This window comes from Pithys albifrons, chromosome 19, assembly GCF_047495875.1.
Source record: "Pithys albifrons albifrons isolate INPA30051 chromosome 19, PitAlb_v1, whole genome shotgun sequence".
Lineage (NCBI taxonomy): Eukaryota > Metazoa > Chordata > Aves > Passeriformes > Thamnophilidae > Pithys > Pithys albifrons.
The window spans coordinates 2,834,595-2,905,353 of record NC_092476.1 but is presented as its reverse complement, the minus strand read 5'-3'; the positions used below and the strand labels follow the sequence as shown (position 1 = coordinate 2,905,353).

The window sequence follows — 70,759 nt, the reverse complement described above, 5'->3', positions numbered from 1 at the left end:
TGTTACTTTCCCCTACCCCTCTAAGTCAAAAAAACGCAAAAAAACAGAAGAAAAGAACAAAAAACCAGAAAGTAAAAACCAAACCAAAAAACTCCGGAGCTCGAGGGGAGGACGGGGAGGGACAAACTCTCCGCGAGCTGCGGTGCGGAGGAGCGGCGTGCGGGGCCGTGTCGGTGCGGGCGGGCCGGGGCAGCCCCGCCGGTCTCCAGCGCGGCTCTGCGCCCGCTGCGCCGCGCGCGCGCAAATAAACGCTGCGCGGCGCCCCGCGCGCTCCCGCGCCCCGCCAATGGGCGCCCGGCGCGCGGGGGCCGCGGCCGCCCCGATTGGCTGGGCCGGGACCCCGCGGTGGGCGGGGCCGCGCAGAGCCCGCGCAGGGAGGGGGACACGGGCGCGGGAGCGCGCGCGGGGCGGGGCTGCGGGAGCGCGCCCGGGGGATCCCCCCCCTCCCCCCGCCCGCCCCTTCCACACCGCGCACACACAGACAGACACACAGACAGACACACACAGACAGACACAGACACGCACACGCCCCGCAGCATCCCGCACCACCGCGGGACCCCCGCCCTGTCCCGCCCCGCTGCTGCTGCTGCTGCTGCCGCATCCCGGGGAGCTGCGGTGCGGAGCGGGGGCCCCGCGGATGCCCCGCGGTGCGGCCGGGACTGCGCGCGCCCGTCCCGAGGGGGCGCCAGAGGCTCAGGAACGGCGCGCAGGGGGCGGCAGGGACGGGGGGACGGAGGGCGGGGGGGTCGGTCCGTTCGCGCCCCCCCTGCCCGAGCAGGGGGCAGGCACGGGGGGCTGGGGAATACAGAATGTCTCCAAATAGTTTTTCTTTCTTTTTTTTAGCTCTCTTCACTTTTTAAAAAGTTTTTTTAAAAGTTTTTTTAGGGTCCGGCGCGTACCCCGCTTCCCTCCTCCCCCTCCAGCGCTGCGACATCCCCGCACTCCCCTTTTATTCCTCTTTATAACGTTGTTTTCTATCCCCGTGTCCCCGTCTCGTCCTTCCCCGCGGGGCCGGACCGGGCTCGGCTGCTGCGCGGTGCGGGACCCGCATCCCGGTCCCGCATCCCGGTCCCGCATCCCGGTCCCGCATCCCGGTCCCGCACCCGGCGGCTGCCCAGGCTGGAGCCCTGCAGGGGAAGGAGCGGCCTCCACTTTCCCTCCTCGCTCCCCGAAGAAAAAAAGTTTTGCCGAGTTGACCAACTTTTTTTCCTCAAAACAAACCGACAAGAGCAAAGGAGCACCCGGAGCTTCCCGGGGTTATCTGTGAATAAATGCAAACGTTTCGCTTTATAGAAATTATATTTATAGATTTCTGTGAATCGCGCTCCCTAATTTTTATTAGCAAACGGCTTTTCCGTGCGGCAAAGAATGAAACGTGAGGGATGCCGGCAGCGGAGAGGTCACTCTGAGTCATTATCTAGGTGGGCAATAAAGCAGATCCCGTTTTCAAGGTTCCAGGAGAGGGGGATTTGGTGGGAGCTGTTGAGTGCGAAGGCAGCTCCAAGCCAAGCTGCCCCCCCTTCCCGCCTCCCTCCCCTTCGCCCTGCGCTCCGCGGCGTGTTCGGGGGTAGACCTTCGACCAGTTCTCTCTTTACAAACTACGCAGCCCATAATTTTTCATTTCAACTCGAGCGTTAAAGTTGGGGCTTTATCGAAGCTGCTTTAATTTGCTGCTTTAATTTGCAGCTTTTGTCCCGTCGGACAATCCTCGGGGCAGCGGCCGCTCGGGGCCGTGTCCCGGCGGGGATCCCGTATCGCGATTGTCGCCGTCACCTTAACGAGGGGGTTTTAAGGTATTGGAAACGGCACGTGAAAAAAAAAAAGACTATATTAAAAAAAAAAATGGAAAAAGGCAGCGGGGAAGGAGCTCTGAATAAATGCAGTTGAAACCCTCTCCCTGGTAGACCCTGGTTGTCTTTAACTTTCCCTGAGATTATTATGATGATTTTTTTTTCTTTGCTTGCAAACTTTTGGGAAGTAGTTTTTCTTTGGGTGAGTTTAAAGGTAAGTGTCTGTCCTCTTTCCAGAGCCTTTGTCTGAAGGATTAGAGGGACTGAGAGCCGAGTGGGATTTTTGTTCATGAGAATTTGGGGTTTCTTGTGCCTAAAACACAGAGGACGCTTTTCCCAGAATTGTATTTCTTTACTTTGCTAAATATTCAATAGTCCAGGAGAAGAACCGCTGAGTTTTGTATCATTATTTGCAGAGAAAAAGATAAACTTACAGCAAAAGAGATAATTCTGAATTATTTTCCCTTGGTAATTTCAGCTCTGGGCTAGTGCATGATGGAATTTAGCTCAACAAATCTCGTTTAATGTATGTCTTTGTTATAGAACATCAAAGAAAGTGCAGGCAGTAGATTTTTCTTATCTCAGTTGGAGCTGCTGTAGCAAAAATCTGAACAAATGTACCTGGAGGAGAAAAATATGGTGACAACAGATTGTTCCATGGCTTTGCTGCTGATTGGCAGAGAGAAACACAAGAACAATTTGGGAGGATAATTGATTTAATGAAAAGTGTAATAATTAGAACATTTTTCATTCTGAAAGTCCATCTGCTGAAAGGGACTCTGCCTTTTCATTCCCAAACAGCCTGTTTTAACCAAAGAAAGTGGTTTGACAAGTTTGAACAATAAACAAAAGAGAAATGGCAAAGAGCTTTCCAGTTATTGTGTGTGATTTTATAATTTCTGGATTATTATTTTTAATTCCTGTTCGATGGACTATTTAGACAACGTGGACAAGCTGATTAATCACAGTCGTTTTGCAGGGTTGGAAGTTTCCTTTGGAGCGGCGGAGCTGCTGCTGCTCTCCCGTCAGGATGGAAGTTTTCTTTTCTTTTGAAAGAATTAACATTGTTTTACCCTAAGTGGCGAGCTCAGGTATCAGGAAAGATTTTTAGCGAGGATTAGAGCCCTCGTTTCATGGTTTTTTTTCTCTGTCTTGTGCTAAATCAAATCACTGTTTTTTAGGAAAGAATCTTTCCAAGTGGAGCGGAGGAGACGGGAATTTCGGTAGCAGAGGGAACGGCACCGTGTGGGGCTTTTGGGGAGGTTTTTCTCTCAAAATTTACAAGATCAATGTGCATCAGATCAGTTGTGCAGGAATAAGTTGTGTTTTATCGGTGCTTTATGGGATCTGTTGGGGTTTGATCCAGCTCCCTGATCAAGGTCAGCCTCTCCTCCGACCTCCCCGGCCATGGGGTGGGTGTTGGACAGGCAGTGGCTTCACCAGGGATGTTGTGATGTCACCCTGTCCCCTCTGACCTCACACAGGCCAGCGGTGCTTCTGTGCTCTGCCACAAATTGGTCTCCCCCAGTGGGTGAGAAACTCAAGGAGAAGCTGGTGCTGCCTCCCCATCCAGGGAAAGGCTTTCCCTGCTCATGGTGAGCAATGGGGGAAAACCGGGAAGATTTGGGTTATAGTGGAATTCTCTAAAACCAAATTCATTCCCGCACCACATCTCTTACTTTGATATCAAAACAGTATCAATCACTGATCGATGGCACAAAAGGTGAAATTCCAGACAGGATCATGCCTTTGAATTTATCTGGGACCGTTGGCCCCGGTGGTTTGGACGGTGGCTCTCGGCAGGGGAGGTGCAGCACCGTCCAATGCAGCGGAATTATCGCTCCCTCTGTCACCCCCTCCCAAACAAGGACATTTTATTAGATGTGGGAGTGGTGCTGCATCCCACCAAGCACAAAAGTTCTCCCCACTTCGGGTTTTGCCCCTCTGAATCAGAAGGGCTGTGAGTGGGGAAGGCTCAGCCGTGTCCTTTGTCGCCACTCGACGGTCTCACGTTCAGCACAAAATGTTCATGTTTCAGTTGATTTTTCTCCATCACCTTTCCCAGCCATGGTCAGGTCTCCAGGACGGGGATCCCACACTGTGCCAATCCAGGTGTTACTGTGTTAAGTGCCACGTATTTATTTCTCTCTCCCATCCCAGAAGTGTTACTGGTGCAGGGATGAAACGTGTGCTTTGTTTTTGGGATCACCTGCCCGAGAGCTGCGGGAGATCCGTGGTCCCCAGGACACAAGGTGGGTGTTGAGTCCCTTCCGAGGTGGCTCTTGACACTGTGTTGTATTCCAGACAGTTCAGAGGTGTTGGACACCTCTGCCATGGCCTCTCCAGCAGGGTTTGCACAGAGCTGTGCTCATGTCCCTTTTTGTGCTCTATCTATTTATTTTACAAAAGCCCCAGAGTTTCTCAGGCACATTCTGACACGTCCTTATCAGAAGGTCATTGTACAGTGGAAAAAAAAGGAGATAGAGAGCAGTAGCTGATGGGTGACATACTGGGGGCAGAATGGCCTTTAAATTTGTAAATTCAGCTAAGAATTTCTTGGTCTTGTGTATTTATGTCATTGTATTAATATTTAAAGTTCTGTTTTTCTGACTTGTGCTAATACACAGCCCTCAAAAGCTGCTGCACCTTGAGCTGGAGACAACACAGTGTGTGATTTAAGCTTGGCAAATCCTGACCAGAGAATGGGTGAGAAAACTGGACAATGGGCATTTTCTCCCCCTTTTTCTGTATATAAGGTAACCAGGAGCCTGAAGACTCCAAGGCAAGTGCCTGAAGGATATTTCTTATTAATTCATGCCTAAAAATCCCAACTCGATGGACTCGCCGTATGGAACAAAGTGAAAGAGATTCGGGAGTTTCAGAGCAATGATCCCGGCGCTGCAGTGAAATGATCCTGATTATTTCCAAGCTGGGTGGCAACATTAATGTGACCACGTCTGTCTGTTTTAGCTATTAAATATCTGCACACTCATCGTGGCTGGTCAAACAGCAGCACTTGAAATAATGTGGAGATTTATTTACCACTTAAAAAATCATCCTGGGAAGGCAAAGCCGCCGGGGACCAGCTCCTGCTGGGAGGGAACCAGGATTAGGGTGAGTCCTGGAGGCAGCAGAAAAGGAATTGTGAGCAGAGAAAGGCTGTTTTCCCTCTGAAGAAAGCTTTGGAAGTGCTAAAAATTTGGGAGAAAGAGTTGAAACCTGGAGGTTTTAGCTTTTCTCATAAGTAATATCAGTGCTGATGGGCAGTTCCCCAGTTTGTGGAGCTGCTCCCCTGCAGGGAAAGCCAGTGGTGGGTTTATTCTCACTCCCATTTTGGAGTTGGGATCTCTGAGCTCCGAAGGAGTTTGAACATTCCCCTGCCCGGCACAGCCTCCACCAGAGCAAAGAGAAATAACCTCTTTGCTGTTCTCTTCCCTTTCTTCCACAGCTGGAAACCCCCATGCACAACCTTGAACTTCACAAAAGCTCTTGGGTTTTTTTTTTGTTTTCTTTTTATCCTTGGAGATTAAAATGCTACTTTTGGGAGGGGGGGACATTTATTTATTTAGTTATTTAGTTATTTGCTCCCAGGCGTTTTGGCTCCAAGCTCTGCAAACTTGGCTAAATGGAAAATTTATCCATCTCAGTTAAAGCAGGGTGGAAATACCTTCCCCAAAAGTGTTCTCCCCCTCCCAAAGGGTTTTTTTCTCCTAAGAGCAAAAGAAGAGAATTGTTATTAATTTATTCTTTTCTCCCCTAAGGTGCACCTTTAACCTGTGGGGATACTTTTGGCCTGGTCAGTGGTGCCTGTTGTGCTGTTGGCTGTGGATTTACCATTTTCCAGGCTCAGCACCCCCCCGGATGTCAGCCAGGGCTGGAATGGTTCTCCCTCAGATGCAAAGATAAAAATCAATCTGGTTCGAATGACTCAGGAAAAAGTGATCAAAGCCAAAAGTAAAGCCCCAGTAATGAGGACAAAAGAGAGAGTTTTCATTCATAACAATATGAGCTCTCCAGAAAAGGAGAAATGCCCAGGAGGGAATGCTGGAAGCAAATGATCACCATCATCTACCTATTATTATCCCTTTTTCCAGTGAATGGATGACACACTGCCAGTGTCACTGTGGTCACTGTGCCACCAGCCACTGCCACACGTCCCCTCTTGGCATCCTGAAATCTCCCTCTCTTAATGACGTTAAAGAGAAATAGAACTTCTTTAGAAGGTATAAAACCTGCTTATAAATTAAAAAAAAATTCTCTCATCCCAGATATAAGCCCTGGTGGATCCTAATTTTTACACATCTATATATTTAGAGTTTTATTTTGAGCATTTGGCCCGTGCAGCACCTTTCTGTGAGCAGCAGGTCGGCTGCAGCGTGAATTAACCCCCTGTGCAAATCCTCCTCCATGTTTCGTAGTCACATCCACATAAATAAATGGCTGTAATTTTAAACCAGCCCTATTATGTTTTCCAAGCAATAGTTCAAATTACACAGCCCAGCAACAGCTTACAAGAAATCCATCAGAACTGGAAAGGGGAATAAAACTGCCATTCTCTCTACCTGTTTGTGCAGCTCCTTGCTAATGCAGGGAGAGCCTGACTGTTTATTTGGAGAAGTAAAGTTGTGGAAATATACTTGGAGGGTGTAATGTGGACAGCACGTGTTTCTGGGAGCTACCTGAAGTCTGTGTCCTAATGGCTTGCAGATGTCCCTGGGTCACCGATTTCCTATGGGCCAGTGGCAGAGCCCACCCCTCCCGCTCGTCAAATTAAAAAAAGAAATGAAAAAAAAAAGGGAAAGGGGGATGGTGGATGTGGGAGGGGGCTTGGGAGGGGGGGCTCGACTTCTGGAACTTGTAAAATTGTTTGTTTGGGTTGTTTCCAGCTCCCATCCCAGCGCTGCTCCTGAGTGATTTGGAAATTGTAGCTGCCAGGTCCATGTTGGGGTGGAACGATGATTTATTTGAAAAATAGAGAAATCTGCTGTGGGATCACTTTGAGTTTGCTCAGGGTGGGGAGTTTATTTACACTGGGATTATTTATGTAAAAAAACCTGCAGTTTTCTCTACTGAGTAATAAACAGGGATTTGTTTTAGTTATATATATATATATTTAAAGACAGACTCACGTATGCAGGCAGTCCTAGAGCTGGGTCTTGCTGTCCTCTCTCTATGCCAAGTGCAGAACTTTGTGCCCAGGCACTGTATAAATATTTTATTTTGCATAGACCATAAATCTTAAGCTGTGTCTAAGAATTTAGATAATTTTTTTGTGGTTTGGGTTGCATTTCTTCCCTGGAACTGTGGGGACAGGGGTGCTCAGGGCCCCCCTCACTTCTTGGTGTCTGGTTTTGTGTGAGTTCCATCCTGCACCCGATGCCACCCCAGGGGTGCTGAACCCACCGCGGTCTGGGCTCATTCTGTTTGAATTTGGGCACATTTTCCCCTGGTCTCTCTGCTGTTGGATGTGGCCATGTCTCTCCATCCCTTAGGGACAGGATGTGACCCCAGGAGCGAGCACTGAGCCTTTTCCCCACTGTTGCTGAGAATGGGACAAGGTTTTCCTGCTCTCCACGGATGCTGAGGGTGCTCCGTGCAGGGACATGGCATGGAGCAGATCCCACCTTCCTTTTCCACAGGGAAAGCCTTTCAAGGTGTTTTTAAGGTGCTTGTTTTTGGGGGTGGCAGCTGCATGGCATTGCTGGCACCGGGCACTCAGGGCTGGTGGGTTGTTCCCAGCATCCCTGACACATTCATGGTGCTTCCCCCTTTTCCTCCCTTCTTTGCCCTCTGCTGATAATTCCGGGAGTTTCCTGGAGTGGGTGCCAAAAGGTCGGGGTGAGGACCATGAGGCTTGTTCAGGAGGTGCTGAAATGAACTTCCAGCTGATTTTAAATACCTGCCCTGGGGCTGGACAGAGGGCCAGGGCTCCATCCCAACCTGGAGCCTCCAACAGGCAGGACAGCCTGGGAGCCACCTGGGCTCTGGGCAGCCAAGAGATGGTGTTTTAACTTCTCTCTGAATCACTGGACAATCCATTAAACAGAACTGCTTTTTAATTAGTTAATTAATTTACTTTTAATTTATCAGTGGGACTTTGCAGAGTTGTACCATTTCTTCCATTTTCCTTCTATTCTCCTTTGCTGAAGTGGCAAAGGAGGAGGAAGGGCAGGAGAGCTCACGGTGAGAAGGAAAAGAGCTGAACACTCATTGTGTTCAAATTTCTGGAGCGAAGGAGAAGGAGAGAGAGAAGCAAAGGTGGCAAGGGCAGGGAGTGCTGGTTTTGCTGCGTCTGCCTCTCTACCTGCCTCTCCTACCTGTGACAGATTAGAAATATGCTCTGGCCATTTAGCTTGGCAAAAATCGTACTTTTTTTGCACGAACATGAGGAAAAACTCATCCTGCTGCTAAGTGGGAAAAGTTTATCCTGAGAATAACACCCTCCAGCTCTCAGTTTTTTTACCTAAAAATGTTTGCTATGTCTTAATAATAACACAGAAAGTCTCAGACTGCATGACAGAATATCATTATATTTTCTGGGTTTAGGAAAAAACCTATTATAAATATGTCTCTGAATGGTGTATATATACCTTGGCGTGGAGTTTAATTTGCTGTCAGTCTGACACCACTCTTTATCGTAATCCTGGGTTCCTACTCATAACATACAAACCCCTTTTTGACTTTGAAGAAAAGGATGAAAACAGGTGCTGCCTCCCAGCAGACAAAATGCCGTGTCCGTGCAGTCCTGGCGAGGGAACTCCTGGGGAAACCCCAGGAAACACAAAGACATCCCCGGGGTTGGTTTTTATTTCGCTTTGAAACATTTAACTCTGAAACCTGCACTTGAGAATTTAGGGCTACAAGTCCTCCTTGCCACCCTTCTCCAAAATAAACTCTGGCTGAAGGGTAATATTTTAGTGGAGCAAACGAAAGGGCTGCAAAAGAAGCGTGGTGAGAACGTACCTTGGTGTGGAGCACGACTGGAGACAGTCCCGACTCGCTAAGCTCTGTCTTTGCAGCCACTGGAGAGACTCTGGTGGGAATTCAGGGGGATCTGGGGAGGGAGAAGACTTTTAATGTGGTGGTTTTAAATGTAGCCCAGGTGCTCGCACCCGACTGTTGTGATCCCCCCCAGCCTGTCCTCAGGTAGTTAACATTCACCAAAATATTGATGGCAGTTACCTTTCCTGCCAGCTCTTATCTGAGTGGGCTTGAGTAGGGCTTTGGCAGAGCCTGAAAGGAGGTATTGTTACCTTATTAAAAAAAAAAGGCAAAAAAAAAAAAAAGGCAAAGAAAACTCCAAGTTGAGAAACAAAGGAGGATTTTGGGATCAGCCCTGACTGGGACAGCTGCTCTGCCAGCCCTGGGATGGGACTGTCCTGCAACAGCAGCCCCAGGGCCTGGCACTGGGAATGTTTGCTCTTTAGAATACAGTTGGGGTTGAGTTTTTTCCCTCTACTAGTGAGGCTTCTGAGCATCCCTTTTGTGTGTCTGAACTGAAACCAAACAGGGTACGGGTATGGATATGTGTCTCCTCCTCCCTCATCAGTGCCCTGCACCTTCCCTTTGAATTCCTCCTCCAATTTCAGACAAATTTGACAAATTGGATGTTGAAGAAATTATTTTTTTGGTAATTTTTTAATTTGTGGAGAAAAGAAGAGCAATGTTCACTTCCCTATACTAGACCCCAGAGAGTCCACAGCCATCAAGGACTATCCATAGGAAGGCAGGATCCTGTTTTCTGCTGCACATCCAGCTCCTCATGGGCTTTTTATTTAGTTCTTTACTTATCTGTCACCTTATAAATTGTCCTAGGTTGGCTCAAAGACTGTCCAGAATCAAATCCTTTATCATTTGGGGTCAAATGGTCCAGGTTTGGTGTCCAGGCCAAATTATTTCCATGGTTATTTTCTCTGAGATCCTGAACAACAGTCCCTGAAAAGGTGACAGATCAGAGGACTCCAGAATTGCCTCAAACTGCACAGGAACACCCACATTTTTTCTCTATTACTGGGGTAGGAGGGATATTTTGGGATAGGGGAAAGAAAAAAAAAACACAAATCCCCAAAGAGAATCAAATCCAGTATTACTGGTCTGGCAGCATTTGTGGCAGAAAAAGCCAGGAGGACAAGTGGGTGGCTGTGGAGTGTGCCCTTGTGTGAGAGGAGACCTCTCTGCTTGGGTAAGGCTCTTTAGGCAAATATCAGATGGTTTTGGGCTGTTTTAGGGCAATCTGGTGGATTGGGCTAATGAAGCTCTGACCCGTTAACTCCCTGCCTGGTGCTGCCACCCTCAATCAGGGCTCTCCCAGGGGAATCAGTGCTGGCTGAGTCCTGGCAATACTCAGGATTAACCTTGGAGATTGACCTTGCAGGATGCTGAGTGCTTTCAGCTGACTCAGAGCTGGGGATGTCACTGCTGGGGGCTGGCTGGGGGCTTGCCTTGCTCACCGTGGCCCCAGGGAGGGCTTTGAGCAGAGGGTGAGGGGTTTTCTCTTCAGCTGAGAGAACGAGGCTGGTGCTCCCCCCAGATGTCATTGCTCCAATCAAGCAGTTTCCCATCAGCCCCTGATGGTGATTAATTCCCAACATCTTGTGCCTGACTTGCCTGATCTGAGGCCGTTGACTCAGAAAACAGGAAAGGTCAGTTTGACTTACTCCAAACTCAGTGCCAGGCATTGCATCCAAAGCAAACAGTGTCATGTGGGATCCAGGGCCACTGCAGAGGGTTCCCTGGGAGCAGAGGGCAGGTCTGTGTCTGTGCTCACCCTGCTGACACCTCAGGGCTGACTGTGAGGGGGAAGGTGTGGAAACCCTCCTGGGCTGTAAAACCAGCAGTGTTTTTTCAGGGATTGTTTCCATTAATTAAAAAGGGGAGGGGGGAGCAGTGATCTGCTGGGAAGGAGCAGGAAAGCATCAGTTTGAGATCCTGGTTTGTAATCTCCTTTGCACAAGGTGGGGCAACACCTGACAGCTGTGGTTTGGGGAGGGTTTCCTGTCCCTGCACACCATGGCCTGTGAAGGGCTCCCAGCTCTGCAGGAAAGAGGGTGAAACTCAGCACAGTGTCAGCTTTCCACTGCATTCTCCTGGTGTGCAAACAGAGAGCTCGGCCAGGGGGATTGCAGAGCTCGGCCCAGTGACTGTGCCCTTGCTGTGCCACAGGGTGGCTTGTTTGGTGGGAAGATGCTGTTGAGGATAAGGAATGGGTGATGGAGGGATGAGGTGGTGGGATGAGCCTGTTGAGTATCACAGGGAGGCTCTGCAGTGCAAGGGAAGTACCAGGACCTAAAGGGGACATGAAGGAAGGCTGGGGAGGGCCATTTGGCAAGGGCAAGCAGTGAGGGCATAGTGGGAATGGCTTTAATCTGAAGGATGGTAGATTTAGATTGGGAAGAAATTCCTCCCTGTGAGGGTGGGCAGGCCCTGGTGCAGGTTGCCCAGAGAAGCTGTGGCTGCCCCATCCCTGGAAGTGTCCAAGGCCAGGCTGGATGGGGCTTGGAGCAACCTGGGCTGGTAGAAGGTGTCCCTGCCCATGGCAGGGGGTGGAATGAGATGAGCATTAAGGTCTCTCCAAACCAACCCAATCCATGATCCTATGAAACACAGAGGGGGAGTGGAACTGTCCATGGAGGGGTTTGGGTCATGTTTGGAGCTGGTGGGGCCATTGGCATTAGCAGAAACTGGTTCTCTGCTGCTTTTCTAGGGAGCACTGAGGGGTTTGCTGGCTTGGTCTGCCTCAGTGTGGGGATGTTCAGCAGCTTGGGCTGAGCTATTGGAAATCTGTTGGAAGGTGGTTGGAAAGAGATGTGCCAGTGGGTCCTCTCCAGCCTCCAGCCCTCCCTCCTTCTTTTTTAGAGCAACATATTTGTTTTGCAATTTCGGTTCTTCTTTCACTAAACAACCTCCAAAAATAGGAGCAGAAGAACTAGACAACCATGTTCACAAAGGTTTTCCCCAGAGCACAACGAGATGCAGCCTGGAGCAGTGTGGGTTGGACCAGACTGGTTGGGTGTCTGACCTTGCCCTGCTCCTGGCTGGTGAAATTTCTTCCCTGGCAGAAGACCAGGAGCCAGCCCTGGGCTTGTGGCCACCGCAGGGAACAAGGCTGGTGGTGCTCCTGGTGAAGGTCCAGGAGCTGAGCTGGTGCTTTTGTGCAGCCAGGAGGGGGGATCTGAGGTGAACGTCTGCTGCCTTGGGCTGGGGGCTGCTGTGGAGCTCGGGTGGGGCTGGGACCTGCAAGTGGTGTGTTCCTACCATGGAGTTCAGGCAGAGTTCAGCCCTGGGAGCTGCTGGAGACAATGCAAACCCACCTGCTCCTGCCAGCTGTGTGCTTCGCCCCTGCTCGAACCACTTGTCTGCATATCACAATGAACCTCAAAGCTCCTGCATGAAATAACACTTTATTATTAATAATAATAATAAGTAGAGGTAATTTGTGATTCTTGAAACTAGCCCAAGCCACCAAATTCAGATTGAGATCTGACTTCAGCCTCCTGAATGAGGGGTTTGGGCTGGTCCCTCTGCAGGCCTGGGAGCAGTTGTGAAATGTGGAGTTCAGCTCCCAAATCCCCTCTCCTGCCCCTGAGCTTTGAGAGCTGCGGTCTGGCTCCAGGCCAGTGTCTAACCATGATGAAAACCTCTCTGGTTTAGGGTGTGCCACCTGTTTTTCCTTTAATTATGATCTTCAGCAGGGTGAACTGCATTAATGAGATCTGGTAACTGCAGGGTGATCACTTGGCTTGCTGGCAGTGGTGGGGTTTGCTGTGGTGGAGAAACCTTTGGGGCTGGGGAGTCTCTGTGAATGAAATGATGTGACCTTGCTGATCTTTGGGGCTGTTTGTGCCATCTCTGCCTGCTGGAGAGTCCCAGCCTCTGCAGTGGCACAGGCTGCAGGAATGTTCCTGACAGGAGTGTGAGAGGTCATGGCCAGGCTTTTGAGGAGCTGAGTGCTGGGTGTGGCATGAAACTGTTCTGGGCTGGTGAGCAGCTCTTGCACATTTGGCTTGAGAGTGCTAGAAGGGAACTGCTCCCATCTGATCCATCTCGTTCCAAAGGTGGGGTGAAGCACAGAGAAACCCTTAGTCTGTTGGCAGGGTAGGTGGGGGAAAGCTTTTCCCATTTCTGAGGTGATCACAAAAGCTTTCTCTGGGTAAAATCTCTGACATCCAATCCATCCATGTGAGATGTGTCCACTGCACGGTCCTTTCCCAGTCACCAAAAGCTTCCCTTCCTCTCCTTGATCATCCTCTGTCACAGAACTCCATCCTTCAGGAACTCCATCTTTTCCCAAACAGCCTTAAAAGTCTCGGTTTACCTGAACAACTTTTGAAGCTTCCAGAATGACAGATCCAGGGAGACACAGAGGAACAGGGCACAGCTTTTAGAAAAGAAGTAAAAATAATGCTGAGTTTGCTTTTTTGGTGTGTGTGGCAGCTTTCAGGTTGGGTACCCAGCACAGTTCTTGGCTCATCTTGGTTTTCTTGGGTCCTTGGCAGAAAACAAACTCTGCTGTTTGCACAACTGACTGGTGGTAGATGAGTTTGTGCAATACAGGACAGTTTGTGTCATTCAAAACCAATTTTTTTTAATAAATACAGAAGCTCTGACCAACCAATTGACATTTTATGAACAATTTTTCAAAGCTGCAGGAGTACAGCCTCTCCCTTGTCCCAACAAGCGTGGGTGGGAGAGGGTTTGCAGCCCAGCCTGTGCCCCTGGGCACAGGGGTGGGCAAGTGATGGCCAGGTGGCTTTGGCCAAGCTGTGGTGCAGCTCTGCTTCCAGGGCTAAGGAGAAGCCAAGCCAGTGGGAACATTCCCCAACATCGTTTTCTGCCATTCACAGTAAGTTTTATTTATGTGTTTGCTTTTTCACATGCAGATGGGCAGCATCCATGGCTGGGAGCTGTGGTTTGCACCCCAGAGCCAAGTGAGTCGTCTCTCCCTGGCTCAGCCTCCGACTGAGCTGGCTTGGAGTGTCCACCTGGACTGTTCCTATCTCTGCAAAGTGGGGAGCTCATTCCACAAGGTTCCAGCAGAAGGCTTCTGACTGTTTGCATCATAAAACAGTGTTTAAAGTGTGGTTATGGTCAGCAAAGAGCCAGAGAGCAACTGTAAAACTGACATCTTAGGGATTTTTTAGTATTTATCCCTTGTCAATGGCTTCCTGTATTGAATTTGCTCAGTTTATGAGTCGCAGTGAGGTTTGTCCTTCCCAAATTCCTTCCTTTGGGAAGGTTTCTCCTTCCCAAATTCAGCATGGCAGCTGGAAGCTGATTCCCACATTGCTTTGCATGACAGAAGAGAAGCACTTGAATGCAAAGGGACACACAACCACCATGGCCTGGAGTCCCACAGGACCCAGGGCTGGACCCAGCTTAGAGCAATGCCTTGGCTCAGTGTCTGTGGACTGAGTGACCCATAGGACAATGTCTGTGTGTGGACTCCCTCTTCCAAGGAGTGTGGATTTGGGCAGCTTCTGGGAGGGCTCCAAGCTACGTGGTAGGTGCCCCAAAGGAGACTCCAACCCTCATTGAGCTGGCAGCAGAGCTCTGCCCATCGTGTTTCCAGGGAGAAGTGGCTTTTCCCCAAGAAGAGCCCAACCAGGAGACTGGTGACCATCCCACAGGGGAGATGGCTCAGATCAAGAGGGCTCTGCTGTGGGAGCTCTGGCTCGGAGCAACGGAGACTTTTGGACTCTGCAGCACCATCAATGGGTTTTATTGTCCTACAGGGTTTTGCTCCAACACTTAATTCAGCAGCTCCATTCATTTGGGTCAGGACATACATATATACCTTGGCACTTGGCTGCCAGGACAGGCCAAGTGGTTTTTTTACGCAGCCGTGGCCAAAAAGCACACGGCGAGGTAGGGAGGCTGCACAAAAATTCCTGCCTGCCTTGGGTGAAGTTCCTAGAATCTGTGGGGAGGTGCAGGGTGAGGGTTGGCACCGGTGCCACGGCCCTGCCGGCCTGGAGGAGGGCTTGGGAAACTTCTCAGCTTGACTTCGAACCGCTCCGTAAAAAATCCAGGGCAAACGTTGGAGGTAAACTGCTAAATCATGGCTTAAATCCCTTCCTCCGGAGTCAGATTCCACTCCCAGCACATCTGGAGAGGGGATGTGAAAGTCTGAAATTCACTCTCAGCACCCCCCTCCTTTCCCTTCCCACCTCCTCCCTGCCCACCCGGGACCTCCTTGAGCACGGGCAGGGATGGGGGGACACACAGGGCCAATTCCTGTCCTAGACGGGGTGAGTTGTGGCTGCTGCACTCACAGGGCTGGGTTTGTGTCTGAGCTGGGTGTGGGCTCTGCTCCTTCCCCACAAAGGTGAGGTCTCGAGGTTCTGAAGCTGGAAAAAGCCCCAGTCCAGTCCTCGAGATCCTTTCTTTGTTTTCGCCCTGATCTTTCCTTGGCTTTTCCCTCATAAATTTCTATTTTCCCAATGGATTTGTATTTTCTTAGTCGAAAGGTCTTGTACAGAGAAAATCCCTTGATGGGCATTGGGTGGTGATGGGGCTCTATGGTTGAATTTGGTGTCATCTGGAAGTAGATGTGTGAACAACAGGGAATATTGTCCATATCTAAGGCAATCTGTGCCTCTTGGCACACAGGGAGAGCTGGCAGAGAGGAAGGGCAGCAGTGGGCATGTCACTCTCCAAGGAAATCCCCTTTATTCCCCCCAGAAATGCATCCCCTTAAACCTTCACTATCCTCCTTCCACTGCCAGGCCTTGAGTCTTGACTTGTGAAAGGAGAAAACATATTTTTCTTCAAAACCTGTCCCCAAAGGCTGGAAATCCCACTGGAACTGAGTAGGGAGAGGTGGCACAGCCATGGGCAGAGGGGGTGAGAGGATGGTGTGCCACCAAGGGTCAGTTGGCTCCCGGAGTTGTCTTTGCTGCTCCCAGGAAATTGTGTTAAACAATCCTGGCCTCTAAAAGACCATTCCAGGTGCTCCATCAAGCTTTTGGCACTTCATAGGCACCTCTTCCCAGGGCTGCCTGGGGGTCCTCGTGGGGTTCTGAGCTGCTTTTTAGTGTCAAACACACCTTTATTTGTGATTTCCCCTCCTTCTACTGCTGCTCAACCCCTCATTTTTGGAGGGATCTTTGCTCTTCCCTGGGGCTGTTTTGCAGGAGTTGCTGTTGGTGGGTTGGATGATATGGGGGACTGCTGACTCTGGAGGTCTTCTGGAGTGTTTTGTTCCCAAGGATGGCACTGAGGTGTTGGATCCCAGAGCTATCCCAGATCTGTGGGCTGTGGGGAGAAGGAAAGCCCCATGGGAAGGCAAAGTCTCCTCAGTGCCACCTCACGAGGCCAGAGAGGCACCTTTGGCACCGTTGGAAAGTCCTTGACATCTCTTGTCACAACACTGATAAAAAGGGATCATGGAAAGCGTGGGAATGCTGGCAGGGTTGGCTGAGCCTGCCTGACCTCCCCTGGGCACTGCCTGTGCTGCCCCACAACATCTCTGTTTGGTTTGAGTGGTGAAAGTCCATGTGAAGAATGAGAGGAATCCTGCTGGCTCCAGGGGGGTTGGGATGCTGGGGGTCCTCCACATGCCCAGTGCAGGTGTGGGGTAATGACAATTTTGGGATAATATCTTCCAAAGTTCTGGTTTTCACACTCCTTTGAAGGGCTACAGGGCTTGTTGCTTGAAAATAAAACCATGAAAAAAACATGCATGAAAAAAACATGCTGAAAAATGTCTATATTTTATATTTTACCCTCCTCTGCTGTGTTCCTTCTCAGGAACTATTTGTCCATCTCATCAGGGTCTTAGAAGTGTTCAGCAGAGTCCCAAATGAAAGGTAAAAGCCTGGGATGTCCAAGTGCAGGGTGTCTCATTTTGGGGTGATGTGTTTTTAAATCCAAGTCCTTTCCATATCAGTATCTGCCTGTGGTTAATGGGTTACAGACACAGGCCCTTCCAGCTCCTGCCCTGGGGTGCCCTGGCCTGGTCTCATGACTGAGTTGAATGGGGCCAAGAAATATTGACAGGCTACAAAACCTCCCAGGGCAGCCTCTTCCATTGCCTGACCACCCTTTCTATGAAGAATCTTCTTTCTGTGAGTCTACAAACCCACTCTTGTTTAATTAAGGTGGCATTGAGCACCCTGGTCTAGTGGAGGGAGTTGGAATGAGATGTTCTTTGAGGTCTTTTCCAACCCAAACCATTCCATGCCTGAGGTGATAAAACAGGCATAAACTCCTGAGCCACTTGCTCTGTATGAGGAGCTTATTTCAGTTCAGCTTAAGCCCATTCCTAACCAGTTGATACCAAGAGAGATCCCCAGGGTGAGTGGCACCAGGACACCTGGCACAGGTCAGGGTCACAGGGGAGCTTTAACCCTGTCTTTAGACCTGGTGTGAACCACTGGGGTTTTGGACATCACTTCATTGACAATGTCCAGCTGAAGCACTTGGTGCCTGGGGACAGCAGCAGTTCCCCCACCTGCCCTTTGCCCTGTTCTCCCTTTGAGGAATATTTGGCCTTCCCTGTCCAAGCCTTTTCCCACTCCTCTTGTAACTGTGCTCACAAGGAAATCTTCAAAGGCTCAGTCCTATCAATTTTCCCCACCATATGTTCTCATTAAAAAATTTATTGTGCACTTTATCTTAGGATTATTTGCCATCAATTAATAAAACATGTTGCAAGCTTCAAATGAACATTCTCCCCTCCCCACTTCCCTTTAATGAGGGAAAGGACAGAGAAATATGAAAAAAAGTTACCATGACAGATGGTGTTTTTTAACCTTTCTTTTGCCCAATCTGGGGAAAAAATGGTTTTTCTCAGAATATTGGCATGGGTTTTTAATTATGAGTTACATCACTTGGAGGTCTAATCCAGAGCTCAGTGAGCTCAGCCAGCCTGGAATTCGTTCATGTGTTCAGGTAGATGGTGCTGACACAGAGACATGCAGAGGGGATGGGGGCTGTGGGGTGACACTGGGGGTGGTGAGTCCCCCATCTCTTCCAGGCACTGGGAGGGGTGAGGAAAACTGCAGAATCCACTCCTGGAAGCAAAGGGTTGGCAACTGCTGCAGCCAAAGGCTCCTAAAGGTACGTGGTGTTGGCAGCCAAAATGTCATGTTGTCCTTGGCAGTGGCGTCCTGGTCTTGTAGGTAGCCTTGGGCTCTGGTGGGGGCTTCAAAAAGTGGCTTTGGGGGTTTTTCCCAGAAGGAGAGACCTCCCTGCTGTGCCCCTTCCCATGGGGAATATAATCCCAGGTTTAGGGGGAGGAAGGGTGATGTGGAGGAGCCCAATGAGCCCCAAGCTGATGGGTGACCCTCCCTCTCCTTCCCTGCTTGGTGAGATCAGAGTTGTGGCTTTGCCCTCCTGCTGTGTGGAATTTTGGGCTGTCCAGGGTTGGTGGTGGGGATGGGGCAGGAGGAAAAGCAAACAGAACATCCCTCAGCAGCGCTGCAGGTGCTGCAGGGCTGGGACATGGTGTCCCCTGCGGGGCCTTCCCTCGTGTCTGTGCCTACCAGGGGCCAATAAACCCAGCAATGATGCACACAGACAGTTCCTTGGGCAAACAGATGTGTGGGGAGAGACCTGGCTGTGGGCAGCCTGCTGGGAAAGTCCTGGGCAGGTGGGAATTGTAGAGTTAAACACTCCAGTCTCACTTGGCTGTGTCTGGGCTTTGATTTATGCTTCTGATTGGATGTTTGCCTGGCCTGATCAGAGAGTTTGGGCAGCAGTGCATGTTGACTCTTGGTGTTTAGCTCTGGGTAAAGTTTAAACAGGACTTATCGTGGCTCTGACACCTCGCGGAGGCTTCCCTGCTGTAATTACACATTTCATGCCATCCCTCACACCGGGCTCTGCTGCGTGGCTGGCCCACAGAGTCACAGAAATTCAAAGAAAAAAGGTACACTTGCAAAATGAATTCATGGAAAAGCTTATTCGACACCTCTTCTAATTTTAAAATAACCCCACTGCCCTCAGATCCTGTGGCCATTTCTCTCCTCGCTTGTGCTGGTGGAATATAAATCCTGGAGTGATCTGAGGTCAGTGAGGCCCATTCAGCCCTTCAGAAAGTGTTCACTGCATTGCCCATATTGCTCCAGTTTGTCCCAGAAGCAGCTTTGGGCTCTGCTGGGACTGGAACAGCCTCATGTGGGAGGAAAGACTCGTTTTTGGGTCTGGCATGCAGTGAGACTCCACAGGGCTGGGTCAAAATGGTAACTCTAATTTGGGGCCATCTCGTATTTTTTTTCACCCAGTTCATCTTCTTTTGCTTTTAGTAGAAATTGCTTAAATTAACACTGCCAGGTTTGTTCCCCCACATTTCTCTCACCCATGGAAGGATGGAGGAACCTGCTCTGCCTGCAGTTTTGGGGGCTTAGATGGCAAATGGCTGCCCCAGCTCTGTTTGAACCCTCCCACACAGGTAGGAGGAGGGGATGGGGGCAACTTTTAGAAGGGGATGGGGACAATATTTACCCCCCCTCAGCCCAAGTGTTGTCCATCAAATTTCCCAGTCAAGGTCCACCAGAGAGGTGCATTGGCAGTGGGGTTTAACACACCATTCCCAACCTGATGAGAGCACTGGCCTTGAATAAAGCTCGTGCTAAATAACACTGAACTAATTTAATTTTATGCCTTGATTTTTATGAGGAACAATTAAGAGAAAAACCAGCAGAACGTAATTATTGCACCTTGATGTCCCTGGGCCAAAGCCTGAGCTGAGGTTAAATATGACAGCTTTTATCTGGGATCTGATAGGGCTGTTATTCATTGTATTAAAAGTTTGCCAAGAGAGGCTTCACTGAAAATTAACCATGTTATCTCAGTGAGTAATATCCTGGTTTTATCATGTGGAATAAATAAGTAACATAGACTTTAGGCTTTGCTTAATGAGGTTACACCGAGTGCAGGGTGAGGAAACAGTGTTAACACCAAGGCAAGGAAATGGTGATTAAGGTGAGATGAAACTGGAACAGAAAGTGCCCCCAGTTTTCTTACATAACGACAGATCTTGTATTACTGTTAATTATATTATGCAACAGGAATAGGATGGAATTTGGCTCTATCTAGCACCAGTCCTGGGTGAAAAACTCTTCAAACATCTCACTGATTTCTCAGGAAAATACCACTTGTGTGATGCTCCTGACACCGTTTCCTCACCTTGACCAGTTGTGGTGGTTTGACTTTGAGCCAACCTGGTGAAGCAACTCCTTTGACCTGGTCTGAGGAGCCCTTTCCACTTCATCTCAGTGGTGTTTCTCTCACCCTGGATCCCCAACCTGCTCCTCTGCACTGTGGCACCAACAAACCCAGACTCAAACTGATGTGAAGGATCAGCAACGCTGAGGGGGAAAAGCCCAAAATTAGAATCACAGAGTGCCTCAAATTGGGAAGGATCCATAAGGATCATTGAGTCCCACTCCCAGCTGGTGAGAGCTGAGCTCTGATTGGTCATGGCACGTGGACCTGGCTTGCCTGAGCGTGTGTGATGGGCCAGAAGAGCTGGACAGGCACTTCCTTCCTCAAGGAACTGATGGAATTTCTTTAGGTGAACAGTTAAATCCTGTGGAATGTGTCTGTGACACCAGTGGGAGCGGTGCTGGCTGAAGCCAAGGGAAGGAAAGGGTTGGCATTTTCCTGGCTGCTGAATCCCAGAGTGTGGGGACATCCCATCCTGTGGCACAGGCTGGTGGGGACAGAGGGGCCACTCCCTCTTGCTGCTGGTCTGGGTTTGGGAATCCATTGCCCTGATTAATTAACCAATTGCCTGCCTGTTGTCATGGGCAGGGTGTTGATTAGTCCAATTCTGGACTTCACAGAATGTTCGTGGTCAGAAGGGCCCCACAAGGATCATCAAGTCCAACTCTGAAGTGAATGGCCCACACGAGGGAAAACCCACAGCCTTGTTTGTAGCACGGTGCTCTGAGCTCATCACTAGCCAAGAGCTTATTTCATGTGAACCAAAGAGTATCCCCTGCCCTGGCTGCACTCTGGTCTCCCTTCCAAAAAGGAACTTCTTCCTTCCCCTCCAAAATAATAACATTGAAGAGCATGAAAAAAGTGAACAACCTGCTCATCCCTTTGTGCCAGTGGATGTTAATAATCCCAGGAATACTCTTGTTCTCTGGGCCATCATCATCCATAATACCTCCAGAAATCGCTTGGGTAGTTTTAATTATGTTTGTGCCTTTTCTTTCAGCCCTTGTTATCTCTCGGGTTCCTCCACGCTGGGGGAAGGGTCACGGCATCCCAGCGGCTTCTCTAAAGCGCCTTTGTTTTCCCTGTGCAGGTATTAAGTTGGTGGCACAACAAGCCCCGAGTGCATTAGTTTCACTTTCCTGCCCTCCTGTGCCTGAATGCAGAGCTTGTGCATCCCCGTGCCAGGAGCCAGCCCGGCACAGGCAGCCCGAGGGATGCAGGTGGGCAGAGCCAAACTCTGCCAGAAGTGACAAGAAGGGAAGAGAGAGGGAGAAGGAGAGAAAGGGAAAGCGGTGGAGAGAAGGAGAGAAAGGAAAAGCGATGGAGAGAAGGAAGAGCTGGGAGTGGACAAAAAAAAGTAAATCTTGTCTGTGTGTGGTGGAGTTTCTGTGGAGATCTTTGCAGGGTGGTGTGGTTAAAGAAATTAATGCTCAGAACAAGGATGGGGCGCTGCCTTCCTGTGTGCCCGAGGGGAGACTGTGCCAGTGGCCTCCATGGGAAGGTGATGTTGGGGAGAACAATCACTGGGCTGTTGGGCCGTGCCTGGTGCTATGAATGGAGCTTAAGAAAAGGTGTCCTTGGACTGTTGCTACACCCCCTCATCTTCTCCATGCCCGGCGTGTGCCTGCTCGCTGCCACTGCCTCCTGGCACAGCCTGGCAGTGCAGAAACCCGGGCTATAAATGGTGGGATCAGAGCACACTCCAGCCTCATTCCCCACTGGGACAGCAGCTGCTCATCCATCTCCAGCAGGGTGGGCTTGGGGTGGTCTCTGCTCTCTGGGAAGCTCTGGAATTGCTGAGAGCAAAGTCAAGGATTGAGGCAGAGCAGGGGGAGCTGGTTCTGAACAGGGTTTTTGAGGGTAACTTGTCCTTCAAGCTGGGCCCCATGAGCAGCTTTGGTGTTTCCTTGCCAAGGAGTGGAAGGATTTTGGCCCTGCACCTACCAGGTTGGGTTGTCCAGTACACTGCAGCTCCTGGCTGGGAATGCCCCCTGCTCCACCAGGAATGAGGGCCATGCCATGACACCATGTTGTTCCAGGGAGGCTGGGTGTCCATTCTGCAGAGGAGCCTTGGGATCCCCACCAAAGATGAAGAGGATAACGATGAAGAGCCTGGCTTTGGAATGGCTTCACACAGACCCTCGGATGTGTAGGTATGTCTGTGCCTTTATGTGTGTGTGTAAGTACAGCATAACATGCCTTCCCTCTGCTCCTGGCCTGGCTGGGCTGTGCATGCACTTTGTGTTATTATTGCTGCCAAACAGGGTGAGGGGAAAGGTGTTAGAGCTGTGTGTCCCCATTAGGAGAATGGAGGGATGGCTGTGGGCACCTGGGAAAGCCTGATCTGGGAGTTAAACACAGGCTTGTGTTCAAAGGAAGTATTTTCCATTTCTGCTTATGCCTTTTGCCCAGGGCAAATTGCTTAGCAAATCTATCTGCCTCAGTTTCCCTCTGTTGGACAAGAATTGTGTGAGTTGTGGACACTGCCAGTGGTGGTGAGATAGGGAGGGAGGGAGAGCAGGGTCTGTGCATCAAGCATTGATGTGACCTCTTAAATGGTGAGAATGAAACTGGAGTTGCTTCAGTGTTCCAGAGAATCCCACTGGGTCTGCACTGTGCTGAGTACCAAGGATCTGCTCTGAGCACTGAAGTGAACAGGAATTAGTAGTGACTGAATCAGAGGTGGAGGAAAAAAAGCAGCTTCCCTCAAGTTTGTCATTGGTTGATGTTAAGAGAAGGTCTCCTGCTGGTTTTATCAAAAAAAAAAAAAAGAGAGAAAGCAGCAGATGCAAAGGACACCTCTGACACTGTATCTGACAGAGCACCACGTGCAGCACTGAGCTGTGAAATGGTCTGTCATCACACTCCAGGCTTCAGATCTACCCAGGCCATCCACTCTGCAGGGCAGGAATGTGCTCTGTGCCTGTGCCACTGCCCAAGGGCAAGGCACCCTCTGCTGTGTCACCCTGGGAGGACTCGGGTGCCACCTCAGTGTCACTGGATAATGCAGCTCCCAGGGAGGTGTGACAGCACTGCCCAGCAGGGAGCAGATGGAGCAGGAGTTCCTTTTTCCCTGTGCACCCCTCAGCTGATACTTTGTGACTGGGTTTCATTCTCACAATGCCTGGTAAAGATAAAACAACCTTTTCCTGTTTCGCAGTAAAGAAATGGAGTCAGAGGAGCAGCTGTGGGGCTTGTGCAAACTCCCGTGGAAAATGGGAGAGACCAGGGAAAGGAGAAAACCCACTGGGCTCTATTGGGGTCACCCTTTATTGGGGTAATGTAGATTAGCTTCGTGGTGGTTGAGGAGGCAGAGACAACTCAGGCTGCAGTGGGATCAAAAGGCTCACCCAAGACAAAGGACTTTATTTTTAGTAACAGCTTCACTTTTATCAACTCCTGTATCCAACATGCCAGCACACTATTGGTCAGCAATTCACCTCACATACATGGAGAGATTCTGCTGGCTACAAGGCAGCCACACTCTACAGGTGGCTCTCTGGTCCGTAAGGATGCATAAATGAGTCACCTCAGAACTTAAGAGATCCAGGCAGCCTAGAACTGCAGCCCAGAACAGCAGCCTGGAACCGCAGCCTGGAACCACAACCCGGAACTGCAGCCTGGCGTTGGGGTCACCCTTTGTCGGGGTAAGGTAGATCAGCTTTGTGGTGGTCAGAGGAGGCAGAGACAGCTCAGGCTGCAGTAGGATCAGAAGGTTCACCAAACACAAAGGACTTTGTTTTTAGTAGCTTAACAAACTCAGTTCCATATCTTGCTTATTTAGGACTAGTTCACACACTGTGAGGCCTTGCAGGGCTCCTCTGCAGCCCTGATTTCCCCCCTTCATTGACTGAGGGCTGAGGGATGGGCACAAACCCCGTAGATAACCAGCCAAGAGCTCTCCTTGCTGCCTGAGGTAGGTTGGACCCCGTGTGGCACGTCGGGTGGGCACAGTGCAGCCCTGAGCACTCCTGCTGGTTCCCTACCACTCTTTGTTGGCCTCTAACTCCAACGTTCTTCTTTGATAGTGTATTTATTTGCCTTTTTTTTTTCCTGTTGCAGAACAAGCAGTGCTGTGAGAGGGTTGGGGGTGTTGCTGTGGAGAGGGTTGGGTGGTGAGGGGAGCCTGGCTGGCAGTAGCCCGGGGCTGTCATAAAAGGAACTGAAATGGGAGTGTTAACGCTTTGGCTTAGTTATGGAGAAATGGTTTTACTGTTTGAAAAGAAATTGCAGCAATAATATGTCTGGGAGGGTCTGGGAGCCCCTCCAGAGGCTTGGGAGCAAGTGCTGGCTGGAAGGAACTGGGAGCACTGGGGGTGTGGGTGGGGAGACAGAACTGCAGATCATTTTGGCTGGAACAGACCCCTGCAGGGCTCCAGTGCAACCCTGCTCAGAACAGGGACACCCACCCTGGGTTGCCTGGGGCATGTCCAGGGGAGGTCTGAGTAAGGTCTCACATCCCCTCTGGGTCCCTGTCCCAGTGTCTGATCACCCTGATGGTGAAAATTATTGCAGAATGGTTTGGGACCTTAAAGCTCTTCTTGTTCCACTCCCTTGCAGCACGTTGAGGATCAGTCTCTTCTCCCAGGCAATGAGCAACAGAACTAAAGGGAATGGCCTCAGTCTGTGCCAGGGGAGGTTCATGTTGGATATCAGGAGGAATTTCTTCATAGAAGAGGTTGTCAGGCATTGGAAGGAGCTGCCCAGGGAGGTGATGGAATCCCCATCCCTGGAGGTGTCCAAGAAGTAACTGGATGTGGCACTCAGTGCTCTGGGCTGGGGACAAGGTAGAAATCAGTCACAGCTTGGACTCCATGACCTTGAAAGTCTTTTTCACCTATGTGATTCTGGGATTCTGTGTCTTCAGAAGAGCATCTTCAGCCAGCCTGGTCCTCTGCTGGCACAAGTCAGATTAATTCCCCTGGAGCCAAAAGCTCCTAGAACAACAATCTGCTGGGAATTATGAATAAATGCAAATAGTGTTTGTTTGATTTTCTTCTCAGGTCTGGCCAGGAAACCTTCAAGCAGCAGCACTTTCCCTTTTAAGCAGGTAAGTGCCTTTTAAAAACATACACGGGAGTGTCTGTGCTCCTCTGTGTGTGGCTGTAAATCTTTCTGGGCTTTTAAACAGCCACTCACATGGTCACTTCATTTCGTGAAATTAATGGCTGTGAGGAGCTGGAGAGTGGGATGGGACACCTACTCTGAACTGGAGAAGGGAGAGCAACTGTGGCCACGTGGGGAATGGGATGGTGGGGAGCAGAGTGGAGCTAGAGGAGACCTGGACAGGCAATGGGTGGTGGTTGAGCTTCTCGTCCAGCCTGGGAGACTGGTGGGGATGATCATCCCAATGCTGGCATGTGGGTATTGGTTGATGGGGAATCTGAGTGAGGACATAAGGAAATTCTCTAAGAAGAGATGTGAATGATCAAATCAGCTGACATTTTTGGCTTAAATATTTATGTTTTAAATTCTCTAACTAAAAAATATGGGATTTTTTTTTGTTTTCATATTAATTTTTCAATGTTTTCCCATGAAAGACAGAACGAGTGGGAAGTGTAACCCAGCCTCCAGTTTTCTGTCCCAAACCAGTTTGGACCAGCCATCTCAACAATCTAATCATCTGCTGGTTTGGTTTTTCCCCCTCCTTTACAAACAGCAGGCCAAGTATCATTAAAAAAAATAAATTCAAATCACCAATTAAAAAAAAAAACCCAACCCAAACTAGCAGCCTTTTGCCATCCATGGCTGGTGTATTTTTCCTTTGGAAGTTGGCCACCCCAAGCACACACAGGGCTCTGTGTGAGCCTCCCTGGCCTCGGAGGGAGCGGAGCAGAAAACCTCCCTGTGCCGGGATGGGCTGGCGGGGGGAGCGGCGCCGGCGGGAGGGGCGAGCGCGACGCAGCGCTTGGAACTGAGTTCCTTTCTCTATTTTATTTAGATTAGGTTCTGCTCAGCAGGGTGATTTCTTAATTAGAGCAGCCCAGTGGTGCAGGCCTGTCGCTCCAGACCCCTGCTCTGCCTTCTTAAGTTTCACGAGGGAAGTTGTCGTGCCTTATTTCCTGAGCTCTAATACTCGGGCGGTGAGCAGGGATTTCAATGGGAGGAAAAGACATGTAATTTAATCATCTTTATTAGATTTTGGGTGAAGGAGGGGGCAGAGCAGGAGGAACCGTGTCCTCTGCTTGTCTCTTGACTTTCTCTTCTGCTTCTGGTGGCCAGACATGCGATTTCACAGCAGAGGCAGCAGAGAAGGGATGGTTCTAAAAGACCATGCGGGGATGGATTTTTTTGTCCTGATTTATGGAGTTTTCCTGAGCAGTTGTTGTTATCTCAGTCTTGGGCACATGCATGAACCTGCATGGATCCATCATGGGGTTGTTAATGACTAGGTGTGATTAAAAATTCTCATTTTTAATCTACTTGGTCAGCAAAAGGGAATCCCATCCCTCCAAAGGGTGTTGCTGGGAGCTGGGGGAGAGGGAAGGGATGAGAGGGTGGTAGGGTTGGTTCAAGCAGAGTAAATGGGGAAGAAAAATGTGGAATTTTTCAAATCTACTTCGTTTCATGGTAGTGGCTCAAAAGTTTAATTATTCCTCTTATCCTTACCGGGAAGAGCTGATGTGAGTGCACTGAGGGGCACTGTGAGTTTTGGTGGACAGAGAGTGAGGACACCTGCCCACACCAAGGCCTACACTTACCCACCACATCCCCAATTTTTACTTAATTTTTACTTAATTTAAATCAGTGCTAATCTGATGCCAACAGAGCTGAGCTATTCAAGCCTTGCCTTCTGTATCATACACGCTCAGCTGAGACTTCACAGCTTAAAACATATTAAACAAAGCTCAGTGGGGAGCAGGGGGGACACATTCACATTTAATTCAAACAAAATCAAATTCTGGATTTTTTAATAAATCCATTTAATGGCTTGAACAATGGTTGGAGAAGCAAATATTTGTTATCTGGAGACACTGTATTCTCTCCCTCCTCACCACATGGGTTGGAGTTATTATTTTCTGGATGGCCCTCTGCAAGGCTCTGTGTGGAGGATGGGAGAGGTTTGTAACTCAGGAATGGGCTTCTCGTCTCAAAGGGATTCCTGTTTTTCCGTGGGATGGGATGGTTCTGATTATTCTGGGAGTGGGTGAGAGCTGGTGATGGTTACACAGTGCTGTGTGGTGGGCACTGAGTGGGTTTGGGGGCAACAAGAGGATGCTGAGCTGTGGAGGGGCTGAAACAGGTGGCTGCTCACACCCCCTGGGACAGGTGGTGGTGGGGAGGGAAACATCTCCTGTGTGATCAGAGTTCAGCAGTACCTTAAAAAAAAGCCCTTTTTTCATTCCCATAGGAGTCACTTTGCGTTTAGAGAAGGAACTCCCTAGCTGCAGCTGGGCTGTGTCAGGGTGATGTGGTTCAAGCGGTGTGTTTTGGGGGCTGTGTGGGCTTCATGGGGTTTAGCAGCTGTTTGTGTTTGCTGCCTCTCCCTACGTGCAGGTGCTCCGTGGGCAGTGCTGTGGTGCTGGGGGTGGCTCCCTCATTTATCCTGCTGGTGACAGGGGGGAAAATTGGCTGGAAAACTTCCTCTTTGGGGACAGGGGTGTGAGTCAGTAGCCACTGTAGTGTCACCTGTGGCATGCTGGAGGATGAGGGAGCTGCTAGTGGGGCACTGGGAGAGGCACTTGTCAGATTTGGGGAGTGTTGCAGGGCTGTGGGGAAGACCTTGTGGAAATGCTGAGTGGGATGTGCTTGTCCCAGGACATATCCATGATCCCATCCTTTTCCCACTGTGTGGGAGCCAGCACAAACTTCCCTGGGGAGCAGAGGTGCTTTTGTACCAGGTGTTGTTTGAGAAGCCCACAGTGCACCATCCCCAGGTGGACAGGCTGTGAGAGCAGCTGCAGGTGCCAGGGAAAACTTCTGCTGGCACATCCTACCTGTGAGTTTGCATCCTGGGGGACCCACAAACCCCACTGCTCCTGGCCAGATGGGTTATAGCAGTGGAAAGTTGTGTTTTGAGGGGAAGCTGCAGCAGCTTGAAGTTTGGTTTCTGAGAGAGGCAGCAAGAAATTACAAATTAAAACCAGAAAGCCCTTTCACCCCTCCAACTCTCGATTCCTTGATTCAAGGTATGCATAATTATGATCATTATTTGGAAGGACAGCCCCCTCCACCTCCCAGGACCTATATTATCTCTAGAACCACCCTCTGACTTTTGATTACAAAAATGACACTGGAGAGAAACTCTATCTGCTGGGACTGAGGCAGCTCCAACCCCTCCTCCTCCTCCCTGAGCCCCTGTGAGCTGCAGGGGTAGGGAAGGAAGAGGAGGGAGTGATGAAGGTCACCTTCCGCTGCCCCGGGAAGGGAATGAACCCCACGCAAAGGCCCAGGTCGAGCTCTCCAGAGTCATTATCGCAACAGGCTGCGAAAGGTTAGGGAGGAAAGAGCTTTTCGGAAGTCTTTGCCCACTAATTGATTGTGAGGAGCGGAAGGAAGGATGTATCAAAGAAAGAAGGAGCCCCCTCACCGTTTGCAGCCCCTTCTCCCCTCCTGAAACGTGCCTGGACGAGAGGCAGCAGGTTGGGTTTGAACTGTGACAGAGCAGAAGGGAAATCAGATCCAACAGGAGCAGGGTCTCCTTTCAGGCTAGTGGCAGATGTGGAAAAGCTTTTCCAGCATCATTAGGAAGGATGAAAAGCTCTGAGGGTTGGGCTGTGCCCCGTCCCTGCCCAGCCAGGGGGGCAGAAGGGATGGATGTGCTGGCTCAGGGAGCATGGCAGGCCTCCTGCTCCCCTCACCTGCACTGCTGGAATGATTGCCCCAGCCCCCTTGAGCCCCCCGTGGTGCTCCTTGGGGGTGAAGGTTGCCCTACCACAGGCAGATGCCGCACCCCATGCAATGCACAACCTGATAAACCCCCTGGGAGAAGGTGGGGGCTGCTCAGAGCAGGAGCAGGGGGCAGTTGTGCCCCCAGCTTGCAGCTTGCCCAGAGCCAGGACAAAGCACTGTTTGACTCACCCTCAGCCCAAGCACAGACAATTCTCTGCAGACACAGCTCAGGTTGAGTCCAAATCAGCCCTGGCTATTAAAGACCACCAGGCATGGGCTGGAATACGAGGGGATTGGGACAGAGCTTTTCTACAAACTCTCCTTCCCTGCAGTCCATGAGCCTGTATGTCCCTGCAAGCTGGAGACCAGGACATGGACAAGGGCCCAGGATGTCCCTGTAACCTGGAGACATGGACAAGCTCTCAAGATGCTTCCTAGGGAAAACCCAGTACCAGTTGCTCCATGGGGGCTGGATTGCAATGACAGGGCAGAGGCTGGAGAGGAGATTTCTCCTGATTCAGCCTTAGAGGAGCTGCTCAGTTCCATGTGCTGGAGAGGACTGTCCAGGAAGGAAGTCATTGCTACAGTTGTGGCTTTCTGGCCCCTGGTGAGATGGTGCTCAGAAATGAAAGGCAGCTGCAGAATTTGCCTCCTCCCAAGGCCAGATGAAACCAGAGCACTTTAAGATGACACAGTGCAGGAATTAATCCACTCAGGTGTCACTGAAGGATTGTCTAAGCAAGTTGAGTATCTCCTGGAACAACATTGTGTCAGAGTTTACACCAGGCAGTGTAATTTCAGATTTCCCAATCAAGTCTTTGGAAAGAAAACAGACAAATCATGCCATTTTCTAACTGCTACCTCTCCTTAACCTTTCAGTCTGGCTTCCAGATTCAGGAGAAAATGCAGTGGAAGAGTTGAGCTGCTCTTCTGGGGAGTGGCTTCTTCATCAACATTAATGAGTGGGGCAGTGCTAATCCTGGTGCAACCTCAGGACAGTAATTGTCATTACTGTTATATTGGTAAGGAAGGGAAAAAAACCCCCAAAGTGATGTTTAGAGCTGACAGGATCACCTGGATAAAATTGGGAACACTCCCTGACCGATCAGGAACAGACTGAGACTGGAAACCAGTTGCCTTGATGCCTTGCTCTAACCACTAGACGACCCACCCTGTATGAGCAAACGGAATAAAATTTGAAAGAAAACAAAATTCTGACTTGAAAAATGTGTTCCGCATAGAACCAGAATGTTCAGCAGAGAAAAAAGGATGCAGTCCAAAGTTTTACTTCCAGGCAAACATTTCAAAATGGACTTATAATGTACCCTTTCATTTAGATTTTATATGAAGGTTTTACTTGAACTTGTAATGAAGATGGAAAAATCCGAGGTTTCCATGGCTACTGGCACCTTGCCTAATACACTCAAATCTTTTTCCCCTAATAAAATAGATTTCAGAAACCCCCCTATAAAAAGGGAAGAGTTAAAGACCCCATAAACAAACGTAGGATGAAGAATATTATTCCATGTAAAGGAGGTTCTGACCATCATGGACAGGTAATTATGTTGATTCTTTTTTTCTCCTCACCAATTAGGCTCTGAGTCCTGCTCTAGGTGGTTCTCCTGCTAATAATTAGGAAAATGCCAGAGGTAAGAAAATCAAGGGGTGTGGAGCAAAGTGCCTGGTTCTCTTATTGGGATGTTCTCCTGTTAGTTGGAAATGCATCTCCCTTGTCCTGCAGGAGGAAACTTGGTTAGTGTGGATGTTCTTGCAGTCTGCAGCTCCATCCCAGCTGTGATGGACCCTCCTGGGAGGACATTTCAGTTGTTCTGGGATCTGCTCAGCACTCAGCCAGAAAATTTGGGACAGCTCTGGGTCCCTGGTCCTGTGCAGCAGTTGTGCTGGTGGGATGATCCCTATTTGGTCTAAATCAAGGACTGCACTTGAGATGTGGTTTGGTCACATGTGTGGCTTTGTGGTCTGGATCTTGGCTGGGAGATGAGCAGGTCTGAGCATTGGAGAACACCTGGGAATGAGATTGTCTGTAAGGTTCCTTCCAACTCAAAGCATTCTGTGATGAATCTGTGAGGATGATGATATCACAGGCAGAAGGAAGGGTGAGAAGCAGCAGCTGGTACCTTCTCCTCCTGACTATTTGCAGCTCCCTGGCTGAGACAGGAGTCTTGGATCCAGCATTGGTTCTCTTCATCTTTGACTCCTTCTTCTTCTTCCATCCCTGTTCTTCCTTCGTGGAAGCAGAGAGGGCTCTGGCCATTCCCTTCTCCTTTGCAGGGTGGTATCTTGTTTTTCTGAGGAATTCAGGTCAGACTGGAGTTTCTGTAGCTTCTGTCCTTGCAGTTTCCCCTGGAGATCTTGGTGGGAGCAGAGTTGCTCCATGCAGAAAAGAGATTGGGCTTTGAGGTCTTCTCAGAGGAGTCTGAGCATGCTGCAGTTTGGGATGGATGGACAGTGTGTGCATACAAAAATCACAAGGGCTGGTTCAAAAATGATTGTGACATTCCTATGGGCAGAAGGCAGCACAGGCCTTGGAGGTGAATGATAAACCCCTGGAGTTGTCCTGGTGCTGTCCCTGAGTAAGGTGAAGGGAACTGCTGATGTTCTTGTTCTCCTCAGGCTTTCGGGGGATCCTTTTAATGCAACAGCTCTTGGCTTTTACAAGTGGTGGCTGTCTGCCAGCCCCATTTATTTTCAACATATGTTTCTGATTTGAAAATGTCCAGATCTAGAAATCTTTAATCTTCTCACACCCAGGGATTTTTTGTTTTGTTTTGTTTTTGTGAAAGGCTGAACCACGTGCACAGGATAATGGTTTAAAAGCAATAGAGACGGTTTGAAAAAAAAAAAAGAAGAAAGAGAAACTAAAATAATTTAAAAAATATCCAGCTGGCACTTTTCTAGTCTCAAAGATGCAGCATGGAGATCATTTCATCATAATCACTGATGAAACTCCTTGAATTTAGTGATGAAAAAGACCCTATAGATCCCACCAGATGGAGATCCCCGAGTATTTGTAAGGCTGAGGCCAGTTGTCTTCCCAAAGGTTCAAATCCAAGCCAGTTCTGGTGTAAGACTGGAAGAACTGGGTCCCTTCAATGCTGCAGGCTGGGCAGGGCAGGAAGATTTTCCTCCTTGCCCTGGGGTTTGGGAAGGTCACTTGATATCCCCTGGCTCTGCCACGGTGCTGGAAGAGGAGCAGAGGTCGGGTCAGCCCAGGGAAATCCCTCCTGGGGAGGGGACAGGAAGGACTCGGACATGAATCCCCAGGAGGACTTCAAAAGAGGTTCCTCCCCTCCCAGCACAGAAGGAGCAGCTCAGGATGAGCCCTGCTCCTCACCCAGAGAGTCCCCAGGACGTTTTGCATTAGGAGCATGTGATGGAAATCAACCCTGACAGATTTAAAATGTGCAAGGGGAAAAAACGTTTTTATGGCAACCTACAATTACCCTGTGGCTCTGAGGGGCTGCACACACAAACAGCAGCCCAGGGATGCTGCACAGGGATGGGCTTTGCAGGCATGTTTTAGGCTTATTTAAGATCTGAACAAGTGATTAAGCTTTTAGCTCTTCAGAAACACTCACCACTTGCTGAACTGCCCTGGGAGTGCCACCACTGTCTTTGGCTGAACCAGTGTCAGCAGCTCAGGGTGAGTTGACCAAACCCCTGTACAGGTTTTGTCTTGTTCCTCATGTGCTGCTGTAGCTTCTGGTTGGTGCAAAGGTCTGGGCAGGGCAGGGTTTAGTTCAGAGCCTGTCTGATAAATGACGTCAACAACCACCACCCAGAGACATTTCTGGAGCCTCTGATGAACACAGCACTGTCCCACCACTGCCTGGTTGCTATTGAGATGCTGAGAGAGGATAAAGCAGCATTAGGGAATGGTTTGGGTTGGAAGGGACACCTTCCACCAGCCCAGGTTACTCCAAGCCCTGTCCAACCTGGCCTTGGACACTTCCAGGGATGGAGCAGCCACAGCTTCTCTGGGCAACCTTTGCCAGGGCCTGCCAACCCTCACAGGGAAGATTTTCTTCCTAATATCCCACCTGCCCCTGCCCTCTGGCAGTGGGAAGCCATTATCCCGTTTCCCTTAAGGATGAGGTGCTGTTGTGCTTTTGGTGGTGATGAGTGTGGAGTCATAGAATCATTGAACAGTTGGGATTGGAAGAGTCATTTAGTCCAACTCTCCTCCTATAAGCAGGGACATCTTCAAGTAGACCAGGTGACTCAGAGCCTCATCCAGCATCTTCCTGACCATCTCCTGGGGATGATGTGCCAGCAGGAGTGGGGGTAGGAGGAAAGAGCCACCTTCCCGTTTCCCCAACAGTACACATGTGGGTTGGGGCTGCTGCCTCTCCCTCCTTCCCATCCACTGTGGCTCTGCTCAGAGCAGAAGGGCTTTTAAATGTCTCCCTGTGCACGAAGAGTTAAGGGGACTGAGCAGCTCTGAAGATAAGAAACAGATGATAAAGGTTAGAGAAGGGATCGCGTTTCCACTCTGCAGCCTGTAAATGCAGAGTAATTAGAATGCAGCCTCCAGTCCAAGAAAATGCAAAGAAAGAAAAAGAAAAAGAATCCCCCTTTCCTCCCCAGGAAAGAAGCTGAAGAGCCCCAAAGGTCTGAGAATGTGGAATAACTCAGCTTTGCTACACAGAGCTGGAAAATGCCCATCAGCCAAGGTGTGCACATGCAGCGCTGCCCTGTGGGGCTTTATTGGGAGCACTGGGAGGTGGCTATGGAGGCACTGGACTGGCCTGACCCTCTCTGGAAAACGCTTTGGGATTTACCCTGTTCCGGGTGGGCCTGGTGGCAGCCGATCCCCCCTGAGGTCAGACCCAGTTTCTTGTGGTGCTGCTCTGCAGAGCTGAACAGGGACAGGAGTTGCAGCAAACCCGGTGGGGTTTGGTAGGAGGTTTTAGAGCACCGATGGAAGAATCTGGCACAGCTCACCAGGGCATTGCCATTTCCAAAGGAAGCACTGAAGCGTGTGCAGGGCAAGGAGTTGGATTTTGATGGACCTTGTGGGTCCCTTCCAATCCCAGATATTCCATGATTCCATGAGTTAGCAGGTTTATTGCTGTTTACACCAACAGGTACCTGCTGGGCTCTCATCTTCCTAAGGCAGGCAGGAAACATGCCCCTAAAATCTTTGCTGACCTGGTACCTATGAAAATTTTCTTGCAAAAATGGTCTAAATGCTGTTATTTCTGGGCCTTTAACGCCATCTACCCTTAGAGATTGCCCAGGAAAGGAGGGTCCTTATCTGGTGCCTCGGATGCCTCAGTTCCCTCCACGATCAGCTGGATGCGGATGTCTGACCAGCACTGAGTTTCATTTTTATTCGTTTGTTTTCATTTTCTTTTAAGCTTTATTTTTCTCTCCTCTGCAGTTCATTAGCATCTTCCCTTTCCTTGCTTGCTTTTCCCCCCTTTGCTTTCTTCTGGAACCCAGAAGTATTTCACTGTGGCTTGCCAAATGATTTCTATCTCAGTGAAAAAGAACTTGCTATTTCCTGAAAACCTACCACTGTTTTCTCTCTCTCTCTCTTTCTCTTTTCCCCTCTCTAATACATTCAGAGTATTGAAACAAATCCAGGTAACTTGATAAGAAGTTAATGAAAACAAATGAATTCTGTTTTGCAAAGGTGCATCAGGGAGAAGGGCAGCAGTGTTTGGGAGGGAGGGAATTGTCTCTGTCGAAAGGAGATTGCAAAGGACATCTGGCTTGAAAATCCCCTCGTGCCAAATTTTGCAGGGCAGAAATGGCAAAAGAAGAGGCTCTGTAGTTTTCCACTTGCGTGGGGTTTTTTTGTTACTTTAGACATTGTTTGTGAGAAAACTTTGCGGTGATGTGGTTGGGTCAACACAACTGGATGTGGTCTCGGTGCCAGTTGGAGGTGCTGGGGCTGGGGGGGCTGAGGTCCTTCCTGATCAACTCCAACCTCCTCTGAGGCTCTGACCACCCACCTGCCCACTCTTCCCCCAGCCCAATCCACCCCAGAACCCCGGAATATCCCAAGGAGAACAAAGTCCATGGCTAACCCCAACAAAAATCCCAGTTTAACCACTGTCCTATGGGGACTGGGGAGCTGAATCCCCCAGCTGTGACATCAACACTCCTCTGGCTGCTGCTCCTAGACCAAAGTGTCTCCAGTGCAGTGAAGGTGTCTCCATTTCCAGGGACACTTGGCCAAGCTTTTCTATTGCACTTTCCGTGGCGTTGTTGTATGAACTGCACCGTATCCTGTCCTGTATCAAAAATAGCGTGGCCAGCAGGCCCAGGGCAGTGACCCTTCCCCTGGACTCTGCCTTGGTGAGGCCACACCTTGAGTGTTGTGTTCAGTTCTGGGCCCCTCAGTTCAGAAAGGATATTGAGGTGCTGGAGAGAGTCCAGAGAAGAGCAACAAGGCTGGAGAAGGGACTGGAGCACAAGCCCTATGGGGAGAGGCTGAGGGAGCTGGGGGTGTTTAGCCTGGAGAAGAGGAGGCTCAGAGGTGACCTCAGCACTGTCTGGAACTCCCTGAAGGGAAGTTCTGGCCAGGTGGGGGTTGGTCTCTTCTCCCAGGCACTCAGCAATAGGACAAGGGGGCACGATGGGCTCAAGCTCTGCCAGGGGAAATTGAAGTTGGGGAGCAGAAAAAAATTCTTTACAGAGAGAGTGCTCAGGCATTGGAATGGGCTGCCCAGAGAGGGGGTGGATTCACCATCCCTAGAGATTTTTAACCTGAGCTTGGCCGTGGCACTGAGTGCCATGATCTGGTAAAGGGACTGGAGTTGGACCAAGGGTTGGACTTGATGACCTCCGAGGTCTTTTCCAACCCAATCCATTCTATGATTCTATGATCACAGTGAGCAAAAAAAATGCAAATATTCCTTTAACGAGCCGATTCTTTTAATAGGCTGAGTTTCAACTGCATTTTACCTTGGAGTGCACGGGAAGTTTGGCTTTGGGGAAGTTTATTTCTTTCTCGTGCATTCATTTCCGAAGGCTTCGCTGTTCTCCAGGGTCGATTTCTGTTTGGTTTGGGACTGGCAGAGCTGAGCCTTTGAACGAGCACTTGTGGGATTAGGAACTCTGTTTGTCAGCTGCGTTTCTGGGTTGCATAACTCCCAAATATCATCCAGCATTCAAGAAAATGGATGATCTTTGGGTTTTTCTTCACCCCCTCCCCCTCTTCAGCCCTCTCCACCTTCCCTGTGACTTTTTATGGTCCGTGATTGGAAGCAAAAGGTCTAAAGGAGAGAGGAAATCAAGCCCGTCAATAAATGCTAAAAATATTTAGTGTGGCAGCCTCTGTATTTTCTTTTTTGTGAAACACTGATTAATATTCAGTGGTTGAAGGTTAATACCCCATTCATTTTATTCCCTTTACATCCTCTGCACAGCAGTTGCTGCTCCAATTTCGACTTCTAATTCATGCAAATCTGGTTCCAATCAGGATATTAGTAACTCACTGCATAAGCAGGAGTGGAGTTAAAAAAGAAAAAAGGAGAAGAAATCACACAATTGTTAAACTTATCTTTCAGTACAAACCCAACACCCACATGGACACCCCAACTCCACAAGGCTGCTGTAATGATGGTGTTTACTGTACATTTCTCTCCTTTAAAATACAGGGAGAACATCCATGTAGGAGTTTTTGGCAGGCTGAACCACAAGTTTTGTTTTGATACAGCAGTGGAAGTCTCTGGCCTGGGTTGCAGAGGAGATGGATGACAGTAGTAACTCATGCAGAGCTTAAAATTTAAGATTCAGTGCAGGGACTGGATGATCTGTGTTCAGGTGAGGTTGTCAAGCCCAGCTTGGTGTATGAAACACAGAGTTCATGAATAACGCAGGAAAAATGATGATTATTTCTTCTCTTCTCTCTCTTTCTCTCTCTTTTTTTTTTTTTAATGTGAGTGTAAAGCCCTTTCCAGCAGTGTAGGGACTGTTCCCAGCCCCTGGAGCTGTCTGTGCACACCAGTGCCTGGATTTTCCATCCTCTCTGGAGGACAATGGGGTTTGCATGGTCATGGTACTGTGCTGAGGGCTGTGGGGGCTGGATGGGGGATGTCAGACCCTGTGAGGTGAATCCCAATGATCACACACACCCCTCCAGATCCTGTGGTGGGCTGCCCCTCCATCATCTCCCTGTGGGAGGATGCCAGGTGGACCTGGATCCCAGGGAGCACCACAGTTCCATGGCTGGTGGCTGCTGGCTTGTGGTGCTGTGGCACTTCAGTGTCTGGTCAGAGCAGAGAGGTCACAGCAAAGGGTCTCCATGGAGTAAACTGCCTAAACCCAGAGGATTTGTCTTGGAGAAGGTGCAGGTTCAGCCTTCCCTACCAGGAATCCTGGGTGAGGCAGGAGCCAGGGTGGGAATGTCAAAACCTGCTGCCTGTGCCCCTGGGAGCAAGCAGGGCTAGTGGAAGGTGTCCCTGCCTGAAGTGGGCTGGACTAGATGATTTTTGGTGGTTCCTTCCAACCCAAACCATCCCATGTCAGACCTTAACCAGTGAGCAGAAGGAGGTGACCAACCAAGGTCTGGCTTCACCCACACGTTCTCGGATTCATGAGTGTGATGGGCCCCTCGGCCTCCCCAGGAGCAGCTGTGCTCCCTTCCTCTGGATGATGTTCCCAGAGCATCCTCCTCACAGGCCAAAGTGTTTTCCCCCTCCACAGATGAGCAGTGACTGCAGTTGTGAAGCTCAGGGCGGGCTCAGCGCGGCCCCGCACACGATGTCTCGCCAAAATGCAAAACTTCACCACAGTGCACAACTGGGCTGTGTTTTTCCGACCAGGGAACAAGGCTGGGGCCCTTTCATCACCATTCTTTTGCACTTCTTTTTAAAATGATTTAAATTGGAGGCAATAGTATTGAACCTCTGACACTCAGACAAGACTCTGAATCACACACTTAAACTGTATCCATTTTCTATAATAACTTTTCTTGCAGCTCTTGTGGTTTGGTCTATTTTTTCCCCTAAGCATTTGTTCTTTCCACTCTGTTTGCTATTTGTGCCATCTCCATTGAGATTTCATTTACTTCTTGCCTCAGTATAGCAGAGAGTGCTGGTGACCACCAGGGGTTCATTTCCTAATCCTAGTGCTGGTGCTCTCCAAATCCCAAGGTTTCCTTCCAGCCCTTCTTGAGAGCAGCACTAGAAATGTGCTGAACCCTCATCCCCATGTCTGTGGCTGAGGAGAACACACAGCAGAGGAAAGTCAAATTCCAGATTGCTCAGCAGAAAGGAAGCACCAGCTTGGAAGCCCCTCTGGAAAAGGGCCAAGCAATAATCTCCTGGTGTGTGGGTGAGAGTGGCAGCATCACCCTTGGGTGTGGATGCAGCAGGAGCTGCTCACACCCACTCAACATCCAGCTCTGCATTTACAGCCCTGAGCTTCAACCGGCTGAATGAAGATAATTGTGGGCAACAAAACCAGCCAGGGCCAAAAACCTGTGTCTGCTGAGGTTGGAATTGCCAGGAGTTCCTCAGGGGCTGTGGCTGCTCATTAGAACCTGTGTCATAAATAAGGGGTGGGTGCTTGGTGTGCCATGGCTGGGCTGCTCCCGCTGCTGCCACAAAGGAGTTGGGCACCCCGGGGTGCTTGTGGCCCCTGAGTCACAGCCCAGTGGCTCTGAGGATGCTGGGGAGTGGCTCAGTGAGAAACAGGCCTTTTTTTGGGAGAAAAAAAGATGCATGGTGAATTTTCCCCATGTGCAAATGCTTGAGCAGCCATTGTAACCTTTGGGCTGCAGTAATTGGCCTCACATGGCATCCCATCTGCAACATGTGGCCCAGGCCAGCACTTTGCTTTAGCTGCTTGTTGGGCCCTGATCTCTGTTTGATTTCAAGTTTTCTCCAGTGCCTGCAGGATGCTGCCCCTTCAATGCTGCTTGTCTCCCACAGCCCAGCCTGTGTCCAGGAGGAGGAGGAAGGACACAGAGATCACCTGCTGAACCCACTTCTCCAGGTATTGTCCCTGTCCCCATCCTGTGATGCTGTGGGGAGGAGAGGCAACATTTGATTCTATTCCATCCTTACTGATCCTGCTTATTTAGGAGAAGATGAGTCCTGCCCAGCTCAGGAGGAAGGTTTGCATCCTCCTTGCTCTCTCATGGGTGGGTACATTTTAAATGACCCACTTGTTGTTCCAGATGGTTGGAGCTTTCCCTGTCAGCCTTGCAGTTGGTTTCCCTTCTGCCCTAATTGAGACCAGAAATCCAATTAGACCATAATCCTGTCCTTTTTGAAGTCCCTGGCTGCACCATCACATCATCTGAGAGGGTGGGTGCTGTGCCAGTGACGGCACCAACTGGCCGTGGTGAAACCCTTCCCTGGCAGATGATGAAATGCATCTTTCTGATCCATCCATCACCATCTCCATCAGGAACTGGCACGTGCTGGGCTGTGCTGTCCCTGTGAGGGCCAGCAGATGTTCAGAGCAGGGCTGGGGCGTGCCCAGCCTGCTGCTGGTCGGGATCAGGCACAGCCCCTGCTCAGGGACGGCTGTGCTGGAGGTGGCTCATGTTTATTTGCACAGATGTGCTGACTGAGGGGAGGGGGGGTGGGTATTTCAGGGGGGCCCCTTCAGGCAAACTCCCCCAGAGGTGCTTGTTTATAAGTGGCTTTTCCTTGACTCTGGGGTCGTGGGGACAGCTGTGAGCAGCTCCTGCTTAATATTGGCTGGAGAATTGCTGTTGCTGACTGTGGCATGATTTGTGTGATGCCAGTCTGAGGAGCTGGGCATGGCTCTGTGGCTCAGCACAGAGCCAAGTGAGTGGTACTGACAATTAGTTGTGTCCTTACATACAGCACAGCCCTGGAAATCACTCTCCTTACAGTGCATCCAATGTGTGTATGTTATATATTTTTTACATGAATGTAATTGTGCAGTGTGTGTGTGCACATGGATTTATATTTATACACACATGCAGGTTTGTGTGTGTTTGGCAGAGACTTTGAGGAGTTTGGTATGTATGTCATCATTGTACTTGGAGAACAATGATCAAGGTAATGCTCCTGGATGGGGCTTAAGCATTGCGGAGTCAGTGGTTTCTGAGCTGAGGGACATCAGGGATGAGCACTGAGCAGTGGAAGGGGCTCCAGGGAGCTCTGAGCTGGCTGATCACACGTGGTTGGTGCTGCAAAACCAAATTGCTGCCAAGCAGTTGGATCAAACCCCATCCTTTGGCTTCCAGCTGTGAGAGCCAGATGGTGGTTTGTGCATCTGTTGCCTCAGAGTAGGATCACAGAATCATTAGGCTTGGAAAAGACCTCTAAGATCACCAAGTCCAACTGTTAACAGTAGACAAACTGCTTTGGGCTTGGTATTAACCACAGGCTGGAGCTGGGGCTCTGGGCATGTTGCACTGAGCCCTTCAGCCCAGGAGCACCAGAGCTGCAAGCTCAGGCAGCTCAGATCACCTGCATCCACCTCTCTCCTTCTATCTCTACAGAAAAACAGGAAAGAGCACCAAATTAGCTCTGCTGCTGAGCCTCCCCAAAGCCACAACATGGCAATTGGAGACACCACTCCATTGGCTGCTTCCCACCCTGCAGCACCCCAGGCTGGGCCAGCAGCTTCATTTGGTGTCTCAGCCCGCTGTTGTGGAGCGAAAGCAAAGAGGGAAAAAACATTTAAGGAGAGGTTTTAAGCTCAAGGCCTCCCATTGCATTGTTATTATCCTTTTCCTATCCTGGAAAAAGAATCAAAAATAGCTCCAAACCCATTTTTCTGCAGGATTAAATTAGACTGAAGAGATGGCAGGAACAAAACTGTCCAGCTCTTGGTGTTTTATGCCTCGTTGGGCAAGACAAAGCCATGTTGACTTTAAGAATTTAAGTGTTCTGTGGAGCTGAGCTCCAGCCACAGCTCTGGAGGGTTCAGGGATGGGTTTCCACAGGGAGTGCAGCTGTGGCCATGTCACCCCTCCTGTGGCTTGGCACATCCCACGCAGTGACACGAGTGCTCCAGCATCACTCAGGCACTTTTAGATGGTTGTTGTGCGGCTCTGCTTTTGTCTGATTAAAAAAACCCAACCTAACCTCAAAACCCAACACATCAAAATGTGATAATTTGAGCTGGGACAGTTTAATTTCAAGTATGTTTTCTACATCAATGGAGGGAAGGACATTCTTGTAGCTGGGCCATCAGTGGCTGTGGGAATGACGGTGTGATGAGGTGAAGCCTAAATGGCTGAGATGTGAGATGAAGGAAGGGAGAAAGTCCAAGTTTTTGGGAATGTAGAAACTTGTGCAAAAGGAAAAGATGAAAAAAAGGGTGACTAATTCTGGGAAGGTTTATGAAAGACAATTAAATACAACATCTAGAAACACAAGCCACTCTGCTGGTTTAGGAGGGAACAGTTTGCCCCAGAAGGGCAAGGAATTTCAAGGGAATAGGATTGAATCCTCCCCAGCTGCGACCACCTGCATTGCTCTGCTCCACCTCATCCTGTCTCCAGAGTGAAGAGGGACCTGTTAAAATGCAATTGGCCTTTTAAATTTTAAATTTAAAGTGATTTTTGGTAGGTAAAACAAGGTGAACATGGAGGGATTCATCCTTTATTTTACCAAGATTTGTTTCTCTCTCCTGCACCTCTCTTGTTTCCCAGCTTGCTGATTCCTTCAGCCTTTATCCTCAGCTGGCAAAATTCCCCTTATGCCTGTGATTTGACCCATGATTTTTCTTGTTTGCACTTGGCTGTTCTCCAAATAAGCCTCTCTCCCAGCTGCCTTGTGTGGGGATGCCTTAGGTTGGAAGTTAACTCTGTGTATTGATGATTTAAATATAACCTCCACACTGATTTTGGGAAAATGAAGAAGAATTGCAGCCAGTGCAAGGATAGGAAAAGTCTTTGTGCATAGGATGGACCTCAGTGTGGTGCTTCTTTTGGCCACTTGGGGCTGGTGCAGCTTCACCTCCCAGAAGGGACCTGCTGCTGGGGAGGGTCCCCTTGCAGTGGGACCCTGAGCTCCAGGAGCACCTGCCCGTGGATCTGGATGGGAACCGAGCGCTGTCACCTGGGGCTGCCAACTTCTCCCCCAGCTTTGGGCACAGCCACTGACATGGAGTGGAAACCCTCAGGAGGACCAAAGTCTTCTTTAGCCTGTCAATGAGCTTCTAATCCCTTCGCTCCCATAAAATCTCAGCTGCAGCTGCCCCTGTTTTTGTGTTTCCACTGGCCATGGAACCATCTCCCTGAGCATCTGCCTGTGTGGTTTAGGCTGAGCCCAGGCTGTGCCAGTGGCCACACCTCTCAGCACAGAACATGTAATTGCACACTTAGTTTTTTTTTCCCCTTTTCCTCCCATTTAACGTAAAACAAGCAGACACCCGTCACCATCCTCAGCTTCGACTCTGATGCAAACTTTTTCCACCTTGCCAAGTTGGGCATTCAAAATATAAATAAATACGAAAAGAAAGGGAAAAAAAAAAGGAAAGGCCTTTGGTAGGGATATTTTTACACCCATGACACAGAGGAGTGTGACACACTCGGTGTTCTCAGTGGGTGGGGGCAGGGTTGTTTCATGTTGTTCTTGTCGCTGGGCCCAGCATTACAAGTGTCCACCTTATTGGTGGGGTCTGATAGTGGTGTGTGGCACAGCCCCCAGTCCCAGCCTGCCACGAGGGGCTGGAGGTGTGGTGGGTGGGTGGCTGAGTGTCCAGCTGATGGGGCAGGGGGGGTTTATGCTGCGGAGCATCACTGGGATGGGGGCTCCAAATAAGGGGCGTTTCATTGCCTTGCTTGTACCTGTTTTGTTCAGGCCTATCCATCTCAGCTGGCATTGCTGTAATTCCATCTTTCCAAGTCCACTGGTCCATCTGAGGGATCCTGGTCCTCAGGTGATGGTTCTGAAGGCGGAGGGAGCAGGGACCACCCGTGAGAGCCGGGGAGGTGGGATGGAGGTGGCAGAGGCTGATGCTGGCCAATGTCTGACAGACTTGTATGTGAACTTGTGGTTTTATAGCCCTATAAAAGGCAGCTGACAGAAGAGGTTCTGATTTTGGAGGCTCCAGCTGAGCTGGGAGGAGCCACCCCTGTCTCCCGGCGCCGGAGCTGCGTCTGCCGGTGCTGAGCTGTGACATCCAGGAGGGAGAGCCAGGCTGGGATTCCTGGTGTGCCAGAGGGCAGGAGAGCTCAGCACAGCCACTGCCACAGCCCTGCCAGCAGCACTGGGCTGCTGCTTCCCTGGCTCTCCCCCTGGAAACTGTGTGCAGTGCCTGGCAGGCGCTGCCAAGCACCTTGCTCTGAGGGCAGGCTCAGCTGCCCCCTCACTCCCCCTTCCCTGGCTTTGCTCTTGGTGGCTGCAGGTAGAGGAGTCCCCAGGGAAAGATGAGGCCAGCTGAGGTCCTGGTACACCAGCACGATGGGCAGAGCTGGTGGAAAGCTGGTGGAAAGCAATCGAGCCCCTCAGTCTGGTCCACAGCTGGGGCACTGCCAAGGCTGCTCATTTTGGGTTTACTTTCTCTTCGCTGACACTTCTCACCATATCCACTCATCCATTCCAGTTCTGTTGGGACCTGAACTCCTTTCTGGAGCCAGGCCAGGTGACTTGGCCCAGGTTCCTTCTCACACTCAGCACTTGCTCATGGATGGCTGCCACCACCTCTGGAGGCCTCGCGTGGAGCAGGATGGGCACAAGGTAGTGCTGCAAGAACAACACCTGGAGATCCACTTTGAAACCTTGGAGGTTTCAGATGAAGGCAGGGCAAGGGCTGGGGTTGCTCTGTCTGTTCCCAGTTGTACTTGGGACCATCATGGAAAGTTTGTTTGCATTGCAGCATGTGCTGGGGTGAAGGTTTGATGTTGGACTCAGGGATGCTCCATCTTAACAAGGCTTAGTTACCAGCTCAGAAAACAGGGAAGTGTCCTCCTCATCCCAAAGCAAAGCAAAGGCAGTGAGGAGAAGACAGAGACTTGGAAAAGGGAGAATTAACTTTTTAATGAAGTTTGCTTTATATATATAAAAGGAGAAACCAACCCCTGGGAAATGCTTGACTTGATAGGTTTATTCTGTAAAGCTGAAAGCTGGAGGAAATTTGTCTTTTGACCCAATTCTATAGGAAAGGTGAGGAAACTTTGGGGAACCATTGGGATGTTGGATGTGCTGCTTCATTGCCTGTAATCCGTGGGGCAGCTGGAAGTGTCCAGCTGTGACTGGAGGCTGTGTCACTGGAAACCAGGGGAAAGAAAGGGAAAAGGCAGGCCCTGAGTCTCCCTTTCTCCCACTCAGGCTGCTCAGCACTGGCTCTGATCCCCCACCACGACCAAGGGATCCTGGCTCTTGCTTTATGGAGACTCCCCACCGAGGTAGACGCCAGTTAAAAGGTTACTACCCAGCTGTGAAATATGTAGACAGGGTAACAGCTCAATGGCGGGGTGACCTCATATCTCATATTTATTGACTAAATGTGGCTTGAACTAGTCACCACTAGTAAAATAAACCACAGCCCCAAGTACTGCAGGAATATTCCATGGCAGACAGACTCCTAGTTCCTCGTCACACTCTTTCTTTCACTTGAAATTAAAAAAAAAAGAGGCAAAAACCTTGTTACTAATCTCGTTTCTTTTACAAGGTAGGTCCTGCAGAAACCCTTTCAGTGCAGGTTTGCTTTTTTCCTCTGAGGAGAGCTGGGAATCTCTCTGTGTTTACTGTGATAGAGAGGGAGGAGTGAACCCTCTGGATTAATTTTTGACAATATTCATCTCAAGACAAAGCTTGATTGGGCTGGGACTGACATGTTAGGCCTTAACAGAGAGATCTGGGGTCAGGCAGCTTTTCTGTGACTTCTGTGTCTGTGTCACGCTTGCCCTCTCAGGGATGAGAAATAGCCATGAAAAATCAGGAGACTGCCTTAGGTCCTGTCTGCCTGCAGGAATTGATGTGCTACAAAGTGATTAATTTCTTACTTTTGTGGTGAATTGAAGCCATTCAGCATCGGAGGTGTTTTCCTGAGCGTCTCCAGCTAACCCACCTGAAGGCAGGCACAGTGCCCAGCAGGGATGGGGACAGTCAGGAAAAGCCTGGCTTCAGCTTTAGGTGACACCTCTCTAGATCCTGATGTGGTGATACACTCAAAACCTGTGCAAAATGCTGCAATGTTAGTTTTAGTAGCCTGGTGCAAGGTACAAGCAGCTGTGGATGCCCAGGGAAGTGGTGGAATCAACACCTTTGGAGGGATTTAAGAGATGTGTAGGTGTGGCACTTGGGGACATGGTTTAATGGTGGCCCTGGCAGTGCTGGTTAATGGTTGGACCTGACAATCTTAAAGGTCTTTTCCAACTGAAATGATTCTGATTTAATCTTTCAGCTTTGCTGTTGTGATGTTGGTTGATCACCTCCGACATAAATACAAGTAAACTGTGACTGAAACACTTGGAAGTAGCAATGAGAGTTTGTGATTCTGCTGCTGTTCAGCCAGGAAGGAGAAATTCGGTGTGTGCCATCCCTGGCACTGCAGTTTGTCTCGGTCTCTCTGTCCTGACTCAGCACCAGCCCCTGGCCATGTTGAGCCAGGCTGGGCACACACAGCCTCTCAATGCCCCAGAATGCCAAGTGACCCATTGCCTCATGCCTCAGAAGTCTGTGGGGTGTTATAAACTGTCTGGGTGGGGGTTTCTTAGCTGGGGGCTGTCTGTGTGTTGGGGCTGGGGGTGGCACTGCCCTGGGAGGGGAGGCTGGGCTGGAGCAGTCGCAGGTGCTGCTGGAACACCCTGCTTGGGATTACCTTCTTGGGCAGACCATGATGCAGAGTTTCCCCTTGGAGATTTACATGCACGTGGAGCAGGGGGGATGGTGAGTATTGGAAAAAGGAGGAACTTGGCACTGGGATGGGGTACAGATGTTCCAGCTGTGAGCCCAGGCTGGGAACGGCAGGCTCGGAGCTGAGCAGCTAATCGTGGCTGTACAGTGCAGTCATGGTGCACAAATCCCCTCCCTCACCCACCAGTTTCTCAGCTGAACTCATTAAGGAGACTCAGAATTCCCAGCCTGAATGATAATGGTTACGTGGGGGGTCCTGGCCACGTGCAGGGGTGGTACCCAGGCTGGTCAAGTCTCCTTGGTCATGTCACCTGGGATCTTATGCTAGTTGTTATCGTGGTTAATTTTTTTCCAAGCTAATACATAGATAGATAATGAGAATCAGAGAAAGGAGAGGGAATGGCCTCATTAATGCTCTGTAGAGATAACGACCCCTGCTACTGGCTGGGGGGAGTTTTGTCAACAACAGAAGCATCTTTCCCTGCTGATACGCCTCCCATTCTTCCCCAGAAAATTGGGTTGCTGGGACCGAAGTGTTCTCTCTTTCTTTTTTTCTTTTTGAGGTAGGAATAAATAATTGTGTTTCCTACTGTCAGGGCTAATATTTTGATAGGTGAACAGGGTTTGCAGATGTTGCTGGGGTGGTTTTGTGCTGTGTTCTGGCTGTGCCAGTCTTTCAGCACCAAAGCAGCCACCCCTGGGCTGGGGCAGCCAACAACCCCCCTCTGCTTTGGGGCCAAAGCCGTCGTGTTTCCTGGTTTCCACCTGAGCTCATAAATCACCCCAGAGCTGGATTAAAGCTTAGCTTGGATTCCCTAACAGTTCTGCTGTTTTCACTGAACCTTGCAGTGATTTGGATGGGAGCTGAAGATTTATGCATATTTGCAGAGCCCACGGTTCCAGGTCACAGCTTGGACCGAGGCATTACCAGGGAATCATCACTTCCAGCGTCTTTGGTGGCCTCTCTGAAGGCAGAGGTTGCAAGGAAATGCATCCAGTGCTTATCTCCCCGCTGAGCCTCCTCCTGAGAAGTGAGAGACTCGATACAAACAAGCCCAAAAATGCTGATATAAACATTGCTCAGGAAAAATGTGATCTGTCCTTGTTGTTGTTAACTCAGGCAGTGTCCGATGTAACGATGCTGGGAAGGGCCTATGGGCAAATCATGAAAAGTGGAGCAGAATACAAGTTTTATTTCACTTTTCTGATCTCAGTACATGCAAACAGGAGTCATAGAAACCCCAGCAATGTGTCCCTGACTGGGCTGAGATAACACCCGTGCTTGGAGGGGAATGACATCCCCCAAAACATCCTGTCCTGTGGCAATCTGTCCCTCAGGAAAGGTAACCTGGATGCCCAGGAGGTTTCAGGTGCCATCTGAGACACCTCAGCCTGTCCCAGCTCCCGTGGCTCCCACGTGCCAACCCACGAGCACATCCCTGCACACACACACAGCCACACGTGTTCCCTCACCCACCAATCTCCAAAGCTGCTCTGGAGGAATTGGAGCTGTAACAATATGGCAGTAAAAAATAATGAAATGCCATCATAAAAAAGATGTGGAAAAGCAATTATTTATTCATACCTTGGGAACTAGGAATAATACACCTGTTTCATGGGGATGGCTGGCACAAAGCTGGCATTGCAGAGTGGTACTTAATAATTTTTTACCACACTTTATAGGCTCTTTCCTGCAATTAATGCTAAATAAAATCAACATTTCTCCAACTTGTGTTTCTGGCTCTCATTAACTCCCTTCTTGCCATTCACCATCTCTTTCCCTCTTAATGTCTTTTCTGCTTTGTATTTTTCTTCTAAATCTTTCTTTGCTCTTCACTTCCCCTAAGCTTTGATCAGTGGCAGCTTCAAAGGACTTGCTCTCTAACTGAATTAATTGAGATTCAGTGCAGGTTCATTCCAAAGCAGAGGGTTTGGCAAGGGCTGCTCCTCCAGGTGGAACTCAGGCACCTCCCCGAGGTGCAGGATGAGTCCCAGAGCCCTGACACGAGGATGGGAGGCAACACCCTCCCCCCGGTCTGATCCCACAGCAAAGCAGCTTGAACCACAAAACACCTCTGGAGGACCTGATGGGTGGCCATGGAAGAGAAAAGCTGGAAATTTAGGCTGTCATCCTCTGAAGTGAATTGTTAGGTAAATAAATGTGTGAAGGAAAAGGCTATTGATGGTGCTGGGAGGTGATTTTAGGACAAAGCTGATCCTGAGCTCTGCCCTGAATTAATTGTCTTTCTCTGTTTAGGAAGGAGAAGCTGCAAAGACTCAGAACAACCAAGAGCCACCTGAAGTGCTGGAAGCATTGGAGGTGAAGTGTTTGCCCAGGTCTTAGCAGACATGAGTCCTCTTCCTCTCCTGCTTTTGCTCTCCCTTCTCGACATTCCAACTGATTTCAAATATGTGATTTCAACACTTTGCTGTGTTTGAACCCTGGGGTGACACTCCCTCAGCAACACTGGCACAGGTAGGATGGAAATTCTAAGGAAATACAAATCTTCTTGAGGGTCTGTTTGGGCTTTTTACATTTTGATATGAAAAATATCAGGCAGAAATATCTGATGCTGGAAATGCCCCCAGTTTGGTTATACATTCTCTGGTACTTCACTTGATCAGGCCCCAAATAACACCTCTTAATTCCCAGCCCAAAAGAAAGGGGATTTTTGTTGCTTCATTAATCCCTCCCTTCTGATTTTCAAATTGAAGATTTTTTTAGTTTCCATTCTTTTAAACAAACAAAATAAAACAACAACAACGAAAGAAAACATCAACATATTTCCTGATTTTTCACACAGAAAGATATATTGGATTAAATAATCTTTCCTGCTCAAAAAGTCTCCAAATGCATGAATTTGTCCCTAATACCACAGAAATGATTTAAGAGATTTAATATTTATTTGAGTTGATAAAGTGAACTGGGAGAGTAATTCAAAGGCAGGAATTTCCCTGTGCCAGTGAATCCAAGGAGAGAAACTGGCCCCCAACCCTGAGGGCAGCTCAGGGATGTTCAGCCCCAGAGACCTTTGGGGTGGGGTGGGGAGTCCTCGTGCCCTCCAGCAAGAGGGTTTTGCTTCTCTAATCAGGAGCAGTTGCAAACAGGCCTCAGATGGCAGGATGGCTTTATCTGCCACCTTGCTCAGATGTGGGCAGGGCTGGGGAAATGGGACCCACATGTGATCAGCTGATGGATGAAACAGAGAGAGGATTATTGGGGAGGAAAGAGGAGCTGTGGCTGCTGCTGAGACCCATCTCCAGCCTGCCCAGCCTCCCTCCTCTCCCCATTCCCTGCACCCTGCAGCCCAGTGATGAAAAGGCTGGTGTCAGGGGCTGGGATTTATGTGGATACCAGCGCAGCGAGGGCTGGCATTGGGCAATTGGATCCACGTGTTGCTCCTGCAGGATGATCTATGGGCAGGTTTCTGGGGAGCAGCAGAGCAGTGAAATACCACGGGGGGCTGGGGCTGGCTTGGAGCTTTCCCTTCTCCCTGGCCAGAACCTGCTGGTGGCTCCTCCTGCCTGGCTCCCATCACCAGCTCATGTGCCTGGCATCACCTCCAGGGCTTCCCTCTGGCTCCTTTTGGGTGGTCCATCCATGAGCAGAGGCTCAGAAGCACATCCAGGTGAGGGCAGATGACCAGTGACTCCTGGAGCACAGGACATGCTGTACCAGGCTCTCCTGGTGATCAGTGGTCATTCCAGTGTTGGTCATTCCCATGCCAGCCCTTCCCCTCCCACTCAATGAAATGCTTTGTGTTTGTGCTGGCTGAATTGTCTTTGGGGTTGTTTTTCAGGGTCCAGCTCCAGTTGTTTGAAGATCAGACTCAAAGCCTGATTTTGGCATTCCTATGGAGGAGTTATCTTGCCTGGATTGTGCTTGAGGTTCTCCATCCTCAGCACTGGGCTGACACTAATTGCCCATTTGCAATTCATTTGCAGACACGTGGCTGGAAAGTGCTGCATGAAAAAAACAGGCATTGTTATTATGAAACCTTCAGGAAAAAAATTAATAGATTCATATAACTCCATGGTCATTAAAACAAACCTTATGTGGATGGATGGAAGGGACCAGAACTGCACAAACCTTGAGCAAACCCAGATTTTCACAATGAAGCACAAACTGGTTTTAATCAGCAGTGCCAAATAAGTTTTGTTTTCTGAGGTTTCTTATTCCCCCATCTCCTTTTTAGTGTTAGGAATTGCAGGGGAGCACATTGGCCTGAGGTAGAAAGGGGAACTTTGCCCATGTCCTGATCTTAATGAATATCATTTTAGAAAACAACAACAAAATGCTCTGCTTGTGCTGGCCAGGTCTCAAGTTGCTTTCAGCTCTACAGGGACCTCAGCCAGCCTTTCTGAGCATGTTATCCTGTGGTTGGAGCATTGCTGCTTGTCCATAGGGTTTGGATAACTTTGGTTTATCCCCATTAGATGGTGAGAGAAGGTGGACCATCATCTCCTTGCATCCTTTTAGTGAAGCCACACAGCAATTTTTCATTTTGCCTCCCCAAAGCTTCTCTGTTTGTTTGGGAGACAGAAATAGGTTTCTGCTAAGAGGGTGCTGAGGTTGCTCATCCTGAGCTGTCCCAGTGAGTCAACAGCCTGGAGTGGTGGGGCTGCCATGAGGCTGGGAATGGGAACACACCTTTGGAGGGAGCCCTGTGCTGTTCATCTCATCTCTGCCTGCACTGGGGATGTCTCATGACTTCTGAAGTGCCCTGGATCTTGATGCTAAAAAGGGCACCATCCCTACCTTTCACCAGCTTGGGACAGCCTCCAAATGGGAAAGGATGGGACAGCAAACTTCCATTATGGTAACAACATCTGTCTGTCTGTCCCTTTGCCTCTTTCCTCCATCCAGACTTTAGACTCTCTATGGACTTTTCCACCATCTGCCTGATGACTGGGATACTGGAATCTGGGATCACTGAATACTTAAAATAGTGACCCCTGTACAAAGCTGGCCCAGTGCTGGTCACAGCATCATAGACTTTCCATTTTCGTATATCCCAAAGGACCTCAGCACCCAGGGCAAAAAAGCTACTGTAGGAGGTCATGTTGACATGTAATGCTTGACATGAAGCTTGTAAATCAACTGATGGTGGGATTCATCAAGGGGAAGGGAAGCAGAACTTCCCTTCTCACTTCATCTTGCTTTCCTCACACCCAATCCAAACTCATCTCTGGGGTGAAGAAGGTGGAAACTTCACGCCAAGGAGGAAAAGCTGGGAGAAAGTGGCCTGGCATCCTTCCTACTGAACACCCTTTCTTGAGTGATAGCTGTGGTATCTGCTTGCAAGCTCATTTGTAAGGACTAAATTTAGTGACATGACTTGCAATGACGTGTGTGGAGGAGGACTTTGGGATGACACATGGATCAGTCTCATCCCTGCATGGGAAACTTCCAGGCTGTGCTACTTTCACTGTCTGGAACAAATGAGCAGCCTCCTGCTGATGCCATCAGACCATGTGAGCAGCAGCCAGACCTGGAGATGGGCACGTTCTCAGGAGCTGCAAGAGTGTTGAGTAACTCGCTGGCAAAGGTGTGTGTATCTCTTTCCAATCCACTGGATCCTGCTAACAGGTTTAGCTCCAGATCAGTAATGGGATTTAGTCACCCACCTCTTTGTAATTACAGTGGTATGTAGATGTTTAATTACACTTTGTCCTCAGCTAAGCTTGGTCCATCCTTTTCCATTTGTCGCTGCCTGAGACTGGGGACAAAGATGTGTAGCAACTTTCAGGCATCTGCTGGTTCCTGGAGTTGATCAGAGCATTTTTTCAGCTCAGCTGGCCAGTTCATAAGTCCTAAAGTTGGTGATCTTCCATTCAGATCTAACCCAGCCTGAGCTCATAAAAATAGCCCAGTCACTGCACTGTCAACAAGTACCTTCAAACAGGAATGACAATTGCCTAAAGCAATTTCCTACTAATGTTGCTTGAGAATATATTTTGCTTTTTCCATTGCTGCAGCTCCATCAGCATAAATAGAAATGGATCATTTTTCTTAAAACTTTAGATCCTTATTTTGTGAAATAAGAAAATTGCAGAGTTAAATGCCTCTGGCAAACTTTTGACTTGCTAAAAAAAAAAAGTCAATGCAACTTGGAAGGATGTTTCCAAGAGAATATGGGAAAATGTATTATCTGCTCCATTTGAAAAGGAATTGCCTCTAATTGACAAAAGGCAGAGAGGAAACTGTTGTTCTTATTTAAACACAGCCCAAACCTGCAGCTTATAAATTTATTGTTAATCTCAGGCTTGTGGTTTCTGTTTCTTTTCACTTTTCATTTCAAACCTGGGTTTTTTTTTTTCCCCTTGTATTGTCATGCCCAGCTCCTTTTCTGTCTGCTGGAGGTGATCAGCCTTTCAAATCTTGCACCCAGAATCTGTGTCCTGTGTCAGAATATCCCAGGATCCTTTGGGTATTTTAGAAGCTGCTGTTCATGCAACTTTCTCTGAACTATCTGGTCCAGGTCTCAAAGACTTTGGGGCTTCTACAATTTGATCAAATATTACAGCAGATCTGTGATCCTTCAGAGAAAAACCCACAGCCTTCTGGAGATGAGGAATACACCTCAGAGGAAAAAAGAAAAAAAAAAGAAAAAAATCCCATATTTCCTTTTAATTAATTACATTTAAATTAAATTAATTAAAATTTTAAGCTCTGTATTTCCAAAAAGAGCCAAGAAAACACAAGGTGCAGGTAGGTATGAAACAGAGCAGGATGTTAAATAGGCAACCCACTCCAGCAAGGAGCTCTGGCTCCATCAGCCATCCAGCTGGGATGCCCCAGGGCAGGGGAGGAGGCTCTGAGCGTTGAACGTGTCCCAGCAGAGCGGAGCCACCTGGGAGGAGCTGCCACCCACCTGTGGCATCAGCGAGTGGCTCCGGAGCCACCTCAGCCTCTGCTGTTTGAGCCCCTTTGCACCAGGAGCAGGAGGAAAATGTTCATTCCAAGAAAATCCCCCCCCCCTCACCCCAGGAGGTTTATTATCCTGATTGACTTACGGCGCTCGCTGCTCAATTAACCTGCGTGGAAACGTGATTGGCACCAATAATATTCCACTTTATGGCACAGCTTATAATGAAGAATTGGAGAAATCATAAATAGCAGCAGTATTAGATCACTGGCACTCAGGAACTCCCCTTATGTAAAGAATAGTGTAGAAAAGAGATTTTTTTAGATGGGGCATCCTTGAAAACCTGTCTGTGTTACTCTTTTGCCACAATTCAATTATTGCTTATAAGAACTTCTGCTTGGTGAAAAAAAACAAGAGAAAAAACCCTCCCAATTATAATAAATCCACTTCAGTGTTTTCCATAAGCTCCTAGCCAAGTTGGCCAATAACTGAGGCAAAGAGCAGGAAAAAAAATGTATATATTGTATACTCACTTAAAACTTGGCTAGAAATTACCTTTTATTGTCTATTTTTTTTTCCATGCCCAACTTGGCTACTTGAGCCCAACTCATTGCCAACTTTCTTTGGTGTGTTACTTTCCTGTGTGTTAAAAAATCATTTTAAAAGCTGCCCCACAAGGGTTGTACAAAGGTTTTGCACAGACAGGGGGAAGGAGCCTGGCTTTGAGAATGTCACCAATGAAGATGCTGGTGATAAAACCTGAATATTTATTGTTTGGGGTGGGGGGTTTGTAGCTCTTTTTATCTCCCCCCTCCTGTTCCTTGTGCAGTCCAACATGGCAAGGTCTCCAAATGGGCTGTGCTGACAAATGCAGCTGGAGACAGCCATGTGATGTTAATATAAACCTCCTCTGGCAGCTTGGAGAGGCACCAGGAAAGCTCCGGAGTGTTTCCTGCAGCGCCTGGCTCTGCTCGGTGCCACTCAGCCCTGGGCCCGCTGTCTGGGTCACCACAACATGTGTCCTCTGGTGTCTGAGCACAGCCAGGACTTTGAATTTATAAAAAAAAACCCCAAACCAAACAATTCTGGGTTGCAAGAACCAACCCCCAACTCAGTTCCTGCCATTCTGGCTCATCCATGAGCATCCGGCCACGGTGAGAGTGGAGTTGTGATAAAATAAAATCTGCACTAATCTTTACATTTTAAGGGCAATTTCTCTTGGAATCCCTCATTAAAAGCACCACATTGGAAGAACTATAAAGACCAGAGTCTCAGGCATATTCTCATTTGGGATAATTTCATTTTAAAAAGGAAGAAAAATGATTTAAAGCTTTGATACAAAACTCGTGGTCATGTAGTTTAGGTTTGCATTTCACTGCATTTGCCTCAGAGACACGTTTCATTTCTTTCTCTCTCTCTCTTTTAATATTTCATTTCATTTTCTGGTTTTTAGGAAGCCCCACAATGTTGTCTTTGTGGTGAGCTGCCATGGTGTTACCAACACACCTGAACCATTGCAGGCAGAAAAGCAGCCACTTGAAAGCAATAACGAGGGCAAGCCTGTCCCAGCTTTTATTTCCTCTAAGTATTTTGTCCCATGCAGAGTTATACAAAGGGTAAATCTTTCAGATCTCCTGGTCCTGCAACTGCTTAGAAATACATTTAATTTTATTTTTCAGCAGCACAAGCTGAATGCATCTATAATAGAGAATATAAACTCTAAATTTGAATGTAATTTGGAGAGCCAGTGATGGGAAAGGAAAGAACAGTGCAATTTCAAATGTACAGTTTTCTTTCTGTATATTGTGATAACAAATATCTTTTGAAACCCAACCCAGATTTAGGAACTGAAGTCCCACTCACAAGGAGAGGAGCCTAAATCAGTCACATGTGGCAGAAGGTGATTTTATTCCTTATGGATCCTTTTCCATCTTATGGATCATCCCACTCTCACTCGTCTGGTTTCCCTCTGAAGTGGATGGACTCGCTCTTCATTAGCAGGAAGTAACTAATTGCATATTTAACTCTGCTCTGTGCCCTGCTGGTGTTTGTGGACTGGGAAGAAAAGTGGTGGAGACAAACAGGGAGAGGAAAGGCCGTGAGTGACACGGTGCTCACAGATGGCTTGTTATCTCTGGGACCACGTGGCACCATCCAAACCCACCCCACAGTCTGGTTTTGTGATGCAAAAACTGTCTCGGGGCTGCTGAGCCTCTGAAAGTCTCTGGGCACGTTCTGTGCAACGTTCACACCTCGCTGACCCTGCAGAAGCCTCGGAGGAGTCGCAGATTCCAGTCTGGTTGTGCAAACTGAATGGTTTGAGTGCAATGCTCAGGGTGGGCTGCAGATCCAACCAATGCTGGTGTTTCCAGGTCTCTCAACTCAGACCCACCAGGTTTCTTCATGATTCCAGAGAGCAGATGGACAGCTGGGCTCAGTGATCCTTGTAGGTCCCTTCCAGCTCAGCATGTTCTAGGATTCTAAGGTTTTGTGAGTCTCACCTTGCCTGGCATCTCTGCAGGAGTGACAAGAACTCCACAGAAGCTCTTCCCTGTGGGTCAGTCCCCACCTGTCTCCTGCTCAGAGACAAAGCCAGAATCAAACAACTGAAGGATCTGTATTGGAACTAGATCCCCATGGACCAGAACGTGAATAACACCTCCAGCCCTGCCTGAATCTTTCAGGCCTGACCTTTCACAGTCTCCATTTCCTGACCAATGACTCCAAAGAAAATAGAGCTGCTCGTTGGCATTTAATGGAAATCTGCACAAAACTTGTCAAAATACCCCCCCATGCCTGTCAGCTGCCTGGGACAAGACCTCTACAGTAGTTTCCAGAAACCCCGTGCAATTACTTACATTTTAAATTATCTTTAATTGTCGCATGTGAGCTGCAGAAACATTTTTCCCCACTCTCAGGCAGGACCTTGCTATTAAGAGTCACCCTGTAATTGCAGGTTTAATGGGGGACTGTGGCAGGTCAGGCCTGAAGGTGAGCCCAGGGCAGAGTGAGGAGAGAGGGGCTGCCAGCCCAGTAACTGGAAGTGACACATCACAATGGTCCCATCAATTATGTGGGGGCAGTTTGGAGTGTAAACTTTTTAGTGCATCTAATTACCTTGCCAGATGTTTTAATCCGATCTCCTCGTCCCTCCCCTGGCAGCAAACGCTGCATTGTCTGAGCTCCTGAGGCTGAAAGTCGCTTTTTAATCGAGAGTGAACTTGCTGAGGGATTTTTTGCAGGAATTGAGCATCCTTTTGAGAGATTATTCGGGTTCCTGTGTGGCTCTGCTGGTGGGATTGCACTGAATGAGAATGAACACGCTCAGGAATCGTCACAGAGGGTGCAAGACATGAGAAATAGCTGAGCTGGTGTCAGTGTGCTCGAGAGCGGAGTGACAACTGTTAGCCTGGCGAGGCTGAGCTCAAGCAGGCCCTGTCAAGAGCACCAGAGATGCTGCAGCAGATTTTCCAAGGCTGTTTGCAAGCTGCCCCAATGTTCCTGCTGACACAAACCCTGGGAAGCACAGCTAAGAGCTGAGCACTCCCATCCACTCACAGATCGGGGTAGGATGGGAGCGAGGAAGGAAAGGCTCGTGTGTGAGATGCCTGTGCAGCCAGGAGAGGGGAGGACGGTGAATGGTCTGCACATTCAGGGGCAGGATATTACCTTCCAGAAATGAGGAGCAGGCAAGGAACGTGGCAGCACTGCGAGGAATTTCTCTGCATTCAGTAAACTCTGGTTGTGGTTGGGTGGGAAATCTGGGTGTGCACGTGCAACACCTTGACTGCAGTGCATGGAAAAATCCCCATCTCTGACAACTTAACCCCCTGACATGATCAAAACCACAACCCAGAGCAGAGGAGTCTCACGCTGGTTTTGTTAAAACTCCAGTTGAACAATTTGATGGGTTTTATTTTCAACATTTTATCGCGTTCACAGTCACTTTTCTTCCCTCCTCGTCCTGTTCCCAGGTGAGAGAACACTCAGACTTTACCAGGCAAACATTCTTGGGATGGAACATGCCAGGCAAACAACCAAATAAAGCTGTTTATAAAGCCTTTGACATGTTAGGCCATGGAGAGGAGCCCAAGTTTCCATGTAAAGGCCTGAACGGACGAGAATGACGTGAAGCACATGGAAAATATGGAAAATGTGGAATAAGTAATAAAATTATAAATAAAACAAATACAATAAAATGGGAATGCAGTTTTACTCGTAATGATTTGTGTTCCTAGTAACCCAAGACTCCCTTACCTTTGGAAAATTGCTTGTTTTTCCAGCGGGGAGCTGAGTGCAGGTACCAGCCCTGTGGTGGGTTGGCTCATGGAAGGGCTCGAGCGTTCCCAGCCCTTCCTCTGACAGTGACTTGCATCGTGATGTCAGGAAAAATCACTTCATCAGGCAGTGGTTAGTGCTAGTGCAGGGATTTTGGCCAGGAGTTAATCTTGGCTTGTTCTGGGTGGAGAGATTTGCCTGCTGGAGTGACCCAGATGCATTTTGTGTCAGGTTTGCTTTTCTCCCATGTTTTCTTATTTATTGGTGACAGCACTGCTTGCTCTTCCCTCCCTGAGGGACCTTTGAGATGCTGCCAGGGCTGTGCCCTGTCTAGGCTTTATTCACCATGAAAAGCTGAACCTCCAGCCCACTCCAGCAGTCACAAATGGATTTATAGGATTTATGGACACCAGAGGAGTGTGAGGCATGGGAAGGGCATCCCCCCTGCTTGCAGCCCCCCAACACACACAGGCAGCCCCGTGTCCCACACGCTCAGCTCTGCAAACCCCCTCCAGAAACACCTTCTCCATCACTCTGCTTCATCCCCCTCCTTCCCAGCACCCCAGAAGGGATGGCTCCAGCTTCTGGTAGGAGATGTCCAGCAGGGAATGAGCACCTGGGGAGCTGCCCTGCACTGCAGCCATGTGGGAGCTTGTGTAACATTCCACCACTATCAGCCCCATGGCCCCCCGTCCCTTGTCCTGGCTGCTCCTCTGCCTGCCCAGCACAGCTGCAGCTGCAGAGCTGAGCTCCAGGAGGAGGCTGAAGGATTTACTTCCAGCTATTGAAAGGTTTATAGCTGAGAAATGTGAAGTTGCACGGATTGTGCTGATGGAGGTGTGTCCTCCTCCTCTTCCTCCCCCAGATGCCACTGGGTTAAGGGAATGTTGCATCACAGACCACACTCAGCTGCAGAGACAAATTCCACCCTAAATGTGGCTTGGAGGTGATAATTCAGAGGCAGAACTTGGTGCTGGGAGCAGACAGTGGATCCTCGCTGTGTGCATGGAAGGGACACCTCATGGGCACTGTTTGAAGATGAGCTGGGATGAAAAATTCCTCCATGTGTTATTCCCAGCCATCCTTGTCTTTTCTGCTCCATTAACTCTGTGACTGGCCCAAACATCTTCCCTAGGAAGGCTCAGCAGCCTCCCAGAGCTCTGGAGTGCTTTTATTTGACTAAAAAGGGTCATTTTGTGCAACTTTGGAATTCACCAAAGGGGAATTATGAATCTGTTTGTCTGTGTTTGATTTATTATCAATAGGGAGAGACTGTGCTGCTGTGGGGAGCTGAACCCAAGAGGAGCAGGCACAGGGATGAGACAGAGCCTGCCCTGTGCTGGGTGCTCCCCACTGGCTCCTTCTGTTCCTGAGCTGCTTCAGCCCCTGGCTCATTGGAGTGGCCTAAAAAATCCCCCCAAACCCACAAAAGTCAGAGAGAGACAGTGGCACAGCCAGGTTGGAAGCAGAATAGAGCAAGCACAGGGCTGGGGAGGGAAAGGACAAAAAGTTTGCCAAGAGAGGAAGATGTGGCTGAACCCAGCAGAGTTTGTGTCTTCACCTGAACCAGCCTCAGCAGGGAATCCTGGAATGGGTGGGCTTGGAAGGGACCTTAAAGTTCGTCTCATTCCACCCCCTGCCATGGGCAGGGACACCTTCCACTGGACCAGGTTGCTCCAAACCCTGTCCTGCCTGGCCTTGGGCACTCAAGGAATGAGACACCCACACTCAACCCCAAAGGTGTTGGATTCTCTCTCCACCCTTCAGGACACTCAGGTTTCCTTTCTTTATGCAGTTGGTGATTCCCAGATTATTTCCAGGCCCCTCGAGGGTAGAAGGTCTTTTACCTCCTCTGGCCCTGAGTCTGTTCCAACAGCTGTAACTATTTCATTTTTAATTTACTCGATACAACCTGTCTCTGCTTAATCCATCAGGACAAGTTGGAGGGTTTTGGACCCATAAATCCAAAGTGAGGAGTGTGTTGGGGTTTGGTGGGGGAGGGAAAAACAGGGGGGAAACAAAGGGGAAAAATTGCAATAGATTTTGAAAAATTGTCTCTAAATCACAGCCAAATGTTTTGTTGGGTTTTTTCTTTCTTAGATTATTGCTCAGTACAGAACTGAACCCAACCTGGTCTTATCTCAGTGCTTGGGGTGAGGCAACAGCTCTGCTTTTGTCATGGTGACAGACTCTGCCAAATTTAACTTATTTAACAGTTTAAACCTCCTACATTTTCCTGGAATTGACCTGATCTCGATGTTTTTCCTGCTAATTGAGCAGAATTCTTTTCCCCCCTCAAATCAGGTCTGATTTTGCTTTATTTTGCTGGGCCATTTCTCTGCCTTTTTTCCTGCACATGCCAATTCCCCAGGGCGAGCAGCAACACTGCGAGCAAAGGGCTGATGCCAAGAGAGAACATTTCATGTTGGAGAATTTTTCTCTGTAAAAAGAAAAACACACCAAAAAACAAACAAAAAAACCCACCAAAACCCCCAAACCCAAAAAACCTCTTCAAAACCCACTGTCTCCACTCCTCTCTTGAATTGTTTGACTCCAGCCTGGGTAACAATGAGTCAGTTTAGTGGGCAAGACAAGAGGGATTTTTGAGAAGTGCACGTAGATATAGGAGTGGTATAGGAAAGGTTCTAATTAAAACTAATTAAGTGGGAATAAAAGGACACTATTCCAGGCTTGGCCCATGATTGGGAGTCATGGAATACTTTCAGTGCTTTAAAATGTGTGGCAAACGAGGGGATTTTTTAAAGGGAGAATTATTTTTATTTTATTAAACTCACCCTCAACGTTGCTCTGCCTTGGGTGATTTTGCTCTTTCCTGACCCTTTCTGTGCAGAGTGGATGGGGAAGAGGATTTTGGGAGATGTGCCAGAGGGTCACTATTATTATTATTATTATTATTATTATTATTATTATTATTATTATTATTATTATTATTATTATTTATTATTATTATTTTTATTTTATTCTATTTTATTTTATTTTTTATTTTATTATTATTATTATTATTTACAACAATGACTGTTAACAACAACAATAATAATAGTTTTAATAATAATAATGATACCAAACCCAGCAACAATAGTTATAAATAATTAAAAAATGAAAATTAAATAGGAATCCTCTGATGAGCACACTCTGCTTTATTCCTGGCTCGTCCTGTAATTCTCTGAGACCAAATTGGTGGTGATTATCCAGGGATTAGGGATTAGCAGGGTGGTTTAACTGCTTGTCAAAACCTTAAAATAATAGATTAGAAATAATACATGGATTAAAATAATTCAATTTTCTCATCAATGATGAAGCAGATTATTTTAAAGCCTGTGTAACCTCTGATGGAAAAACTTACAGTGGGGTAGTGAGAAGGGGCAGATTTTCTAAATTCTTTCATGATGCTTCTCAGTCTTAGTTTGATCTGATTTCTGCAGAGAGATTTGGTAATATCCACAACAGTCAATTAATTTTCAGAAGTTCATTAGCCTGGCAATCTCATTTAGTATGCACAGAGGCTGGGAATTTAGAGGTCAGTGTAATAACTAAATATAATGGAAACACCTTCCACTATTCCAGGTTGCTCCAAACCATGTCCAGCCTGTCCTGGGACATTTCCAGGGATGGGCACTCCACAATCTCTCTGGGCAACAACTGTATGATGTATCAATTATAATATTATACAATTAATTACATCATGTTAATGGATGTTGTTATATTCTATCACAGCCAGAGGAATGCCAGCAGTGCCAAGACCAAAGAAGGGACTGACCAGGAATTCCAGAACTGCTTTTCCTTTTGATACTGTTGCAAAGAAAGAATGTTTTTTTGCTGTTAAAAAGCACCATCTTTAGGCAGTTCCTTTGTCTGTGGGCAGAGCTGGTGCCCAACTGCTCCTGTCTGGGATGAAGACAAAGACACCTGGGCAGGGTTAATGAGCTGGGAGGGCAGCTCTGCTGCTGCTGCCCCTCAGGGGCTCAGTTACTGCCAGAGAGATTTCCCCAAGGCTCCAAACCAGCCCAGAGCAGGGAGCCTGGACCAGGTGCCAGTGAAATGCAGAGGGATGAGCTGCTGGTGGGTCCAGCCTGTCGTGATGTTCTCAGCTATGGAGCATGTGAAGGAGGTCAAGGTGGTGACCACCCTGATGTAAGGACCACCCCAGGGGTTTTAGGAGACTGAGGGGTGTTTTGTACCAGGAAGAAACCAGGGACACCCAGGAGTCCTCACAGCCACATGAGTGGCCCAAGGGCTGTTTGGTGAGTTGATTCACAGCTTGGAAGAAGGTCCCAAACCACAAATCCTGCAGTGAACCATGGCACCAGGTCATTTACTCAGACTCCATGCAAGGAATTGGGCTTTTTGTCCATTATTCTATTTATTACCAGACAGGAAAATAATAACTCCTTCAGCTGAGCCTCCTCAACCACAATCGGTCAATTCAGTCCATGGTGTAGACGTTCTCCTGGGCTCCTTCTGCCTCCAGACTTTCACTGGACAGTTTCTGGGAACAACTTTTCCTGTCTTTGCCCAGCTGGGAAACCCCATCCCATCCTTGCAGACAAGGATCTGGGTGCAATTCCTCACATTATAATCTGTTCTGGGAGAGCACAGCAAGCAATACTGGGGGGATGGTGCCATGAGCTTGTTCAGAGCTCCAGCTGGTGCAAACCACGCCTGCTCTCAGCAGTTCAGCTGTTGGGAGGCACCACGTGGCTTCTGTGACTTCCCCAGGAGTTGCAGAGCCTCTTTGGTCCTTGTTTGCAAAGCATTTCATGGTCAAAGGGTGTCTGAAACACCTTGCAGAGGTCAGTGCTGAGCAAGCTGTTGCTTCACAACCCCCCTCATCAAGAGGACAAGAGAACCAGATTGTCACGAAGCTCAGCACACACCTGGGAGACCTCCAGGCCACACAGGTGACTAAACATAGAGCAGGACTAAATATAAAGCCAGGTGATGGCTCTCAGGGTGTCAGTCTCAGGTAGGGCTGTGGTGGGTGGCCACGAGAAGAGCCCTTGACTGAGCTCTGCTTGTCTCAGGGAGCGTCGTCATGCCAAGAGTTAATCTCCCAGGCACAAAGTTGGCATTCAGAAATGCTGGAGGCTCATTGGGCTGCAAAATCTCCATTAAAAAAAAAGAAGAAGAAGAAAGAGGAGGAGGAGGAGGGTGAGGGTGAGAAGCTCTGGTGGAGGGGCAGGTTGTGGTGGGGCTCCACACAGTGGCTCAGCCTTCCACATGCACTTTAAGGCATCCCCATCCCAAGGAACCCACTAATGCTGAAGTATTTAAATAAAAAAAGGCAGCCTGTGTTTCAGGCTGCACAAATTTCCTCTGCAGTCACTAATTCCCAACTCCACAGCACCAAGAAAAGGCATTTATGGCCTCCAACGTGTGGCAACTTGAACTGTGCTATGGTTTTATTTCTCTTCCCAGCTCCCGTGTTTGCTCATTAATTAGTGCTAGTTTCAGGAGATTAGATGACTTTTTAACATTTCCCATGTAAAAAAAAAAAGAATATAAAATGAGTGTTTTGTTTTTTCCCCTTTGCAAATGGAAAAGGAAAAGCAAAGAGCCCTTTTTTTTCTTCTTCACTGAGACACAGCTATTTTTTAATTTTCTTTTGAAAAATGCTGCCAGTGCCCAGAAGTGTCAAATTCTAACACGCAGGGGGAATAATGTTGTTTTTTAGCTGGTCATAGTCTGTGTTTTTGTGGCTGACTATTGGGAAATTTTTAACATATTTCTTCATCCTGGATTTGCAAGAGGTGAGATGACTTTTTAATATTCTGAAAACTCATGAAGAAAGTGCATCTTGTCAATAATTTTGAGGACATCATTTACTTAGAAAGCAAAAGTAATTACATAATTATGACATTTTATATATGTTTCTCTAGGATCATGGAATGGTTTGGGGTGGGAGGGACCTTAATACTCATCTTTTTCCACCTCCTGCCACGGGCAGGGACTCTTTTTTCCACTAGACCAGATTGGTCCAAGCTCCATCCAACCTGGCCTTGAATCCTTCCAGAGATGGAGAAAATCATATTAATTTAATAACCAACCTGAAAATACTAAATTTTGTAGGGAATTCAACTACTTTCACACTTCACTTGGGATTTTCATGGTGTCTTATCTATGCCTGGGACTTACTGGGGTGTGAGGGAGAAGAGCATCCTCATGGCAGCCTGACCTGCCCCTGCCTCTGTTCCTGCCCCCGCCCCTGCCTCTGTTCCTGCCCCTGCTCCTGTTCCTGCCCCTGTTCCTGCCCTTGATCCTGATCCTGATCCTGATCCTGCCCCTGCCTCTGTTCCTGCCCCTGCCCCTGTTCCTGCCCCTGTTCCTGCCCCTGCCTCTGTTCCTGCCCCTGCCTCTGTTCCTGGCCCTGCTCCTGTTCCTGCCCCTGTTCCTGCCCTTGATCCTGATCCTGCCCCTGCTCCTGCCCCTGCCCCTGCCCCTGCCCCTGTTCCTGCCCCTGTTCCTGCCTCTGCCCCTGCCCCTGTTCCTGCCCCTGCCCCTGCCCCTGCTCCTGTTCCTGCCCCTGTTCCTACCCCTGCCCCTGTTCCTACCCCTGCCCCTGTTCCTGCCCCTGCCCCTGCCCCTGCTCCTGTTCCTGCCCCTGTTCCTGCCCCTGCCCCTGCCCAGCTCCACCCTCTGCACCTGTTTTTCCTGGGATTTTCAGAGCAGTGTTGGGGTTTGGGAACACCAGTGGCCCAGCTGAGCTGGATTTCCTTCCTTGGTTTCAGCCCCCTGGACAATCCTGTCCAACCTGAGAGCACCACAGGAGCCCTGGGACAGCAGCACCCTTGGGTGCCCCTCTCCAGCTCCTTCCCAGCAGGTCTGGGCTGGCCCAGGCTGCTGCAGCTTTGTCCTGCTGCTCTGTGACATCCTCCAACACTGACTTACTCAAGACACAAGCCCAGGCCTCTTTCTTGATCCCACCAGGCCAATAAACCAGCCTCTCTGGGCAGTTTCCTTCTGGGAGTAAACTGTCATTTTTCACCACATAAAATTTTATAAGTTTCAGGCGAATGGAAAATGGATTTTATTATTTTATTTTATTTTTCTAATATTTTTTCTTTCTTTTTTTTTCTTTCTTTTTTTTTTTTTTCTTCTTTTTCTTTTCCCTGAATGTTTTATGGCTGCAAAAACAGAATTTGTGGTTTGAACTGTTAAGGTTTGATGCAGAGGGCTATGGAACCTTTTATGTAACCCGCTGGCCTGAATAATTATCAAAATATTTTGCTTTCCACTCTTTCTAAGCCTCTGCATCAGAAAAAAATAGCCTATGCAACCTTTTGACCACAAAATAATAGTACTAAGAAAGCCCCCCTTCAGAAGCTGGGCTGGAGCTGCCCTGGGGATGCTGGAGGGGACAGGGGACAGGGGACAGGGGAATGGACCTCACCTGGAGAAGGACGAGCAGCTGATGGCAGAGGGTGAGGACACTTCTCAGGATGAGCAGGTCTGGCTCAGCAGAAGACATGGGGACAACTTCCAGCTTCTCCTTGGAGCATCCTGTACCCTCCCTCTGTGTGAGCAGCACCTCAGAGTTGCTTCTCCTCCTCTGCCCTGGTACTACTTAATTTTGTTATTATTATACATTGTATTATTAATTTCTGTTATTAATTTGCCATGAGCCTGACAGGAATGTTTAAAGTCCATCACCCAAGGAGTGGTAAGAGCCAACACCTGCAGGGACAGGTGGGGTTTGTGCTCCCTCCCTCTGCCAGTGGTGGGGACAGATCCCCAAATCCAGGGGAGAATTTTTGCCATGGAATTAACCAAGATTCATGGGGAGAACGTGGTCTCTGTGCCCCAGGGCCCTTCCTGCCCTTCTCTTTGTGCTCCCAGACCCTCAGACAGGGAATTGGGAACATTTCTCTGGTGGCCAAAGCACCAAGTGGAACAAGGTTCCCATCCCAGTGTTTGACTGGCAGTTTATTCCCAGAATTAGGAGTCTGTAAAAAAAAGGCATTGTGCTCCCACTGCTCCCTGCAACTCTGCCTGCTTTGGATTTACTTCCACTCCCACATAAATACAGAACTTTAATGTACAAACATAGAATTGTAAAGGATTCCAGAGTAAAAACATGTGCCATGTACTTTTGCCTGGCAAGTAGGGAGTTACCATTTCCAACCTGAGCCATTAATTAAATTTGAAATGAAAACTTCAGGGTTTGATCACATTAATGCTTTTATTACATCTTTCCTTTCCTAGAAAATACGTTGTATTTTTTCTTTCCAATTTCTTCAGACCTGTCAGCTTTTGGACAACTTATTTTGAGTGAAAAACCAAAAGAAATATTAAAATTATTCTTTTTAAAGTAAAACTAGACAGCAAGGATAGAGACATTACTCCTGATCAGCTCCCAGAGACACAGAGTTTACTTTTCCTAAAACCTAAAGATGCCAAAGGATGTTTTAAAAATCTGCCTGAGTCTAATTCCTTTTGATGCAGCTTCAACCATAAAAAAATAAGGGATGCTCTGACCATCCTGGTAAGGGATCTCCCAAGGGAGGTCCCTGTTGGCAACAGGACCATGTCCCACCCTCAGCACAGCTCAAGGGCTGCAACCCCCCAACAACAGCAACACTCAGGACATTTTGGACAAGAAATAATCAGGAATGGTTTAGTTATCACTGATTTTGGCTCAGGCCAAGGAAAATGTGCTGAGTGACCTCCCAGGATCATCCCCCATCCCACAGGTCAGGACTTTTGGGCTCCCAAGGGGTGGAGGGTTTTAGCTGTGGCCCTGAAACCCCTCCCTGCATCCTCTCATCCTGATCACTGCTCCAAGGGCAGGGAAACAACAGCTCGTTTGGCTTGTGAGATCCAAACCCACACAGAACCTCCCTGGGTCTGGAATGAGACATCCAGCAGGGATTTACCTGCTCTCCCACCTGAGCAGAATTATCTGGTTTTTCTTCCGAGGTTGGAAGGTCTTGGACTCTCTTTCCTTCTTTGCCTTCACAGCAAAGTACCCCCCATGGAAAGTAGCTGCTCAGTTCCTGTGGAGCAGTGAGGGGTGGGCTGAGGACAACCAGGGCCACAGGAACCTTTCCCACATGTTGGGCAGATGTTTTTGCTCCACATTGAGGGATTTCTCCTGTGATATTCCTCTCTCTCCCCACCCACCTGGTCCCACACACTCTGCCATGGGACACCCTCCAGAGCACCTTCCCACAGCCCCCTCCACCCTCCCTTTCCATGTGCTGGCAACAGGAAAATGGGGATTTTTTGGTGGGCTGCCCTTGGTGTGTCCCACCTGGACTAGGATGGGAAGAGAACAACTTTTCCTCTGTATAAATCAGTGCAATTTGGTCAAATTCTTGGGAATGCAGCAGTTGGGATGAGGGGACAGCTCAGGCCTGGACTCCAATCTTGCACCCAGGGTCAGACTTTGGTCCTCCTTCCCAGCACTAATTAGGCAGGGTTGTTAAGGGAAGGTGATGGTGGGGGAGAAAAACTGGGAATGTGTCACTGATCTCATTCTTGTGAGGACTCAGAGCAGGACAAGGATGGGCACAAATCCCAATTAGACAACTAATTTAGCTCCTTGCATGGGTTTTAGCCTTTGGCCCTAGAGCCAGGAGCAGCACTTATTGCTCCTGGGTTTGCCATGCTTGGCTGATTATTGGTTAATTGAGGCTTTTCACTGAAAGGCCTGGAAACCTGGAGGAATGTGCCTTATGCCCTGGAGTCATCCCTGCCGACTCTGCCTCCCTCCTGCTCAGCCCCCAGTTCAAATGAGCTGGAACCAGCTGGGGAAGGTCCTCAGGCCACAGGCAGGCAGAGGAAGAGGGACCCCAGCGAGGGACAGGGACTTCAAAAGGCTCCTGTCAGTGGGATGCTCCCTTTCCTCCTGCTCCCTGTGCCTGAAACCACAGGCTGGACACAGCCAGAAAGCCTGAATCAATTACCCAGGGTTTAATAATCACACTAATGAAGCCACTGATCCCCCAGCACAGCTCTATCCGTGCTGGAGCCACAATGCCTGGCAGGGTCCAGAGGGTCCCCAAGCCCCCTGTCCCCACAGCACAGCCAGGGGGTGCAGGAGGGGGCTGGGAGGGTGGCATTCCCCAAGTGCCCATTTCAAGCCTGCTGGGACCAGCTCCCCACGTTCACACCACTCCTAAAACAAGCTTCCAAATCACCCTGTGAAAGCCCCTCTTGATCCTGCCTCTCCTTTCTCTGCAGGGCAGCAACACAGTTGATATCCTGAAGTGTTTTGTGAGGTTTTGCTGAATTCTGGGAAAAAAAACCCAACCATCTCCTCTCCTTTCTGTAGGAAATCTTACAGAAATGGCTGGTTACAATTTCCTGGAGTTCAGGTACAAACCCCTGTGCCTTCCCCTCCTTTGCCTCCTAAATCATCAATGCTCGAAGTGTTTCTTGCTGTGGTGGCAGAAGCACATTACACCTTGGGCAATGGCCAAAGGAGATCATTTTCCTCCTTTGCAGCACTAATTGGGAGGTTTGTAGGTGCACAAAAACATTCCAGAGCTCCTGAGGTTTCCTGCAGTGTTGCACCTCGTGCAGGTTTATTCTCTGCACTCAATCGTGCCATGACTCCCTGCAAAGTGGGAGGGAAAGGCACAGGGAGCTTCTCCCAGATGAGCTCAGCCATGACCAAGTGGAGCTTTGCCTTGAGAGGATCCAGCAAATGTTTGTACTTGTTTCCCAGGTATGACAAAACCCTTCATTTCCAGCCCCAAATATTCTCAACTCAATGCTGAGCATCCCCAAAGGAGGATCCCTTGGACACCCCTGCCCACGTGGCCAATTCCTCCCCACATGAGCAGTGATTTCCAGTGCTGGCTTGCCTCTTTTTTTGGTTTTAAAATCAAAAGTGACCAGCTGTATTCATTGGTCACATCAACCCTGAGCCATGTGACACATTCAGAGACAAAATGTTGAAAAAGTACCAACTTGGAGGAGAAAGCAGCTGCAGTGAGGGGATGTTTTCAAGTGCAGGGGATGTTTCCCAGAGTAGAGCAGAGCAGTGAGTGCCCCCAGCTCACCCACCTCGTGCCCCCAGGGCTAGAGGGAGCTGTCCCTGCCCAAGGCAGGGGTGGGCTGGGCTGGGCTCTCAGTCCCTTCCAACCCAAACCATTCCACCATTCCATGCTCCTCAGTAGTCTGCACCTCTGTGAGCCTTGGGCCTGGAATTCAGATTTCAGGGCCATTATGAATAATCATGAAGACCAGAAATAAGTCTTATTTTTACGGGGAAAGCCAAAAATTTTTCCACTCTTGCTTACCTTTGGAGCAGGGACTTCCAATGATAACATCCCATGCTGGGAAGCTCAGGATCAATAACAAGTGCTGGGAATAAGGGTGCTCCTCCCTCTTCTTCAGCAGGAACATGAATCCCTGTGTGTCCAGCAGCTTTTAGCAGGTTCCTTGTAACAAAATAGTCTCACACATACACACAAAAAACTGTCTTGCTCCACAGGCTCAGGGTGTAATTTTTTTTAGCCTGATTGGTGTTTTTTTTTCACCAGTGTGACTGGATTTCATCCCTACACAGCACTGCCCAGTTAGAAGTGGGTTGCAAAAATACCTGCTTTTGCCAAGATATCCTAAACACCATTTTTATAGGTAGAATATGCACTCCAGACCCTCAGCTGGTGGAATTTGGCACTGCTCCACCAGCACCAGGACACTGATTTACACCCACGCAGGAGCCAGGCCATGCATTTGCTCAGCCTGGTTGGTTATCCCAACCTCACTCCATCACTGGTTTGGGGTTCTTTCAACCCTACTGTGGGACCAGAGGTGATTTGGAGCATTGCCAGGAGTTAATCTGTCTCCCCATAGGACCTTAGCACCATTCCAGGGACTCTGAGTGTACTCTCAATCCCTTTGTGCAAAGTGGCAGTGCCAAAATGCTGGAATTAGAAAAGCCCACCTTGCACTTCTGCATCTTTCCTGACTCGCTGCTCTCCCTCCTCTGAGAGAAGGGTGAAGATGGGTGAAAAAAAAAGCTTTCATTTTTATGAAGAGATTTTACAGTATTGCAGGAAATAATGATCTCAGCAAACCCCAGACCTCACTGAATTGATGGACAGGCTCAGCAACGGGCAGGGAGGTGCCAGAGTCAGAGAATTAGGCCTGCAATTACTGCAGTGATATAATTAATGAATTTATGACTGCAGCCAGGCAGCAGTGACAGCAATACTGCCTGACTTCACTGCAATCTCCAGTGCTGACTAATGCTCATATCAACACCTCCAGCAGCCCCCAGCCCCTGCCCTGGCTGACACTGGGCTTGATTTCTCCAGAGAGAACCTTTCCAGATCATTTGAACTAATTGAGGTAATGGAGAAATTGTTCTCATGCCAAAACACTTTCTTTTTTTCCCTTCCCCCTCCTTCTTTTGGTAAGATGATAATACTTAGAAAGCTTCTGGCTCCTACTTACAGGAGCAGGGCAGTGTCTTTAGGAGCAGGGCAGAGCTTTGGTGTTGCACCTCCATCTCCTTGGGGTGTCAGGAACCAAACTGGCCCCCAACATGAGCTGGATCAAGTGGGAACAGCCCTTGGGCAGGAACTGCAGGGATTGGCAGCACCCAGCACTTCCAGCCCCTCTGGCCACCCAAGGCACAGCAATGTGGTTCCTTCCAGCAGGGCTGGCACAGGAGGGCTTGGTGCTGCCCTTCACCTCCCAGGGGTGCTCACCAGGGCCAAGGGATGCTCTTCAGGTGCACCTTTAGACACCTGAACACCATTTAATCCTCACCTCTAGTCGGTGCCTCAGCTCCTCCTCAGACTCATCTGCTTAGTACAACTCAGGGTAGCTGTTCCTGCTTGTGAAGGTTCTTTGCTCTTGACAGGAGATGGAACAAGATGATTTTCAAGGTCCCTTCCAACCCAAACCATTCCAGGATTCTGTGATAATATTTTCTGGGGTATCACTAATGCAGCACATTTATCCACATCAGCCTGATGCTCCTCAAGGCTTCCACATCATGCCAATCCTTGTCACCAGCTCTGACTGTTCAACCCAAGACATCAGGAATAGGTTGTTCTGGGACAGTACATTGACTGGAAGCTTAAAGATCCATCTGAGACCTGAACTGCTGCTGCACAAAAACTACCCAGGCAGGTCCTGCCCAAGTCTGGGATGGCATGAGGGTGGCACTTTGAGAAAACATGTTGCCTCTTTCAGGTTGGGGAGATCCAGGACAGAAACAACACTGGGTGGGCCAGGCAGCTTTTATTGTTTTGCTGTAGCACAGGTATGAAATGCTCATTTTTATGTTTCATAACTTTCCCTTAAAGCACATTTTTGATTTGTGTCCAAAGACAGCACAACCCCCTGGACGGAGCCTGGAGGTGTTTGGGGGGTGGGGGGGGGAGAGGGAGGTTAATCCTGGTCTTTGCTGCTCCAGCTTCCCCCAGGCAATGTTCTCCTGTAACCTGCCTGCTCACCAGGTACCTGCTTGGGAACTGCACTGACTGTCAGGGAAAAATTTAGGAAAGAGGGAAAAAAAAATCAATGGCAGTAATAAAACCCCCTCCTTGGAAAGGCCCCAGTTGTGCTGTTTTGCTGTGCTTTGTAATCACACAGGACTGTCCCCACGAGCATTAACCATAGCAGGGTGTTGAGAGGCCTCTAGTGTCCAGAAGCTACAAGAGCCAGGCCAGCAGAGCCACTCCTGTCCTGGAGCCACCCCAAACACCCAGGACAGGCAGGGTGGGCTGGGGGGGCTGGAGAGGCTGCACTCTCAGCAACAGACTGATTGGAACTCATTGCTTTGCTACAATACATGGCTGATCCAGGGGGGGAAATCATGAAGAGGGGCCTTTTCAGTGCTTGTCCACAAAATAAATCATTGAATACACAGAATTCTGTAACTCCAGTTACACACTGATGCCAACATGAGCCAGCAGTGCCCCATTCCTGCACGGGGCATCTGTGCAGCTTCTCCTGACCAAAAGCACTTGAAACAGCATGTGCAGGGACAATATATGCAAACCCCCACTAAACCAGCACACCTTTTGGTGGTTTTACATACAAGGCAACAGAAACCCTGGCTTTGGTCATA

The 70,759-nt window shown here is 49.0% G+C and overlaps 1 protein-coding gene and 1 long non-coding RNA gene across 2 annotated transcripts in view; one reads left to right on the top strand and one right to left on the bottom strand.

The window, feature by feature from the left end:
- Positions 1–206, bottom strand: part of SOX9 (SRY-box transcription factor 9) — a 5,206-nt gene extending 5,000 nt beyond the window's left edge. The window contains exon 1 of the mRNA XM_071573799.1: positions 1–206. This exon is cut by the window's left edge and continues 629 nt beyond it. The gene's annotated coding sequence lies outside the window, so the exon portion shown is untranslated.
- Positions 207–24,976: 24,770 nt separating this feature from the next.
- LOC139680764 (uncharacterized) lies at positions 24,977–56,568 on the top strand. Its single transcript, XR_011699408.1, has 3 exons — positions 24,977–25,008; positions 47,817–48,035; positions 54,267–56,568. It is a non-coding gene; the product is annotated as an uncharacterized lncRNA (long non-coding RNA).
- The last annotated feature ends 14,191 nt before the right edge of the window (positions 56,569–70,759 follow it).